Source organism: Poecilia formosa, unplaced genomic scaffold (assembly GCF_000485575.1).
Source record: "Poecilia formosa unplaced genomic scaffold, Poecilia_formosa-5.1.2 Scaffold361, whole genome shotgun sequence".
In the NCBI taxonomy this organism is placed as follows: domain Eukaryota; kingdom Metazoa; phylum Chordata; class Actinopteri; order Cyprinodontiformes; family Poeciliidae; genus Poecilia; species Poecilia formosa.
In genome coordinates this window covers 486,552-538,798 of record NW_006800300.1, presented here as the reverse complement: position 1 = coordinate 538,798, position 52,247 = coordinate 486,552, and the positions used below count along the sequence as shown (strand labels likewise).

General features: G+C 40.0%; 4 protein-coding genes across 5 annotated transcripts; 2 read left to right on the top strand and 2 right to left on the bottom strand.

The window, feature by feature from the left end:
* Window positions 1-10,572: 10,572 nt before the first annotated feature.
* Window positions 10,573-24,607, top strand: LOC103153776 (uncharacterized). The gene is made up of 5 exons (XM_007574806.2): window positions 10,573-11,095; window positions 18,768-18,864; window positions 23,182-23,335; window positions 23,417-23,565; window positions 24,518-24,607. Coding segments are annotated over exons 1-5 (723 nt in total). The 5' UTR covers window positions 10,573-10,774; the 3' UTR covers window positions 24,520-24,607.
* A 717-nt stretch (window positions 24,608-25,324) lies between these two features.
* LOC103153783 (cocaine- and amphetamine-regulated transcript protein-like) lies at window positions 25,325-27,142 on the bottom strand. Its single transcript, XM_007574812.2, has 3 exons — window positions 26,583-27,142; window positions 25,959-26,042; window positions 25,325-25,527 (listed from the first exon to the last, which is right to left on the bottom strand). The coding sequence occupies exons 1-3, from the start codon at window positions 26,712-26,714 to the stop codon at window positions 25,420-25,422; spliced, it is 324 nt and encodes a 107-aa protein (XP_007574874.1). The 5' UTR covers window positions 26,715-27,142; the 3' UTR covers window positions 25,325-25,419.
* A 1,317-nt stretch (window positions 27,143-28,459) lies between these two features.
* LOC103153775 (survival motor neuron protein-like) lies at window positions 28,460-33,533 on the bottom strand. 2 transcript variants are annotated; one of them, XM_007574805.2, is made up of 9 exons: window positions 33,440-33,533; window positions 33,011-33,082; window positions 32,811-32,903; window positions 32,440-32,622; window positions 31,433-31,630; window positions 30,616-30,738; window positions 30,172-30,285; window positions 28,994-29,137; window positions 28,460-28,889 (listed from the first exon to the last, which is right to left on the bottom strand). In XM_007574805.2, the coding sequence occupies exons 1-9, from the start codon at window positions 33,440-33,442 to the stop codon at window positions 28,854-28,856; spliced, it is 966 nt and encodes a 321-aa protein (XP_007574867.1). In that variant the 5' UTR covers window positions 33,443-33,533; the 3' UTR covers window positions 28,460-28,853. The 2 variants fall into 2 exon arrangements, with proteins under 2 accessions (XP_007574867.1, XP_007574866.1); XM_007574804.2 differs by having other exon boundaries at window positions 33,373-33,485.
* A 4,700-nt stretch (window positions 33,534-38,233) lies between these two features.
* gadd45ba (growth arrest and DNA-damage-inducible, beta a) lies at window positions 38,234-39,898 on the top strand. Its single transcript, XM_007574803.2, has 4 exons — window positions 38,234-38,632; window positions 38,756-38,857; window positions 38,971-39,193; window positions 39,307-39,898. Exons 1-4 carry the CDS (start codon window positions 38,589-38,591, stop codon window positions 39,418-39,420), a joined length of 483 nt encoding a protein of 160 aa, XP_007574865.1. The 5' UTR covers window positions 38,234-38,588; the 3' UTR covers window positions 39,421-39,898.
* Window positions 39,899-52,247: the final 12,349 nt, after the last annotated feature.

The window sequence follows — 52,247 nt, the reverse complement described above, 5'->3', positions numbered from 1 at the left end:
TGCACCGTTCCTGAGTCAATTTTTATTTTATTTTTTTCGTGGTTGTTACACTGAAGTGTTTCAGGTCATCAAACCAATTTAAATACAAGTCAAATTAAATAAATCATTACTGTTTAAACTTTACCTTTAATTACATAAAGTTACCTCATTTTTAAAATGCAATCAGTAATACTTTTATAACAAATTTATATCAGTAATGATTTCTTGGTTAATGTCAAGTTGTCATAACAAAGACATTTTGAATAATGTCAACTTTGTATTAAAGTGTCATAATTTACCGAATGACGCTTTATGACAACAGTCATAAATATTCATGAAGGCTTATTCATGTTTATGACAGGTGTTATGACATGTTTATGACAGTGTCATGGCAGTCTTATTCACCCCCTTCAAATAAAGTGTTACCAAGATTTCACCAACATATAGCTTCAAGCTAAAAATTTAGTTAGCAAGCTAAATGTTTAGCTTTGGACTTATTTAGTTTGAGGCTAAACAATTAGCTTGCTAGTTAAATATTTAGTTAGAAACTTTGACATTAATAAATTAAATAATTATGTGGTTATATAAAGGTTTGCAAGACACAGCTGTTGTTTTGATCGTCCACTTCTGGTAAGAGAATTAGCATGTCAGCTAAATGTGTAGCTCTGAGCTAAATGTTTAGCTTCAAACTAAATATTTAGACTTCCAAACAAGTGATTGATGTTTTTCTACTAAGAGAAAAATTATCCATAGCTGCCAACGTTCAAATAAAGTCAACAAACGCAACATTTCAGCAATGCCAGCAGTTGGGCACGGTGGTGGAAGTATGGTGTTTGGGGATTGTTTTTCAGCCCCTGGATTTGGGGTTTCTCTGTGACCTTTTGTGTTTTTGCTGCTGAAATTAGTTCAGAACTTGGTGAAAACCAGATCATTTTTATTTCCTGATGAGTAAAAACTTAAAACTCCACTTTGTTTACTCTATCATCTAATCCACACAGTTAATAATTTCAGATTTCAGGAGATGGCAGCCAGCAGTGAAATCCAGTAGCGGTCAGTCCTCTGAGCAGACTCTTTGTCTATAAACTCCGCCATTTTGGATCGTTCCACACCAGTAGGAAGACCAGGGCTTCCAGGCTGACACCTCCCAGACTGAGGTGGCGCTGTAGCCCCAGTCTGACTTCATCCACGGCCCCTTAGCACCTGCTGATGTCACCGGCGTGTCATCGATCCACCAGAGGACCTGCTGCCGGGGCGAGGTCAGCCCCTCCAGGAGGCAGACCAGCAGGCGAGGCGACTCTGGATCCTCTGAGGAACGTTTGGACGTTAAAATCTGAATGGACGGACCTGAAGACGTGGGGGGATCAGAAAATGGAGAAAAATCAACCAAACGAACTAAAATCTGCTCTATGCGTTCCTCAAGGTTTCATATTTGGCCCACTGCTTTTTAAATTAACAATCATTACTGTGAGGATTTTATTGGACTATATTTTCACCATATACTCAAAGAAATCATTAATTTGTCACTGTGGTTATAAACTGCTGTTAAGTAAAGGTAAACCGACGTGAAACATTAAAAGAAGTTGCTCTGTAAAAAAAATCTTACCATGTATTTTTGTCTAGTTTCTAGTGAAAATAACTTGGTACACTTGAAATAAGACAAAATGAAAGTTTTCATCAAGAAACAGAATCTTGTTTAAGTCAATGATTCTAGATCCACTGGCAGATTATTTCACTTATAAAGTGGGTAAAATATTTTTCAATAAGTGAAATAATCTGTCAGTGGAACTAAAATATCAAGGAATTATTGACTTAAACTTTTATATCTTTTATGAAAAGTTACTTTTGAGTTAGTTTAGGTGAGATTTAGTTTTTACAGTGCAGCTTTGTTTATGGTTCATTTCACATTTATTTAACAACAGTTTATAACCATAGTAACAAATTTATGATCTTTTATGCATATAGTTCAACTATAGCCAATAAAATCCTCACAGTAAGGATGAATGTTGATTAAAGTAACACTGGGCCACGTGCTGAGGAACGTCTAGAGCAGATTCTAGGTTACGTATTTAAAGATAATATTTTCCTAATTAGCATTAAGTTCAGTTCTAGTTCAATTGACAGATTATTTCACTTATAAAGTGGATAAAATATGTTGTAAAATGTAAATGTCTGCCAGTCCATCTACTGCTTTTTCATCAATATTAAGGAATTATTGACTTAAAACATTCTCCTGTATTTTGTTGAAAAGTTACTTGTGAGTTTTGTCTTATTTCCAATGAACTGAGATACATGAATTAGAAACTATATTAAAGTACTAGTTAATATGTTGGTGTGTTTGAGTTGTTTGGTTTCCGTACCTGCTGTCGTGTTTGTCAGGGGAAGGAAATCCGTCGTTTCTCTCCTGACGTCGACCAGCAGGTGGGTTCCATCGCTGAACACCATGGAGAAACGGACCGACCGCCGGGAAGGTTCTGACTGAACCGTCCAGCACCTTCAGAACCAGGAGGCACAGGATTAACCAAGAACACGAACACAGCAGAACCTCATCAACCTGGAGCCTCACCCGAGAAGACAGACGAGGAGAACGTTCATCCTGAAACCTTCCTCCTGTCGGACAAGACAAATGAGGATTTCACATCCAGATATGATCATAAAATGGTGAAATGGTCCAGATCAGGACTGATCCATGTTCAAACCTCTTTCACTGCAAAAACACAACATCAAGTCATTCTGGTCTACTGGAAATATTTCAGTTCACTTGAAGACAAAACTGACCTACAAGTGACTTTTTAGTTAAATTTATGAGCTTGTTTTAAGTAATTTCCCTTGTTACATTTTTCCCATTTTAAAAGTGAACTTATCTGCAAATGGAACTAGATATTTTTCATCAGTATTAAGGAATTATTTACTTAAAACATTCTCCTATTTCTTGCTGAAAAGTCACTTGTTAGTTTTGTCTTATTTCAACTGTTCTAAGATATTTTCATTAGAAACTTGACCAACATTACTTGGTAAGATTTTGTGTTTTTTCAGTGTTCCTAATCCATAAATACTTCAAAAGCTAATTTTGGTCGTTTGGAAAACATTTATCAGTTAAAACTCTACAGAAAAGAAACATTTTGCTGTAGACTAAAAGCCAGGTGTTTCATGTATTTGATATATTTCATCTGTAAAGATGAGAAGCAGCCCAGTGTTTTCTGAAAACATTAACAAATATGTTAAAAGAAAATAAACAAATTTCCAGTCAGATTTTTAAAACTCCCATTTAGGTTACTGGGACTGGACTCCGATAGGTAAAAGTGTAAATAATATCTAATCATTTAAAATTACTTAAAACATATTGATATAAAACAGCCAATAGTAATTTGGGGCATATATGAATATTTTTACCAAAGAAAACAAAAATACAGGCTCCATATAGAATAAATAAAACATAAACATGTTTCCTTTCAATAACTCTGCATTAAACCAAGTCGTCATCTTAATTTATAGTGACTAAACAGTTTAATAATAAAACTCATTAATTAAAGGTAAATTTTAAAAAAGAGTCTCCTGTTAAACATTAATTTAAAATAATGTTTAATAAGCATATTAAAGGACTTAAAGAGAATGTTTCTATCTAACAATATAAACTATTCTGGCTTTCTGTGCATTTCGCTGACTGTTGTTAAATATTGACATTTTTACCTGAGAAGCCGGTTGCCGTGGATACGCTGCGTGCTGCTCCTCTGTGAGGTCAGGAAGCGGTTTGGTTCTGGGAAACAGAACCGTCAGGGAGCGTCGGAGCAGAACCTGGGCGGTCTCCAGAGGAGGCGGGCGCTCTGGGATCAGACGGACCGTTGGTTCTGTTGGTTCTGTTGGTTCTGTCGGTTGGTTCAGGAAGGAAAACAGGAAATTTTCTCACCCATGTTGTCGATTCGACTGAAAGAAACAAAAATAAAATAGGATTTCTGTTAAACTGTCAGAAACTTTAGAAAATTCAAACCTTTTTCTACTTAAATATAAAAATACATTTAAAAACTTTTTTGTTGTTTTAGTTTTGCTTCCCTGTTTATCTGATGTTCGTGTTTTTGTGACAGAAATGAGATTTATGATGGTGAACAAAAGAAAACAGTTTCATTTTTTCCACTTTTATTTTCTTCTACACCAAATTCCATCCTTCATTCCATTTTTTAAACACATTGTCTTCAAACTTTCAAGATTAATGAGCTGTAACAGTTTTTAACCTTCATAATGTGATGTTATACTTTATTTTGTGACATTTCTATACATATTTACGTTTCTCACATCACTGGAAAGCTAAGAGTCTTGACATTCCACCTATGTGGGAAAAACAAGAATACAATCATAAATAGAGACATCTCCTTTTGTCAGATCACTCAGAAAGGTAAATTAAAATCCAACTTTTCACATCCAGATTAATGAAGTCAAATAGTTTTATGTCCACAATCCAACATAATCTGCTGCTGAAAACCTTCACATTTTCCTCCAGATGCGTTTTTTTTCATCGTAAAGATTTTATCGTAAAGATTTCATCGTAAAGATTTTATCGTAAAGATTTCATCGTAACTCCTTCATGAGCATTTTGGTAAAATAAACAACAGTTTTTCAGGATTTAACTGCAGCTCATGTCTTTCCATCTGTTTGCTTCAAGTTAGCAAACTGAGCATAAGCTGCTTTCATAGAGGTGATCAGATTAACGATTAGTAATAATTTAATCAATGAACTGGATTAACAGCAGCGTTTTCCTCTTAATACCTGGGATAAAAAAGAAGGATGTATTTAGTTTTTCACACAGTTTTTGCGTTTTACAGTGTGTTTTGATTAATTATTATTATTATTAGCGATGAAATGATTTCCATTATGGCCTAAATAAACCCTAGAGGGTGTACTTTCTTTCTGTTCTTTGATTTATCCACTGTAAAAAATAGTTAGAATTTTGACTTGACCTGATTTAAAATTTTGTTGCTTTAGTTTATTATTTATATCATTTTTCATTCGTCGTTCACTCTGAGTTGGTAATTAAAGATTAATTAGTAAAAAGTGATAAAGAAGTTTAAATAATATATCAAAACATTAATCTGTTTATTTAGTGGAAAAACAGAATTTTATTTTATTAGGACAATCTGTTTACCATTGAACATGAGACGTTAAGGAGAAAATATGAAAACAAAAAATGCGTTTAATACATTTATTAACTTGTGTGACATCAAACATGAGAGTCAGAGTCCTAAACAGTGAAGAGATTTTTATTTCAGGATTAAGGAATAACTTAACTGATCAACCAGACAGCATACTTCACCAAATACATCCCATAATTTTCTTAAATAAAACAAGCAGTGAGAAGAAAAAAATCATCCTTCACTTATAAAAAGCATTTAGAAAACATTTATGATCTGTGGAAGATTCCTGTGTTGAAAGATATTCTGACTGACCGTAGCATGTTAGCATGTCTGGTTAATGTTAGCATGTCTGGTTAATGTTAGCATGACTGAATGTCTGGTTAATGTTAGCATGTCTGGTTAATGTTAGCATGTCTGGTTAATGTTAGCATGTCTGGTTAATGTTAGCATGTCTGGTTAATGTTAACATGACTGGTTAATGTTAGCATGTCTGGTTAATGTTAGCATGTATGGTTAATGTTAGCATGTATGGTTAATGTTAGCATGACTGGTTAATGTTAGCATGTCTGGTTAATGTTAGCATGTCTGGTTAATGTTAGCGTTCCTCATTGCTTGGTGTGCCTGGCTGCAGTTAGCCCACCAGGCGTATCTGGTAATAAATACTGCATATTTGCAGTATTTACTTTTTGCAAATCAGTCAGATTTCATGTGAACTGCCTGATTTTCATAAATTTCTATATTTATAAAATTCTTGATCGATTCTGTGAACAGAACAAACCTTTCCCAATACGTGGAAGGAAATAATTCCAGCTTTGTCCCAAATATAAAAAGACAAGTGAAAACAAAATACAAACTTTGTTACTTTAACATCAGTTACTAAAACTTCTCATTTTATATTTACTGATTTTATTTTTCTTCACTTGAGGTCGTCATATTGGTCCAGCTCGGGAGGTCGAAGGTCGTCTGCCCGCCATGGAAACATTTGTTGCTGCTGAACTCAAATCATCGGGTTCAGAACCGATGATCCCAGAACTTCGGTTCTCTCTGAGGTTTACGGCGTCGGGTTCTTGTTCTGCTCGAAGCCGTGACTGACGCCGCAGTAATAAACAGCCGAGTCGCTCTGTTCGGACCCGCGCAGCACAAGCGACCCGTTAGCCGTGGCGGACACTTTCTGTGGGCCGACGCCGTCGCCGTACCTGATGACGGAGCCGTTACCGGGGCTGAGGCTCAGCAGCAGTGTCGGGCCGTGGCCCGCCGCCTTCCGGTACCAGCTGAGGGTGGCTGGATCCGCCGAGTCGCTGGTTCCGTTGGAGCCGTCCAGCAGGGGGCAGTGCAGCGTGGTGTCCTCTCCGACTCCCACCAGGACGGTCGGCAGGGTGGCGGCCCGGAAACCTGAGGAACAGAAACGCTGAGGCTGATTTACTGTTGCTGGGCGTCTGAGGAAACAACTGACCAGAAATAAAATATAATATGAGAAACAACCAAGATAAAAAAATTAAAACGTACATCAGAGAAAAAATAGAAAAGACCGAGTTATAAAAGTGAATGAATTAAAGTTTCGAACAAAATGCCAAACTACAAATATTAAAAATATATATAAATTATATAAAATGAATTGAAAAACTTAAACATTAAACATATGAGAAAGAATTAAGGTAAAATATGAAGAATAAAAAAAACGTTAGAGAATTTTTTTCTTTATGAGAGGCTGAATAAATAAAAATATTGTGTTAATTTCTACTGTGTAATTTCACCAATGGCAGCAAATACAGTTTGAACAAAATTTCTAACAAAAAAATAAAATAAAGAGAATATCTGTTAGTCTGAAATAACAGATGTTCTATATTATTCCTTGTTATTTTTGATTAACTCATGTTTACATTTCACTCTTGCTAAATTGACTTAGTAATTATTAAAGCTGAAAATATTTTTTCTTAGTAACTTGTGCTACAAACTGTCAGATATTCAAAAAAAACATTTTATTTTTGTTTTGCAGATTCTGTGAGAAACTTTAATATTTTTCAATGAAAATCTGCTTAAAGAGTTTCCTTTTGAGACCTTCCTTACTGAAATAACAATAAATAGTCTTTGTGAGTTAAGTGGGACTCACCGCTGAGAGCGAGGAGGAAGACGATGACCTGCAGACGCCTCATCTTCATCAGAATGAGTGAGGAAGCTGATGCGTTTCGTTATAAACAGCAGATGTTTACTTCCCAACTGCTGACGATTTTTATCCAGCTGCTGTTTTTCAGACACAAACTTTGCTCAGGATTTCCTGATGTTTACCCGTTTTACTAAAACACCTGTTTTAACTGAAGGTAATTTAATTATCCATCGAGGAAAAGGGATCAACAAAACCCAAAGACAATAACAAAGACAAAACCCAAGTGGAAATAACTGAAATATTTATTAAAATCCAAGAAACAAATCCACATGTAGTGTGTGTGACTGCTCAGCAGGGGGCAGTGTAACCCTCCAGCAGATCAAGTTCTGCTTTACCATTATGCTTTACTTTTATATTGGTCTGTCATATTACACGAATTTAACATTATGGATGTAACTCAAGAAAATGCAGGAAAACATTTTCTTGGGACATTTTGTTTATTCGATCAATATTACAACTTTGTTACAACATGAGTAATATTTATATCAGTATGTATTGGTAGCATTTTGACTTCCATCTTATGACTTTATTGTATTATCACAAGAATAAAGATTCGTTAGTACAACTTTATTCTCACCTTATTATTATTATTATTATTCTATTATTGCAAATTTATTTCTGGATTAGTGCGACTTTATTTTCTTATTTAGAACTTTTGTTTTCCTGCTCTGGCCCTAATATCCCATCGTATGATTATACTTACACATAATTTGAAGTAACTGCTGTGGTCACTGTAGTTTTCCCACAGTGACACTGGTATGGTGTTTCCTGTGTGTGTGTTCTCAGGTGACAGGTCAGGTGACTAACCTATCTGAAGCACATACCTTGTAGGAGTACGGTTTCTCTCCTGTGTGTCTGACACCGTGAAAGACCTGTTACACTCTACAGGAATACACCCCTTCTGCCTGTGTGTGTGTGTGTGTGTGTGTGCGTTTGTTTGTAATACCTTGTGGGGACTGGAGTCTGGTCCCCACAAGGGGAAACTCTATATTTGGGTCAGAGGTCAGATTTAGGGCTAAGGTATGAATTGAGTTTTGGTTAGGGTTAGGAAAAGGGTAAAGGTAAGGTTTAGGCTGTAGAAATGAATGGAAGTCAATGGAAAGTCCTCACAAAGATAGCCACGCAAACTGTGTGTGTGTGTGTGTGTGCGTGTGTGTGTTGTTGTGACGGGTCAAACTGTTGCTGCGTCTGAAGTATTTCTCATACCGGTTACAACCATAGGGTTTCTCGTGTGATTTAAGTACGCAGACTTTCTGAAACTCTTCCCACACCTCACAGGAGAGCAGTTTGCTTTGATGAGTTTTAGGTTTTCAGTCTCTCACCTCATCAGAGCCTTCTGGTTTTCTGACGCCTCTTCATCGCTGCTCCATCCAGAGTCTTTGTTAACGCTGCCATGTTGGCCCCCAGCTTCAAGAGTAACTGGAAACCTTCCAGCTTCCTGTTTCATTACAAGCTGCTCTTCTTTGGTTGGTCAACGTTTCGTCCTTCATCTCTGCCACCTGCAGTGGTTCCGGTTCCTGTTGTTCCTCTTTGACATCCACAGGTTCTGGTTTCTGCCGTGGTTCTGATGGAGTGTGGAGTATTTCCTGGTTAGTCTTCAGTTTTAAACCAGTAGATCTGTTGAAGAAGCAGACTGTCCCAGCAGAGAGAAATCATCCAACTGTAGATGTAGCAGATTATTGGTTTTCTTCTGGAAAACCAATAATCTGAGCTGTAGGAGCAACAGAGAAACTGTTCACACCTCAAAGAATGGATGTTAATTAATCTCTCCCTGAAAAACAAAAACAAGAAAAATCAGATAAAAGAAAAAAATGCCTTCTATGTTTTCCTGCTTCTCTGATCTGGAAATGATCTATATTAAAAATGAAAATTAAATCATGTTGTCCTGTTAGACAGCAGCATTATTTGGGCTGTGAAGAAAGATTGTTGAATCTTCTGAGCCTTGAGATTCTTATTTCCTTTCCCAAACAGTAAAACTCTACAGTTCACCTTTGACCTCACCTGAACACACAGAACTTCCTGTTTGAACAGAGGAAATGGCTCTGAAAACATCAGGCATCATCATCGTTATTAGTTTTAAATTCCCTGTTTGGGACTGAAAACGATGTTTCCTGCTGATTGCTGCAGCCGTTATTATGAACTGAAACAAGGCGGTTCAAAGAGCTTTACGTCATAAAACACAAAATAAAAAGTCATAAAAAACATCAAACAGCCGAGAAACCAGAAACAAACTTTACATTTTGAGTCGCATCAACAAAATCATTGATACTCATCAGAAATGTTCCAGTAGCTCCAAAGCAAATCTAACCCGGTGGATTATCAGTCCAGATTTAAAGGAACTCAGGGTTTCGGCTGTTTTGCAGTTTTCTGGAAGTTTGTTCCAGATTTGTGTGAAGAAGCTGGATGGCGACTGCATGATGTTTTTAACTCAGAGAGGAAACTGAGTTTTGGTTTATCCGTGTGTGCGGTAGATTTATACAATGAATTAAATGATGAGCTCAAAGTTCAGATATAAACCAGATTAAAAATGTCCAAAATACCGATGGAAACGTTCAATTAGCAGATTATTTCACCGATAGCATGACATTCTCCCAGGTTATAAATGACTTCATCTGCTAATGGGACAAGAACTTTTTCATCCCTAATATTAGGGAATTACTTACTTAAACCAAGCTCCTATATCTTGCTGAAAAGTTGTTTATAAGTTAGTTTTGTGTTATTTCAAGATACTGAGATATTTGCATTGAATCTAGAGCAAAATGATTTGGTAAGATTTTGTTTTTTTAAGGTGAATAACAGAGGAAATCATAACATCTTGTATCTTCTACGTGCTCTTTTATGTAAAAATGCACATCAGTGGGCATGATTATTTGATTAATGATTCATTTTTTCTGTTTTTGCTTGTCTGTCTGAAATGAATAAATAAATAAAACCTTTGGAGAGTCTAGGTTTGTCCTGCTGGGTGTGGCAGTCAGAGGGGGTTAGCCTGGAACAAATGAGGCATGTTTTCAGGGATGCAGAAACAAGCTCCGCCTCCAGCGCAGGAGCTCCACTTGGTGGCAGAGTGTGTGTGTGTGTGTGTGTGTGTGCCAGCTGCTGGCTGCAGTTCAGGAAAGACTGAGCGCTGCAGCATCTTGTCTCTGAGTTTCATTTCTGCTTCTGGAATGTGTTTTCAGTTGCAGAGTTCAGGCGGGTTCACGGCCAGAAAGCTGGGAAACAGAAACAGAAAGCTTCAGTCTCTCACACTCAGTGTGTGCGTGTGTGTGTGTGTGTGCGTGTGTGTGTGTGTGTGTGTGTGTGTGTGTGTGTATGTGTGTGTGTGTGTGTAAAGGTTTCTGCGTCCTCTCTGGGCTTGATAACATGCAGGGGGAGGAAGAGGGTGAGGTTTGGGGTGTGGAAGGGAGGCGTTTCCTCCGGTCCGGCTCGCTGTGAAGGGAAACTCCAGCTCACTTCAACCTGACGAGTCTCAGAGATCAGCAGCTTCTCTCCATCCTCTCTGCTGAGCATCATGGCCTCCAAAAACTCCAACAAGGTGCAGAAAGTGGTGATGGGTCTGCTGGCGCTCTGGTCCATCATCTCCATCATCATCATCGTGGTTTGGGCCACGTCTCCGGACCTGAAGGGCTCGGCCCAGTGCCGCGCCGAGCTGCGGGAAGCGACGGAGAAACTGGAGGGCGCCAAGGTGGTTTTCAACAAGGACAGGCAGGCGCTGGAGGAGAAGACGCTGAAGGCAGTGGAGGAGCAGGAGCGGCTGAAGGCCGACATCCTGCTGCTGCTGGGACGCCTCAACGCCACCAACGTCACGCTGGAGGAGTGCCGGCTGAAAAACGTGAGTCTGATGCCGGCAGGGACTCATCTGAAACTGCAGCTCAGCTTTACTTTAAAAATCAGGCGACATTTTCCAGTTTCATCCTTCATCTGTAGTTCAGCATCAAGGGCAGGACATAGGAGGACCAGGGTTATGGTGCCCAACCCTTTATTTTATTTACTGATGCAGAGAGAAAGACTGAGAAGACTGGGTAATGCAGCTTCAAATTAAAATCAAAGTTTTCTCACTTAAAAAAAAAGTAAGAGTATGAGGGCCATGCTAAGGAAAATAGAAAAATAAACTTTAATTACTGGAATAAAGTAATAATGTCACTAGAATAAGGTTGAAAAATATGAAAATAAAGTCATATTTTACGAGAATGTAGTCTTAAGATTACGACTAATCTTTAATCTTTTAATATTATTATTAATAATATTTTCATTCTATCACAACTTTAGTCCTGCATCATTTTGACTTTATCTTAATATTATTTTTTATATTATTTCTTTTTATTTTCTTGTATGGACCTAATATTTCATCGCAAAACAGAAATTATAAATTACAAAATATTTTCACAATGTGTTTTTTTAATCATTAGGGCCAGGCTACCAGCTGTGTTTGTTTGATTACCAGAATAAAGTCATAATATTAGAAGAATAAAGACAATTTTATTGTTCCACAACATTTACTTCATATGTTCACATATAAACCAGTCAAGTTTTGACTTTTAGGTTGTGAAATTAAAGGAATGACACAAACTTTAGCATTTTCAGCGCTAACAGAATCTTCCATTTGTTTTTTCTTCCACAAGATCTGGCAAACAAACAGTTAAAAGTGATTCATTAAATTCATGAAATTAAAGTGTTTGACTCCTCAAATATTTCCATAAGCAGGATGTTTTCCTTCTCGTCCAAAATAAACAATCGGCTTGTACATTCTGTTGATTTTTAATAACAGCGTTTGAGTTTCTCCTGATATAAAGCTTTGAGTCATTTAACCTAACAGAAAAGCTCATATTGACAATTTCCTTCACGCCCTGAAAAGGTGGGACCAAACACACGACCCTGAGGCGCTCCCGTCAGGATTTAACTCCTGAAACAGTAAAAACATCCCTATAATGTCACTGAAACAAGCAAAGCTGAGAGCATTTGGGCTACACAGTTTCTCAGACATTTAAAATAACAACAGAGAGAAATCTGACGTGTCCCTTGATGACATAAAAACGACTTCCTGTCTACTCAGCATTATCTTTAACCGATACAAACCATGTTGCAACTGGCTTCACCGTTGGGTTTTTGAGATAAATAATACGTGTTTTGAAAAATTTGATAAAATGCAAACATGTTTTAGGCTTTTATGTATCTGGACTTGATAAAAATGATCTGGTTTCTACCAGGTTGTAAAGTTACTTAAATCCTTCCTGAAGTGAACAAAAAAGCCTCACAGCTGCTGATCAAACGAATCGATTAACTGATGGTCGTCAGTGTGAGTCCTCTATAAAAGGAAAGACATCATAGAAGCAATTGTTGCTGCCCATAAATCTGGGAAGGGTCATAAAATTGTCTGCAAACTATTTGACGCTGATCATCCTGCAGAGAGAAACATGGAAACATTTCAAACAGCAACGAGACTCTTCTAACAACATGGCAGCACGACTTGCATTCGTTAAGCTAAACAAAGTAACGGCATTTGGCCAGAGAACCAAACAATCGCAGCCATCTGACCTGGAAACTTTGCAGTCCGGAGCTAACCAGGAAATCCTCTGTACACCAGAGTATAAATATGAGCCAGAAATGAGGCCAACATGAGCCAACGCCAAACTGGGTCTTCAACTGCAGAACCACTGCGTTTCTATCCAACCGTCAAACCGGAAAATTTTGAGAGATTGTCTTAAATGTCACAAAAAAGTGAAACAGAATGCTGTGTGTCTTTCCATCGCCTGGTTTGGAGAAAATCGATTTGGCCATACAAAGCCAGAAGGTGATGCTGAAGGTTTGGGTTTGAAATCAGAGTTTTAGAGTTTATTCTGTCAACGTGTTTCCATTTCCTCTTCAGTTCATTAACTTCTTTTTTGGGGGGAAAAACCACCACAAGTGGATCAAAAAACTTATTTTCCAAAATTTAGAAACTTATTTTGAATTTTGCCGTTTCCATCAACCTTTTCTAAAGCAACACGACAACGTGGGCATAAAAAATACATTGATGGAAACGCAGCTAATAACACAAATACAGCAGCAAATACCAATGGCCTAGACAAAGTCCAGACCTCCACTTTCAGAGGTGGGACCTTGAGAGACTTGTTCATACAGAAATGTCAGCAAACCTCATCAACCAAAGCATTGAAGAGACCAGAGGGCCTAACCTTTGACCTTTGGAGCAAAATGCATTTCTGCACAGCATTTCACAAACAGGGTTTGTATTTTGGCTTCGCTCCTGAAGTAGGGTGTACTTTCTTTTCAGCGTAGCTGTTTACCGTTTCCGTGGCTCTAAAGTGATCTGATGTTGAGCTGCGACGTTTCAATCTGCTGCAGTGGAGTCCCACAGGGCACACTGTCCGAAACATTTCATTTGGAGGCAGAAATTTCTTCTTAGCTTAAAATCAGAACTAATAATTGACAAAGGAGAAACGATTCAGCTTTGGTTTGGATGGGAAGAGATTTATCTCAAAGCTTGTGCCTGGAGGGTTATGAAATGTCTCAGTGCTGATTTGTGACGCCGCAAGAGACAAACTAATGTTGAAATGAAGCCATCAGCTGAATATGCGACCGGTGGTTTGAATTAAACAATGATTTGCTGCCAGTTCATCTCTTTTCTGAGCCTAACTTCTGAAATGAAACCATCAGCGTCTTGAAGCAGATGAGCATAAATCAGGTTCTTCAGAAACAGAAAGTGAGTTCAGCAGATCTCTACACGTTTCAGAAACATCCTCCCTCCATCTTCCCTCGCGTTCTGGGACTTGGAGAAGGTTTCCCCTCCCAGCAGTCCCACTGTTTCGCTACTTCCAGCTTCATTTTCTCTGAAGAGCCTGCTGGAAAAAGTGACTGTTGCCTCCTGCTTTTGTGGTTCGTTGTGACTCACTCCTCCTCTTCCTCCTTTTCTTCACCTTGGCTCCACTGCTTCCTTACTTTTTCCCCTATCAAACTTCTCCCGACTTACTGATCGAGTCAAATATTTCAGGATTTAGCAACCTCAGGCTCCGCTGCCAGCATTGCTGCGGATTCTGGCTGAACATGAATGTTTTTGAAGCAGAATACATCAGATTAATGAAAACACGTTTAGAAAAACGCGATTGAGTAATGTTTAGTTTTTCTGCACTTCAGTTCAAAATATTCTGGATGTTTGTGCGGTTCAGAGGTCGCTAACGTTCCTGGCATCTGAAGAACCTAAAAATGCTTTACTAGGGTTTTCAAAACATCCTTTTTTTGGATCGGACTGTTGAAAAGTATTTGCCTCTTGCAGATTTGTCTCTTCTTGCCAAATTGTCACTCATTTTAAACACAAAGATAAGCTGAATAAGTAGAAAAATCAGGATTCAAATGATGATTTCATTCATTAACAGGATAAGATTCATCCAAACCAACAAAAATAAATGACCAAAACAAACATAAATGTCCGTTCCACATACCTGACACTGGGAAAATATTTTGTGGACTGATGAGACAAAACAGAAATGTTTTGGAGGCTGTGCATCCCGTAACATCTGGGGTAAAACTAACAAAAACATTTCAGAAAAAGAACAGTATAGTAGTGGGAGTATGATGGTCTGGAGATGCTTTGCTGCTGAATGACAGATGAGAATCAGTGTTTAGTCATCAGGTCCTGGCTTTTAAGTGCAACTAAAACCCCAAATTAACTTGTTTTGTGGTAGATAAACTATATAAATTGGTCCTTAAGGATGCTGTGACATTTTTATATACATTTCTGTAAATGTTTGTCATGTTTAACTGGTGCAGGTGCAAAAACGCAGCAATGAATGATGCAAACTCCAAAATATACACACAAAAAAATGCAACAGAAGAACCTAGCAAACAAAGTACAGAAGTAGATCGACAAAACAAATGAAAGCAAAAAAAGCTGTAACCATAGGAAACAGAAGCAAAAGGAAAAACTGCGCAAATAAAAACAGCAAGTCTAAAACGCGGCAACGATGAGAACAGAACTCCTCCAGACCAGTAGGGGGAGTCGATCAGGAAATCTTATTGGATCAAACCCTCAGTAAAGTCGGGATGTCCAGAACAAAGTTGGAGGAAGAGAGAAAAGGCGCGTTATGCCGACCGTCTCTTTTAAACATGACGTTTTTTACAATATTATAGAACTGTAGCACATTTGTGTAGCAAATAGGCGACCTCTGGTGGCCTGGAGGACTTCAAATTTGGTGCATTTTCATATTTGCAGCATTTCCCCCTTTGCTTCTCTGGTTGCAGATTTGTGTCAGTGGTTGCAGCATTTTTCACTTGCGTTTCTTTTGTTTATTGTAATTTTTTGCTGCTCTTTTCTCTGACTGCAGTGATTTCCTGTTGCATTTGTTTTTGCCGTTTGCTGTGTGTTTTTACCGGTCGGCCATCGTACTTTTAACCACATCCTCCACAAAACCAAGAAGTTCTGCAACATGCAAAAAGAAAATATCTGTAGATGCTCTGTGGATTCTTCCTGTCTATGTTTGCTGACTATTATGAAGGATGTTGCAGCAAAAAGCACAGAGATACATCAGTCACTGCTTGTCACATTTAAAAATCCTATTATTCTGTTTACATCACAAGTTTTGTCTCACTGCTCGCTGTTCCCCCACCGGAGAGGAAAAACTCAACAATACACACACCAACATGTTCAGCTCCACCAGGAACGGCGTCCTGAAGCTGTGATTTATTTTTATTAATCACATTATTTAACGATAATAAAAACACGGTCATCATGGTTATTATTGGAAAATCACTCATCATTAAAACATGCAGGCCTGATTTACAGCGGAAAAGTTTAGAGTGGCTTTCATTCATTCCCGCACGAGTTTTCAGTCTTCCATGTAAAACACTGACTTTAAATCTTATATTTGTTTTTTGTTGAGTTTTCTCATGCAGATAGATCCATCATGGCTGCCAAATGGAGAAATAACTGATAGACTTCGATTAATATTTTAAATTTCTTGTCCCAGAGAAGAAACAAACAGGAAGAGATTTAAAACTGGATATTTGAAATAAAGCTCATGCATGTTCTTAAAAACAAGAGCAAAGCTCCGGTCGAATTATAAAATAAAAATAAAATAAATAATCCCCCAATGGGACTGAAAGAAAAAAGTTAGTGTTAGATTTTCATTCAGAAGCTTGAAACCCATTTCAGCCATGGAAGGGAAAATAAAAGCCCAACAGGAATTCATAATTATGAGTTTTATGACATAAAAAAATCATAATTATGAATTTAAGTTGCGTAACTATGACCTCCTGTTGAGCTTTTATTTTTCTTTCATGGCAGAAATGGCCTTCCATAGAAGCTTCGCTGGCTGCTCAGAACTTGTTTTCTGGAGGTTTCACAGCTTTTATGAAGCATCAGAGCTGCATGCTGAGTTTTCTCTGTGATTCCTGCAGCGGCCGGTGGACAGGCGTTACGGTGTCTCGTCTGAAGTTTTTCTACGCGACTGTCTGTGGCTGAAACCGAGACCCTCAGCTTATAACCAGACAGTAAAGACGTTGGTTTGGTGTTTGCACTGTCGTCTGTGACTCCTCAGATTCAGAAGCATGAATTAGCACTAACATGCAGCAGGAAATGTAGAAACTTCATTAATGTGAATCTGCTTTGATTTATTTTCTGTTTTTTCTCTATCGTTCGCTCACATCCTAAAAACAGCAGTCAGTTTTCTACTTCCTGTCATCACCTTCAAGCCGCTTCAGCTCGTCATTTTATCGGCTTTATTAAACGCTCTGCTGCCTTCCCAGCCCTGAGGAAACATGTGACCCGCTGCTATCAGTTCTTCCTCTTCCTCTTTGTGCTCTCGGCTGTGAAATATTTAGACTGAGTGAGATACTTAGAGCCGCGGTGCGATCTGCAGAGGAAGAGGAATCAGTCTTTATAATAACCAGCAGCTGCTGTCAGGTCACTGCGCTCCGTAAGGTCATCTCTGCCCCAACGTCTCTAAAAATACATCTTAATTACTGAATATTAGGCGTTTTGATTTGGGTCAGTGTGTTTATACCACGCCATGTGCGAGTCGGCAGAAAGAACCCCATCTGCGGTTTGTTAACAGTCACTGAGAACGAAGTGGAGCTTCCTCTGCTTCACTTCCTGCTCAGCTTCTCCAAGAACCGGATGCATGAAGGATTGAAGTGTTTTTTTCTCTGCATGCAATCAGTTTGTTTTTCAAGTCAAACTGCAAACCTGAAGCTTTTACAGCAAATTAAGAAACTTTTAAATAGCAATTCAGCCAGTTTTTGTTCCGTACATAATCTGTTCATTCGCAGACAGCTCTGCATTTGATTAACGTTCGTTAGACTTTAGAGACAGATCAGAATGTTTTAAAATGGGGTTATGTGGATCAGTTCTAAGCAGCCAGTATCTTACCTGCAGTAAGAAACAGTAACTGCCTTTCGCTTGACCATATAATTGTGCAATTTGACGTTTTGACAATAAGCATGCTTAATGGAAACGCCATTTTAAAAAAAAACTTGTTTTTTGATAAATTTTGGCGCTAGGATGAGCTGTTTTTTTTTTTTTGGCTACATCAGAATTGGTTTATTTTGCAAAACTGCAATGGAAACACTTCGCATAACGAGTCACATGATCAACAACCGGATGTTACTACTGGCGGAAACCACAAAGAAGAAGACAGGAAGTAGTTGGAGCTTCATGGCGTGACATGACTTTTAATGACTCATGGCATGAACACACGTATTTACATTGTGTTTCACATTTAAGAAAAAAACACAATCGCAAAATTGTGTTTCTTTTGACATACTGACAAAATCTTGTACACATTTGTAAGCTAGTCAGAGTGATGTAATTGGGAAAAACTGGTCTCAGTGTGTAACTGGTGTTGCCTTCAGGAAACACCAAACCAAAAAACTGGTTTTAATTTTGCTGCTTCACCAGTTCAGGTCAGGGACCAAATCTGTGAATGCTTTACTTCCTCTTTAAAAACGCCTATAACTGCCTATTTTTAAAAGTTCAAACACCAAATGTAAGTTAATATGCATCGATACCCACACTGGAAACCGACTGAGCACTAACACAGGAGTTAACATCCAAAGGACAATGAATGGCGCTCCTAGATTGTCAAGTAGCACTGAGTCTGTGTGTCAGCTTCCCAATCTGCTTTTTCTGTCAAATGTTTCACATTTTCTAAAAATGTTTGTGGAATAGTTTGGAGTTGTGTTTCACTGAAAACTTGGAACCGAAAACAGGCAGAGGCCCAAGTTGCTGTTGACCTCTAGGCTACCTTGACATGGTGGAAAAAAAGTTGATGTTTTATTAATATTTCTGTTGTTTTCTCCTGTTTTAATTCTGCACTGAGCTTCCCAAATGTTTGGCAGTTTTTTGTCCTCGCCCATTAAACCCATTTAAGTTCCCTCTTTTCACTCCCAAACCACATCAATGCTAATTCTTCTGCTGTAAAAATGTAGAACGGAGGGCAACAGAGACGGCTTTTTCCCCTCCACGCTCCCTGTAACGTTTTTTCCCCTCTCTGGGTGTTTGTTTCATCCTGCAGGTCGTCCTGGCCGTGAACGTCACGGCTCTGCAGGACGACGTCAGGCTGCTGCAGCAGAGGGAGGCCAACCTCACGGAGCAGCTCAGCCTGCAGGAAGGTAAAACCTCGTCGGAAAAACTCCATCGCTGCCATGAAAGGAGACTTTCTCCACTGGTATTCTTAGCTGCGTTTCCCGCCCCCTGTTACCATAACGACCGGTGAGTCAGAGTAAATAAATACGACCCGATGGAAAGGCTTAAAGAGGAGCGTGTTTAGCAGCGAGACTCTTCTTGAGTCATGTAATCAAAGCATAAAATGAATCGGTCTGCTAAAATTATAAACCAGAGGCTCCGATGGTTCATGTTTTCTGAGTTTTACACAAAAGGAAACAAAATTTGTTTAAAACAAGAGGAAAAAGCCACTCATCCTTTATCTGTCAATACTTGTCCAACTCCAGCAATTAAATCCAAAGTGACTGTGTTAAATACTTTTAATCAGCCTTATTATCCAGAGAAATATGACATATTCCTCTGCATGTTTGGAGTTGCCCAAGTGAGGAAACCAAAGCAGAGAAGTTTGTTTTGGGAACCTCAGGGTTAAACGTTTATTTTCAGAAGATGTTGTGGTTCTGTTGGTGTCTTCACACCATGACCTTCGGCAAACACTGGAGCGCTTCACTGCCAGGACGATACTCAGCTTCTCTAAGCTGTGGTTCTGGTTTGGAAGAGGGTGGAACAGTTCGCCACGGTTTGGGTCAGTACCGGTAGAGGAAATCAGTCGGGTCAGTACCGGTAGTTTAAACCTCAGAGTAGATTTCCAACATCTGTTGTCTGGGTTCTTCATCAGTCAAACTTTATGTGAGAGCAGCAATGATTGTTGAAGGAAACTTGGTCCAAAGCTCGACCAGAGTTGGTCAAGAAGGACTCGAAGAAACTCCATGATCAAGAGAAAGGAAGTTCTTTGGTCTGATGAGACCAAAACTGAGCTTTTTATTCATCAGAAAAGACGCTATGCTCGGCCAAACCAGAGGTGGGAACCACTAACTAAAAAGTTATTTGCCCAAACTGTAATGCAAGACTCAAACACTGTAAAACAAACGCTGCAAAATCTAAAGAAATCCTAGAGGACCATTTGTTTCCATGTGCAAGAGAATCAGAGCTTCAGAGAGCATTTACTCTCTGGAAGCATCTGGAAATGCTTTGAAGGCAACATGGTGGAGGTTCTGAAGTGGCCCAGTCAAAACCTACCACCATGGGAATGCAGTGTCTGGATGTCACTGCAGGTGTCTGGGTTAAACCAGCAGCAGCTATGGGAGCGGTTCCCGGCCCGGCCAGCTGAACCCGGCCAGCACCGTGGAATGTGGGTTTCCCTGGGATGAAGTCAGCATCACAGAAACCTGCTAAGGCCTCGGAGGGAGCGGCCCAACACTGCGGTGCCACATGTCACAGAATCCAAAGTGGGCTTTCATGTAGCCGACCCGCCCATCTTTCCATGCTCCCTTCATCTTCTCCTCTGCTTTCAGAGGAAACTTCCAAAGAAAACGATCCGGCTGAACCAACCCTCACTGTCTGTTGTCTTACCTACATTTAGTGGTGGCTGTGAAAATGCGTTCATGGCCTCTTGATGGTCAGCTACCCTGATAATGTGAGTGAAAATGAGCTTCAGAATGCAGATCGTGCATTTTTAAGTCCAGATGATTGGTTTATTCCACATCCTGCATTCTGAATCAGGCTTTCATACCTGTGGGTTGGTTCAGGGAAGCAACAGGTTCTGACAGACTCCCAAGGTCAATGGGAATCTAACAGCAAAATATTCAATAGAAAATGTCGTTTGGGAAGCTGAAATACCTGAAATAGCTGAAATTTAGCACGCTATTGGCTGGCGATGGAAAGCAAGTCAAGCCAGGAGCACATTTCCTTTTCCTTGTTGCTGATTGGCTGTACCTCTAAGATAAGGAAGACTGTGGATGTTAGCCTCTGCGGTACTGCTAAAGCCTGATTCATGCTTGGCGGACCAAACTTTTGGCAGCGCACATAGACAGTTTCATGTGGAAAAGCAAGGTGGATGAGCCAGAGCTCCTCCTGGTGGAGGTTTGCAAAGACAGACAGACTTTGTGATTTTGCCCTTTAAGACCATAGCGCTCATGGCTGGGACAATGTTAGTCCTACATGTGTTCACACCCTGTTCTCTGTGCAGAATGCACATGCATCAAGCATAAACCAAGTTTAAGACAGTTTCCACTGTGTGTGTTAATGCATATTTAATGTCTGAATTATTAAAATATTCAGTTAGAAGTGGTTTTAATGGAGGCCTCAAGTATTTGTGGAATGCTGGGAGCCACTGTCTTGGAGATGCTGATTTACACCAACAGGTGGCAGGGTCCCCTTTTTATTTACAATCTGAATTACAAATAAATAAGTAAAGTTTCTCTCTTATTGGACTTCTGTCTCATTAGTGGAGCTACGGTTTAGAAATCAGGCTTCTTTAGGCTGTCTGACTGGTTTCAGTTCAGGCCTTGGTGGTCACAGGCACCACACAGGTACTGAGCAGTAATTATACACTAATAGGTAGAAAAGGGCAACTTATTTTCTTTGTTGCATCATTGATGAAATATGTCACATTTTCAGTTTTGCAGCTGGTTCCTTCCATGAATTTATGATGGATGCAGAACATTTATCAATTCGTTTTCAGCCTAAATGGAGAAAATAAATGTTAGATGATTTTTTTCCTTGTCTGACCAAAGTCCTGCAGCAGCAGCAAAGGATTTTTTGGGAAGTGCAAACAATTGTTAATAAAGGGGGCCTCCGGCCTGCAGTGTTAGGAGGAAGCGATAAATTCCTGCATAGTGGAGATAAGAAAGGAACATTCATATCTCCTTTCATGCTGTGTGGATCACAGCAGGTGAATGTTTCAATGCATATGACTCGTTTCTTCCACATAAAGCAGAGATTCATTTCTGTTAAAGTACCAAACACACAAAAAAAACATCCTGAAAAATCAGATTAACTTCACATCCAGAATAAAAACATAAAGTATGATCTGGTTTAGCTGGTTCTGAACCAGATCAGCCGGTCAGAACTCAGGAACTTTATGACCTCATTAAAACAATCCCAAAGAGTGAAAACATGAACACTGGCAGGATGCATCATTCCTGCCATGCCTGGTGACTACACCAGATCGAACTTTATAAGTAAAGCTGAACCAGAGCGGAGCTGCAGCAGAGAGCATGAAAACAGATCCAGGATCAGTTAGTCCCACTTGCTGTGTTGAATAACTCGTGTTTAATTCTCTATACTAACATGTCTGACATATTCTAACAAAAACAAGTAAAACCAAGTTTCTACCCAACATCTGCACCAAGAACCACTGAAGGAAACGACACGTCTGAAGACACTGAGGGCAACTTCCTTCTTCATTACATGTAAACAAATGGAGTGTTGGCAGATTTTAGTGTTGTTGGGTCTCTTTAGCCATTTCTCCTGCTAGCAATAAACTTGCACGTTTATTTTGGTTGCATTTACCCAGAATGCCTTGCGTTATAGTCCTCTTGGCTTTCGCATATGCATTCAAAGAGTTCACTGCAACCGAACCAAGATTTAGGTCTGCAGGTGGAACGCAGCGAAACTTTACAACAAGCCGTTTTACTGACAAACATGCGGCAAAAATGGGAAGGAAAACTCTGAACCTGGCTCAGTGTGAATGGCCATCTGCCGCTACCGACTGGGGGTTTGACAAGAGCGAGCAAACACACAAAAACAAAGAAACTCTGATCCAGGAGTATTTAAGTACTACACCGACAATACTCTTAAGAGTTAATGGTAACAGCAGCTCCTTTAGTGCTGCTACCTTGGGATGCCTTAGTCTCCCCAGGTTGGGTAAATCCATCATCTTCCACTTCTCAGAGATTGGGTTGCAACATCCTCCAGCTGGTTCTGTGGGATCCTAAGTTGTTTCCGGGCCAGACAGGACATAGCCTTTCTGGGTCTTCCAAGGACTCTCCTCCCAGTGGGACAAACCCAGAAAACCTCCAAAGGGAGGAGCCCAGGAGCCATCCGGCTATCCCTCAATGCAGACGCAGCATCTCTGCTTCGAGCTCCTCCTGGATGACGGAGTTCCTTGCCCCATCACTAAGGTGGAGTCCAGCCCCCTATGGAGGAAGTTCAGATCGGCTGCTTATATCTGGGAAGATGGGAGACAGGCGAGAGCAGGAGCTTTGGGGGGAGGTGGGGTGGGGGTCTTTGGTATGATAATGAGTCATTTCTTGAATTTTCTTTGCCACTTCTTGCTGGCATCCAAAACCAACATGACAGTGTCTCTAAAGAACTGGAGTTTAGTCATTTATTAACTTGTTTTATGATCCTGCTGGTCTTCTTTAATGCAGTCTGTTTGTTTGTATGTTCCTGGTATTAACTGGTCCTTTTCTGTGCGTCCTCAGAGCGCATCGAGGCCTTGCAGCAAAACCTGACACAGGCTTTCCATGAGACAGAGTCCTGCTTCAGCCTGAAGATGGCAGCTGAGAACCAGAAGTCAGCAGCTGAGAGTCTGACCAAAGTCTGTGAATCCAAGCGGCAGCACCTGGAGAAGCAGCTGTGAGTCCATCCTTCTGCTGGTCTCAGTGTTGTTAGAGGTCGAGGTTTTCGTTCTGACTCAGTTTCTGTTTGTTTCAACAGTCAGAAGTGTAAAGCTGCAGAATCAGAAACTCCTCAGGTGAACCAAGCAGGCTCCTCTGTCTCATCGTCTCCCAACTCTGCTGCCGCGCCCCTCGCTGGTATTCCCGCGCTGACGCTACTCATTTGTGCTGCTCTCCATCTCATAACCTGTGAGTACCAACAGCTCCTCTGATAATCACTCAAACACGATGCCAAGTCATCTCTGGGGGCCCGAACTGCTGTAACAGAACATGCGACGCCTTTATCTCTTCTCAGCATGTCAGATAAACTAAAGGAAAGTGGAATTGACAGAAAGTAGGGAAGTAAAACCTGAATTTAATGTTTGAAATTGTTGATATAACAGCTACACGGCAGCTTGTGTCAGATTAGTTTCAATTTACATGAGATTGAAGCAGAAGAGTCATAGCACCATCTGCTGGCTGCATGTTGTTACTGCACTCATAAAGGAAACCTCCCTGTGAATAGTAAGGTCAACAATTTGTTTTTCTGTTTTCTATTAGCACTATACAACTGCTTTTATTGGTATATTCATAAAATCTGGGCCAGAATTCCCTCCTGGTCTTCTGTCTTCAGAGCTGATTCCACTTCGTTAGCTCCTGTTTCCACTGTCGTTTTGAAAACTGAACACAAATTCTGAGCAGATCTTTTGAAGCAAGTTTGACCACATGTCCAAAACGTGAATTTGTAAGCGACTTTGTTCTTTCAGGTTTTAACTTTCCATTATGTTGAAAAAACCCACAGATTGTCAGCAAATCCCCAGATTGTTGGAAGAAGTTTCAGTTGGAGACGTTTCTATGCGACACTGGTTGTTGGATGCTTCATCGATGGCAGCAACCACACTGTCTTCTCCAGAAATCCCAAACAATCAAATAGTTGATTTATAAAGTAACGTTCGACCATTCTCGGTTTTTCTTGGACAGAAAGTCACAAAACTATATAAAATATTAAGTTTCTACTCTGCTGGATTCAAGTTTAAATCTATTATTCTGGTGACATGCATATTTCCAGGATCTATTCTTCAAGTTTAATTTCTTCCATAAATAGGAAATCACTGAGAGCCATTAAATTGTGGTTCACTGAAACTGTTTGGGTTTTGTCCAGGAGTCCAGAGCGGCGGTGGGTCAAACCGGCAGCCAGCACAGCGGTCCAGGAGGGGCGGAGACAACACGACTGCTGTACAAACTTCCTGCCTGCACAACAACGGGGTCGCCATGGAGACGCTGTCATACGATGGACACTTGGATAGACTTTTTTGCTTTTCATTTGCTTTCATCTCCGGATCTGAACTGCTTCATGTTGGACTCTCCAAGCTTTGCTCCTCTTCGCCCAGCAGCGCCTGGGTCCAGAACGTCAGAACTCATTCACGCCAGCGTTTGGTTTATTTTCTGCTATGGCTTCAATCAGGCTGAGGGAGAAAAGGGATTTACTGCTGTCAGTTATGTCTCCACTAAATGTCTGTGTGCTTCGTTTTAATGCCTCAGTTACTGCTTGAAACCTTTTGTCTCAACTTTTAGATGTTATCAAATTCTGGTTTAAATTACGGCTCAGGGTGGGATGTACTCATTTCAAGAATAAACCTGAGCACTTTCTACATGCGTCTGTTTCCTTTCCGTCAACTTAAAACCTAATAGATCGATGTCACAAACGGCAGCGTGCAGCGATTCAGGTGTCGAAGTAGAAAAGGATCTAAAAGGTGATGCTTATCCAAAAGCTTGCAGAACCACTTTTATCAATAACTAAATTAAATTGTTATAAATGAATTTCTGGATCAGTTTCTTTCTCAGCATTTTAATCATGTTGAATATGACCAAATATGTTGGTTTTATCAAAGATTAATTTAAATCTAAATCAGCCACACATCCAAGTCAGAAGTTTGGATTTGTGGTTTAAAAGTACTTTAAGATTTAAAGTTGAAACTTTAAAACTGTGTTAGCTTAAAAACAAACAAGCATGAAAAGTTTTTAAAACTTTATTGTTTGGTTTGTACAGCGTGTCTCTGAGCTCTATGCACACTGCAGGATGCTGAAGTTGCACAACGTTCCTCTGGGACATCCACACAGCTTCCCGATCCTCGCTCCTTTACGCACCGCACACTGCTCACCGGCGACGCACTGGCAGCCAAAAAATCAGAAAACGCACACATGACAACACGACCCAGCAGATTACAGGACATCATAATAAATGAAACAAATGTAATTATTAACATCTGACAAGTTCTAATTGAGGAGGAAACATGAACCCTGCAGCTGGTGTGAAAGATGCATCAAACGTTGCATGTTTTTTGTCCCTTCTGGCATTCCATACCCGAGCAGGAGAGCCAAGGTTTATCAGAGTTTAACGAGTGAGAAAACTGAGCGAACGTTTGAGATTTAAACTCTCACACCACAAGTTATTGTTTGTTTGCATAGATACAGTCTCACTGCGCGCTCAGATTGAGGTTTTGAGTAACCTGGAGGAAACGTGAGGGACTTTAGTCTCACTGGGAACGTGTTGCTGTTAGACACCCAGAGCCCCCCGTGTCTGCAGGCGAGGCGCAGCTTACAGGTGGAAGCCAGCCGAGCTTCTTCTCCGACGACGGCAGCTGTTTGTTCTTGAGCTTCTCCAGGACTTCCTGCAGAGCCTCGATCTGAGGATGAACAGAGGCTCTCTGATGACATTCCACAGCAGGGATGAGGTAAACTAAAATACATTTTTTCCTTTGAAATGTCTCTTACAAACCCTGGAGACCTGACTGATCCAAAAACAAAACACTAATTCAACCAAAAACAATTTTAATAACTTTAATATACAAAATAATAGATGATCAATAAGTTATTGATCCATTAGGAATAATAAAGATTCATAACATTGAAAGGATCCAAACAAATTGTGCTAAGGAAAATGACATTCCTGTTCAAATTAATAAAGTTACAAAATGGTTCTCTAAAACATTTCCCCATTAAGTTTTCAGATGGAAACAAGTTTGGTAATTCTAGCTAATCTAAAATAATAAAAGTTTAGTCTCACTCCACTTCAGGCAGAGAGAAAAAAATGCATCCGTCTATGAAAATATCTGGTTTCAACTGTAAATAATGTTTTTTTTTATCTAGGCTCTTAAACATTAAACTGAACTTTATTAAAAACTGAAGCATTCTGATGTTGCCGTATGAACCCTGTGTGGACTCACCAGCTCCTTCTCCTCTTCGGTCTTGATGACGTCGTACTCGGGCGATCGCTCCTCTAGTCGCTCGTCGCAGCTGCCCAGCGCCACCAGCAGCCAGCAGGAGGCGCTGAGCAGCAGCATGGTGGCGTTGACCATGGTGCTGACCGACTCGGATGCGGTGGAGGCTGAAGACTGTGAGGTCGGCGGAGCTGCGGCGGCCTGCTGGACGCTGAGGCTCCGTCCGCAGCGTTTATACCCAGCAGGAGCGGCTCTGCCGTCACTGCGGCAATATTTACCCCATAACGAGGCAATCAGACGGCTCACCTCAGGGCTCAGCGGAGGTCAGGAGCTCTGCTCCGTCAAACAGGAAGTGACGCAACCATTTTCACCTTTTGACCAACTGAGAGGTTTTCTGTGACGCCTGCGATTCGTTTGAAACCTGGAGTCTGTCGGTCCAAAATGGTTTCCTGTCCAACAAAAAGCTCCTGGTTTAACTGGAGGCGACTGGACTTTTCCTGTTGGAGAATCCAGCTGCCATCTTTTAAACATTTTAATGTCCTGGAAGACCAAGAATCTACGGAGGACCGATCCTGCCAAACGTAGTGATACATGTACAAATAAATAACTGGTTTCAGAAAGTACTCAATGTGCAAATATTGAATTAAATTTTTAAAAATTAACAACTTTCCCAACTTATTTTATGATACTGTGTAAAATTAATATTTATTGCATTCAGTAGTATTAATTTAACATTATAAGAAATGTTTTATTTTTAAACCTTATTTTGAGACTAAATAAAATATATGAAAGTAAATAAGAAGATATTAAATACAAAATGTGTAAAATCAGAAATAAAAGGTAAGTTAATAAAAACAATAAGTTTAACTGATGTTAAAATAATACTGCTGAAAATTATAATTAACTTAAAGTGTAATGTGTAGTTCGCAATGATGTACAAGGGTCGGTCTAAATAGAAAATAAGAAGAGTAAATTTGGGCAAAACACTGAAATTTTGAGATTATTAAATTCTTAAATTTTTAAGAAAAAAACTTGGAAGTTTGAGTCTGAAAAGTCAAAATTTTACCATAAAAAGTCAGAAATTAATCAGAATATTTCTGAACAAACAAGGAGATTTGAGTTTGAAAAGTTCAAAAATTCCTAGAAATAAACTAAATAAAAAGAACATTTTGAAAAATAATCTCAAAAAATCTTCTTAATGAAAAACCCTCCATGTTGTTTTTTTTAATGATTTTCTGGTGGAATTTTATTTTTTTCTCTCCACAATGCCCCTAATATGTTGATTTAGTAATTTGGTTTGTGAATCTGTTTGTTGAAGCACTATTATATTATCTTACTGTTCTACTTTCTTTTTGTCTAATCAAATAAGTTGAGAAAGTCATTACTTGTTATATTTGGATAAAACATTTGGCACATTACTGTCTTTATCGAGGCATTTCGCTCTACATTTGTCACTTTTGGCAGGATCAGCCCTCCATAGATACAGTAAAATCTCAGAGGTTTAATAAAAACTCGGACAGAAACCTTTTCTCCTCAGTGGATCTGAGATATCAAAGCTCAAAGCCTTTTAATGCCTACGTTATTTTAATTTAAGACTTTCAGGTAACATTTGGATAATTTTTGGAGATTATATCATAAAACTGAGATGATAACATTTCAGACTGTGAGACGCGGATAAAACTAGCAGATCTGATCGGAGTCGTAAATCCTTTACCAAGTGAAAGACGGAGATGAAGCTCATGGAAACACGTAGACGTATTTGAAGCGTCTCTTTAACCGGAGCAGCTGACAGGAAGAGCCGCGGCTCTGCAGGGTCTGCCTGTGTCACCGATTACGTCAAAGCAGCCAAAGTCAGTCAACACGCCTCAGACACCGGCAGCTCAACCGAGACAAACAACGTCTTTATCGTCTCTTTTTAATAACAACATACTTCAGATTTATCAGACATCTCATTTTCTGCTACAATATCCAGTTTTTACAACACACACTCAGAAAATAACCACATATTATTTTAATAACTGAACAAAATTACCTTTTTCAAACCAAAAACAAATAAAATAATATATGTTTAATAGTAAAAAATAAAGAGCTAATTGACAAAAAAAAAACAAAAGCAAACTGTAGCTTTTTGTCTTCTACTATAAAAAAAGGAAAAACTCTGAAATTCCTGAAAGTCAGTAACTGCCATCTCCTGTTTCACCACCAGATGTCAGTATTTGTTAAAACAGCAGGGTTAGCGTGTGTTTACCGGGTCTTCCTGCGTGTTCAGAGGGACGTTTAGTCTTTGGAGGGCGGTGTGGATCTCTGCTGAGCCTGAAACACAAACACACGAGTCCAATCACCTTCCTCCAAAACTCAGCTCAACGAATCGTCTCTGAACTGGAGTCAGAACCGTCTGGGCCCGGCCTGTTACTGACCAGGAAGCTGCCGGTGTGGAAGCCACACATGTACCACAGCATGAACATGTTGGTGACGGCGCTGACGTCCGGGCAGTCGCCCACTTCCTTCCCCTGGAGCGTCCAGGCAGGAGGAAGAGGAGGAGGGATGAAGGACAGAGGGCTCTGCAGAGCAAAAACATTAATAATAAAAACATCTACAGCTCATAAAAACGCTGATGTGAAACCAACAGAGGCTTCTTCAGGTTCACTGCAACACAGACTGCTACAGAGATCTTTCCTGTCAACAGCTTCACTACCTATAATAACTCTGAAGAATTTTAATTCATTTGAGTTATTTAATTTCCCTTTGAGATCAATAACTTTTTTTTTCATTTGAAATGAATTGAATTTAAGAATGTATGGAGGACTGATCCTGTCAAAAGTGGCTAAAAATGTAGAAAATAAATAAATGGCTTCCTAGAGTAATTAACGCACATTCCACAAGCGCTGCTGACTTGAACCACCTCACAGATGCATTTTTGTCTGCACTTGCTAATCCATAGCAATGTCTAAAAATTCCACCAGATGTAAAGCAAGTGGCTTCCCTTTAGCACAGGGATCAGTCCCATGAATCCCTGCTGTGGAATAATTGCATGATGGACTTAAATTGAAGTATACAAAATAAAATTTTTCCCAACTTATTTGATCATACAGTGTAACAGATTAAAGGGGCAGTGTTATGCGTTTTTCAGGCACATTGTGCCATTTTATTCCACAATGAAGTAACTACGTTGACTTCAATTATAAAAATCAAACATGACTCAAAAAATGACTTTGTAATTTAACGCCTTGAAATTGGGAAACTTTAACCCAGGTGTGTCCAAACTGCATAGACAGAACTTTAACATAGCAGTTATGTGCTTAAATATTATTTTATCAGTCAAATCACATCAGTTTGTATTTCCAGAACATTTACATCAGTGAGATAAGATGTATGATATCTGATGTTAAGAGTTGCTAATTGAATGCAGAGAAAGCTGTAACATTTGAACATTCATGATCTCAACGTGGCCTGAAACTCGCTTCCCTGCTAAATTTTAGCAAAACGTTAGCAAAATGTTAAAGTGTATTTAAATTCCCCAAACGTAACAAAATTAGGAAAATACTAACTTTAGTGATGACAGGTTTAAAAACCCAAAAGAGTGAGTCAGATTTACCATTGATTCGATCTGAGGAGGAAACGGAGGGAAGAAGATGTTAGTCGGGTCTCCTTTCCTTTTCTCTGCGGTTTCTTTCTCCACTGTGTTCTCATTCTTAGATCCCGCTTTCATCTGACAACAAAAAACAAGAGATTCGTATAAAAAAGCCCAGATTGTCAGAAAGAGGCTGCTAGTGTCTTTATTATTTATTTTAGATTGGAGTTTTACTCCTAACTGCTCTGACTGGACAAATTAAAGTTGATTTATTTGTTTGACTGAACTGGTGAAGCTGTTGGAGTTTTAAAGGTATCAAATAAATGTGTCATTCAGGACATTTATGTCTGTGTTTAAAAACAGAAACGTTTTTCTGGATCGGAATCAGCCGATACTAAACCTCAGATATCAGAAGTGAAAAAGTGGATCGGTGCGTCCCTAACAATCCGTCCCAAACAGAACACCGACCATGTTTGGACTGTCTCTCGGTGTGGACGTCCTCTCTCGTCCTCTGTCTCCTTTGCTCGAGTCTCTCCTCTGTCTCCTCCAGTCCAGGTTGCTGCTGGGAGGACTGGGAATCCAGCTGCTGCCCTGCAGCACCAACAAACGAAGCTTCATGACACCAAACCCAGTTTCCCCGTCATTCTGCAGGTCTCACCTCAGAATGCCCAACATTTGGTTGGAGGAATTGTTTTCAGACCATTTTCATGTACACTGCAAAAACACAAAATCCTACCAAGTATTTTAGTTTAGCTTTTAGCTCAAATATCTTAGTCCACTTCAGTTATTGACTTAATACAAGCTCCTACAAGTTTACCGAGATATTTGCACTCGAACCTAGACAAAAATACTTGGTAAACTTTTGTGTTTTTGCAGTGTAACATAATGAAAATGACATAATAATAATAATAATGCAGGAAACCAAAGATCAATAAACTTTAAATTTTAACAAATATTTAACAGTGGAACTGGAAGACATTTTAAATATCCAAAATAAATAAACAAAACAAAACAACAGAAACAATAATTAAAATAAATTATGAAGTCTCTGTAAACAAAATTATCCTTCACAAAAAGAGCTAATGGAGACCAAAACACCAGACTGAAAACTTTCATTATCCAGTTTTTGGTAGAAAGAGAGAAAAACGATAAATTATGCCAACAGAAATAACTGAGTTTGTTGTCATTTTTCATGAAAATAATTGATTTATTGCTTATTATGCCAGGCCTATTTTACCAGAGCTATACGAGTAAACTCCTATCAATGGACGTGTCGCAGCGTTACCTTGGTTACGGCTGCGGCTCTGCTCGGGCCGCGCAGCTCGTCAGGATGCAGCAGGCTGCCGACGTCCAGCTCCTCCTCGTTGTTGTACTCGTCGTAGCGAACGCAGCAGCGCTGATCTTTGACCCACAGCACCACAGCGGGGTAAACCAGGCCGTCGGCCGAGTAAACGGCCCGGCAACGCGACCCGGGCTTCCAGTCCTGAAACACACACATTAAAACACCACTACTTACAATGTTAATGTTATCAACAAACAGTCTGCAGAAAACTGAAGCATCTGGTTTGTTTTTCTAGTGAAGGCCATCCTGAACAACACGGTGTCTGCTGAGAGCCAATCAGAACGCTGGAATTCACCCGAGCCAGACCAGCAGAGATCGCATTTCCTGCTGCAACTCAAGAACTACAACGTTCCCCAGCAGCTGCTGGTCGTCTTCTGGACAGCCGTCATTCACCAGGACAGGTCAAAGGTCATAAAACATGTGAAAAACTCTTTACTTTCTGATCGGCAGTAACGTCTGACTGATCTGGTGATTAAAAATTGGATTAACTGATTAATAACAGGATAACAGAAAGTGCTCACTTTGAACATTTCTTCACAGAATTTGAACCAGGGGAAGCTAAAACTCACCTGATGAGTTCTACGTTAAAATATTTATAAAGAAGTTTTTTATCTTAAAAAATGCTAAATATTTATATTTTTTGTACAGTTTTGACTTAATTGCTGCTCTCAGTGTTGTTGGCCTTTAAGTCTTTATACTTCAGTTGACAGTTAATAAATTACTTGATTATTTCAATAATCGATTCATCGCAATTTATCTGACTAATCGCTTCAGCTTTATATCCTGGATGACACATCTGTGAAAAATAAATCGCTCACCAAACTTTTCCATTCAGGTGAGAGCTGCGTATTTTTCCTTACATTTAAATGTCTATTTGCTGAGAGGATGTGAGCCTGCGCGACCTTTCCTACCTGCAGGTTGAATGAGTTGACTTGAAGCTAACGGCTAACCTGAGGCTGCGAGTTCTGCGTTTGCTCTGTAGCGCTGGGACTCTTCAACGCGCTCCCGGCCACGTCCTCCTCGTTGCCGTAGACACTGAAGCGAATCCTGGAGCGCTCGCCATCAGCCGCCACCACCGTCACCGGGTCGATGGTCCTGTTCTCTGACCACGCGCCCCAACACTGAGCGCCCACCTGATGGAGACATTAACCTGATGAGACTCAACCAACTAATAAGACAAAAAATATTCTTCTTTTTGATTATTTACTCATTTTTTTTGTATTTGACTTTTTAGACTTTCAGAAATCCTGTAAGAATCTCAATGAAATCGGAGATTCATGATTAATCATTTCTCATATAAATGCTGTTTTATTATTATTACCTTTACTGCCTCAGTGTCTGTCTTTCCGTCCAGCTTTTCTTCCTCCTGCTTTTCTCTCCTGCCCATCTCCACCAAAGCTTCAGGTTCTCTGAGCTGCACAATTTGAATGAAGTAAAACACACACACACACACATATATATATATATATAGAGAGAGAGAGAGAGAGAGAGAGAGAGAGAGAGAGAGAGAGAGTCATGAACCTGAGATATTTCAGGAGTTTCGCTCGGGGTCGCCTCGGTGTCGTTTACCACAACCAGGGCAGGAAGCTCCTCCTGTGGACAGAAAACACCGTTACAGCCTCCAACAACTTCTATAAACCCGGGAAAATGTCAACAGTTCACCATCTCGACAAGTCTGCGAAGTTGAAAGTGGAAAACGGATTATCTGAGGAACGGCCGCCATGTTTGTTTTTGCTAACCGTTTGGCAGCTTGTTAGCTCCTTGGCTAATGCGCGAGGCACTTGGATTACATTTTTCCGTTGCCTTTCAACTTCCGTTTTTATTGTATTTTATTTCGTTTATGTTTTCGTTTTTAAATGTGAAATTGGGTTAAAAACACAAACCGGCTCCACGGCTTCGCGAGGAACGCAGTTTTCTGTCATGGCTGCCAATAAATCAGACACTACCCACCATCACGCAGCTTCACAGCCACTAGCCAAGGAATGAAGAAGGACTTCCGGTCAGGCAGTTCAAAATAAAAGCAGACTCTTCATTCCCTTTGCTGTGAATAGAACGGAGTTTATGGAAATCCGTTTATGTCTAAGTTTAAGCCTCCCTGTGTTTTAATTAATTTTTTTATTTTATTTAAAACGAAATTTTTCCATTACTATGAACCAAATAACAAGACAGAGTAAATATATAAATATATATATAAGTATTCTTCTTCTAAAGAATACTTTAATATTTAGAACTAATTTAAGTTTTGTTTATCAAATAATATTTGATAAATATTATCAAATATTTATCAAATAATATTTGATAAACAAAAATATTAAGTTGTGTGCAAATTCTGTTTTTGAAAGAGTAAAATAAAAAAACATCAGAAATAAATGACAAATTAAGGTTAAATAAACTTTTTTAAATTGTTTTATTATTATTATTATTATCATTATTATTATTATATAAAACGTTAGTAGATTTGCTAACAAACACTGTAAATAGCATCATTTATACTTTGACCAACACTGAATAAAGCTTGGTTAGGTTATTTTCTAGTCTGTGGAATCACTAAAGTCCTATGTCTGGACTTTGATTAGGCCATAGCAGCAATTTGCTGGAATTATCATTTTTACCACTAAAAACTTGCTAAATATTTGCTTTTGGTACTTTGTTTCCTCCTTTTGGTTGAATAAGGAACCAACAACAAAAGTCTGAATCAACTGAATCTGAAATTGCAAATTAATTTGTTAGTTGTGGATTCAAACAAATGAGGAAGGAAAAGAAAGATCAAATATTTGTAAAGAGAGTAATGCAGCCTGTGTATTCCAGCAGGCAGTTGAGCAGACAGCTAACTCCAGACTGTGGAGGATAAACAGAAAGGAAGTCCAGGATGTTAACGAGATGTTTGGAGAGCTGAGAGCTGCAGGAAAACCAGCAGACTGAAGACAGCAGAGCGAAAACCAGCAGGAGGTTTCACACTTTTCACACTTTCAATTAAAGGGGCCGTCAGCAGGTTGGTGGATTCTAGAGAAGCAGCACAGCTCACTGAGAGGGAATAAACTTTGTAACAGAAACAAAAGGTTAGAACAAACTTTAATTCCACTCACCCTACACATTTATCTGTTTAGTTTCATTTAGCTTGATAAAATAAACTTTCTATTAAGTTATTTATACAATACAGTAAAACAGGAGTGTCCAAAGTATGGTTCGGGGGCCATTTCTTGCCCTTGGAATGATTATGTGCATTCTTTAAGAATTATACAAATTTACCCTGATTACTTTTATTTGTAATCAGGGTAACATAATTTTATTACAATGGGAAATGTTATTTACAACACAAAGTATTCAATTTTTTATAACCAAGCTTTTATGAGCCACGTTTATTCAGAGACTTTTACTGGAAAGTCACCTTTGCTGCATGCACTTCATTAACTCGACTAAATATAGGAAGACTTTCAAAAGCCAGTGACCAAATCCTGGTATTATGCCGTAAATAAATTCAGCTGAGCCCAAATGAGTTGTCTTTCTTTCAGTACAACATAATCATACAAAATCCTTTTTTTCGTTTTGGATCTATAACGAATAACATCACTTTCCTCCAAAAAAAAAAGTAAAAACAACAACAACAAAAAAATTGTAATACTGCAATTACTTGATTTTATTTTGTTATATTTTCTTGACCTATATAGAAGAGGATTAGGGCCACTGGAAAAAAACAGACAAAAAATAATCCTGACTTTTTTTTATCTGAATTCTTAGAAAAACTCTGAGATTAAAGTCAGATTTCTGAGGGAAAAAATATCTGAATTATTATTATTATTTTTTAGTGGCCCTAATCGTCTTCCGTACTTCTGACTCAATGGTTTTGGCCCACATGATAAAAAGTTAGTACACCCCTCCAGTAAAATGTTCAAAATCATCAACAACAGAAAGTTCAGAGGAGAAAATTCAGAACTGAGTAAAAGTGGAGAAAGGCAAACAAAACAATAATAATATAAGACAGAATATAGAGTCCTTACTGTACAGTAAGGACAAAATAACATAAATACTATGTTCTTATTAAAAAAACACACATTTGATTTAAAGGAACAAAATATTACCAAGTATTTTGAGTCTAGTTTCTAGTGAAAATATCTTATTAAACTTGAAATGAGACAAAACTAACTTAAAAGTAACTTTTCAGTAAGATATATGAGCTTGTTCTAAGTCAATAACTCATAAATGTCTATGAAAGTGCTCAATTATTTCCCTTATGGGAAAATATCTTGCTATAAACTCACCAAGCTAAAGACATTCAGCAGCAATATGCTTAAAATGAGCGTTTTGTTCTCAGGGTCGCAGCTTATTCTCTCTTTGGAAGCCTTTTAAGTGTTTATTTTTAGTAGAAAGTATTTTCAGTTGCTGAATTTTAAAGTCCTGAATATTTTAATAAGCTGCCAAAAAGATAAACATCATCTCTGCCAGATGAAGCTTTACAGTTAAAATTATTTAAAGCTTCTAAAAAGCTTGAGTGAAACTACTGAAGCTTCAGATTCCAGCCGACAGATCCCAGCGAGGCGTTCACTGACTGATCAAAGCAGTCATGTGATCAGCTCTGATTGGCTGATAATGAGCCTCGTCACGCTGATCACATTAGATTAAATCATGTCATCTAATGTGATGACAAGATTAAACAGTCATCACATTAGATGACCACAGTTTTGTATAAAACTGTTGTCATTTATGGTGGATCATTAATCACCTGTGAGCAACAAAACAAAAAGAAATCACTTTAAAAAATAAAAGTTTTTTTTACTTGAATTAAAAATGTGTAGATAAAAAAAGTTGCCATCAAAGTTGGGGGGAACTCTGAGAAAGTTTGACTTGTTGCACATATTATTTATTATTTAATATGAATTTCTTTCCCTTTCACCAAATAAATTAATTTGATGAATTGTTTTAATATTAATAATTCTAAAGTCAATAAAATGATTTTATCTGTTCTTCTGTTTTATGCAATATCTGCACACAATATCTACAGTAGAAATGGTACAATGCTTTTAATATAAAAATAAAAGCATTGTATGTGCTTTATAATATTAAGTTAGCTACTTATATTTGTTTATTTTCATTATAAGGAAAGGATCATTCTTTTCACAAAATTTCAAACAGCATTGAGTTTTATTTTCATTCTGTTTTATAATAAGAATAATTCCTTTAGGATCTCATTTAATTTCTTTGTTGGTTTTTATTGCAAATAATGTAAAAATATTCTTCATAATAGAAAAGTCTAATATATATATAGCTATATGGTCAAATAAGTAAATGTCAAGAATTTTAGAACACAATGAATAAATAAATTAATAAAAACTACAAATAATGAAAAAATACAAAATATTTGTAGGTTTCTAACTGAACCAGCAGGTGGTGCTATAACATAATCTCTGTTCCCAGCAGACAGTTATTCTCTCTGCAGGCTTATGAAACCTTCACATCACAAATATAAAGATTCACCTCAAAACAAAGAGTTTAGCTAAAACCAAATATATTTCTGAATTTTAAAAACATGTTTGGAACGTGCAGATGGTTAATTTCGTGATGAATAAAGGTGCTGAGCAGGTCGTAAAAGGACTTTTTGCATCATGAATGAGTCATAATGACTCATCAGGCACAATATTAGATAATCCTCAGAAATATTCACTTTATTATTGTTTTTTGTCTTTTTAGTTCAAAACACCCAAACACGTGATTGTTCTTTATTTCAAGAATTGAATCATTTAATAATCATAAGCTTTTTATTTTATTCGTTATTTTTGTAAGTTTAGTCATTTGTTTTTTATTTTAAAATATAGCCTAGGAAAATACATAATTTTATTCAAACTTCTTGCAGAAATTCTCTTTTACTCCAGCCAACTGAAATATTGATTATATTTGTTTTTGATGCTCTGCAGGAAAAAAATCCTAAAATCTGTTTCCCTCCTGACATTTCATGTGATTTTCATGCAGCTTGTGCTCAGTTTCATTTTCATTTCTCAAAAAAAACTTAGAAAATATGAAAGAGCACCAAACGGCTCCTGATGACCCATGAAACTCCCCACAAATCCCCCTAAACAGAACCTTTCTGCCGGGACTCCCCCTGCCCGCTGCTGGTTCTGCCCAGACACGTCCTGCAGCGCTGCAGTGCCGCAGCCTGGCCGCTAGGGGCAGCATGCGACCCGGTTCAGCCTGCAGGAACCCGCGTGTTGCGTGAAAACATGCAGCCTGCATGCGGGACAGAAGCAATGCAGCTTAAACACACTAATTTATTTTATTCACTGCAACACATTCAGAAAACGTTTCTTTAAGGCCTTTGATCATTTGACCTTTGACCTCATGGTAGTTTCTAATCCGAAACATGCAGCTGACTGGCTCGTGTTTATCACCGGACTTTTTCCATTCTGTATTTTTAACTATTGCACAACCTGCATCATCATCATCCTCATCAGCAGCAGTCCGTTATCCAACCCGGCGGGCGCGTGCCCCCACCCCCGCCCTCCCCTCCTTGTTTCTGGACCCAGCAGGCTCCATGTAATATGAATTAGCTCAGGTGTGTGCTTTGATCTCGCTTTTTGGGGGATTTTTTAAAATTGTTTTTTGTGCTAGAAAAGTTTCTGGGAGCAGAAAGGAGGAAGATATGGAAATTCCTCCAGTCAGTGAGAAAGCAGCCGGTAAAACAGGCAGAGAGAGAGAGAGAGAGAGAAAGAAAGAGAGAGCAGGAAAAGGAGGGGGGGAATGCGGGGGATTCTCCGAAACCACCCACGTGGGATCGCCGGTATCAGCGCCGCGGTCAGCCAATCAACAGCGCGCTAAGAATTCTCTTTTGATCAGCACGGACCAATCAGAAGGCGCTCTGCTGCGCGCTGCTCCCCCCGCTAAACTGCCGATATAAATACAGGAGTTTCGGCTGTCAGAGGCAGAAAGCGACTCTACTCTCTACCGAATCGGACTTTCGTCAGAACCACTTCTATTCTGATCTGGATTATTCTACCCCTCTGTTTGGACTTTGTTTTTCCTCTTTCTGGAGTTTAACCGGACAGCGAGCGCTGTGGATTTAATTTATCCTTCTAACCTGGAGCTGGTGGAATATTATTCTGAGTTCAACATGACTCTGGAGGAGGTCGTCGGAACCAACAGCACCGAGCAAAAGTAAGCGCTTTGGCTGTGCGTAATCACGCACCAGGTTGCACAGATGTTTAGTCGTTACTTTTAGACATGTTGGTACGTTACTGTGAACTGTGCGTGGTTCTAACCGCCCCGGTGTCTCTGCAGGATGGAGACGGTGAGTCAGGCTGTGGAGGAGCTGCTGGTCGCGGCGCAGCGGCAGGACTGCCTCACGGTGGGGGTGTACGAGTCCGCCAAGCTCATGAATGTGTAAGTAGGAGTTAAAGTTCAACATTTAGGTGTTTTCTGTGGTTTAAACTCAACATTTTGGTGCTTTCTGGGTCTGTTTTTCTAACTTTCCTCTCCTCCTGGTTCCGCTGCAGAGATCCGGACAGCGTGGTTCTGTGTCTCCTCGCCACGGATGAGGAAGATGAGGATGACATCGCGCTGCAGATCCACTTCACGCTGCTCCAGGCTTTCTGCTGTGACAACGACATCAACATCGTGCGGGTCTCCGGCGTGCGGCGGCTGTCGCAGCTGCTGGGGGAAGACACCGAGGACAGCAACGGCAACGAGCCGCGGGACCTGCACTGCATCCTGGTCACGGTAAGTCCGCCTTCCCGGTCCTCCCGGTGCCTTTTCCTTCCTTCCGGTGCAGTTTGACTCGTACTTCCGGTTGTTTGTGGGTCCTAACGGCCGGTTCCGTGTTGTTTGTGCAGAACCCTCCGGTGCAGCCACTGCAGTGCCAGGCCCTGCAGCACGTCAGCAGCTTCTGCGAGCAGAGCCGCTGCAGCAACCAGTGGGTCCCCTACCTGGAGCTGCGGGACGGCTGACTGAACTGAACTGAACCGAACCGAACCGCCGTGCAGCGGTGAGAAGGAGTTGGATTTAAGCGACCCGACCTCCTGCAAGAAGCGGAGGAGCGGCGGCGATTGAGGAGAGTGAGTGAGTGAGAGAGAGAGGGGGGAAAGGGCGCCAGACCCTCCCGCGAGCCAGGACCGAGCTCTCCAGCCGCGTGATATGGGTCGACCGGTTCTGAAAGCCGGACCGAGACGTGTTGGAGCTGCTGGAGGAGCAGCTGAGGACAAGGAGAAAGAGGAAGAGGAAGCTGTTTTAAAGAGACAGCACGTGACTGGACTGATGAATGAGTGAAGAAGAGGCGCACGTGGAGATGTGAACGGAGCTGCAGGTGTTTCGGCTCACCTGTGCGCATGCTCTTGGACTTAAACATGAACTTTCAGACACAATGATGTCATATGTTCAGATTCATCAATGTGTTGACTCGATCTGATGAATAAACTGTTGAATACATTTACGATTCCTGAGTCATTCATCAGCATGTGTGTGTGTGTGTGTGTGTGTGGCGCAAACCTTCTACCTTAAAAGGACAAATCATTAATCCAATTCAGGGATGCTCAAGATGTGGCGCGGGGGCCATTTGTGGTCCAAAATGTTCCCATGTGGTCCTTATCCACAGATTGTTTCACCAAACTGCTGATGGTGATCTGCTGAAAATGAAGTGATGCAAATCAGAATTATCTTCAAATGGAAACAAAAACTTTGATAGCACTAAAAACTTGCAGTAACTTTACTCAAAACTGGAGTTTTAAAAAGAAAAATAAACTTATTTCTTATCTTATAGCATACATCTAAAATGATTTGCAGAGTATTTCTGTAAATATTGTGTATTTTACTTTTGCATTTTTCATAATAGATAAAACTTACATATACTTTTAGATCTAAATTTTGGATCCATTGCAAAAAGTTAGCAAAGTTGCTAAAACTATTAAAGTTAGCTTGATAAAATCCCCAAACACAGCGTTAGCTCCTGGTTCCACCAGTTTGAGATCCACGGTTCCAGAACTTTGTGTCATGGTTCAGTTGTTCACTAAACCCCAAAGCTCTTTTTAGTCATTCTGGATTTCTGTTTTTCAAAGAACTTTCTTTTTGAGAAATTTACTTACTTCATCTTACAGAAATAATCTGGATTTCTCTTCCATCAGAATCAGCATCGAAGCCTGTAGTAATCTGAATGGTAGCACTGGGAGCTGACACCAACTCTACAAAAAAATACCCTTCTAAAAACAAGTTAAAAAATATAGAAAATAGGATGTTTTCAAATGCTATAAGCAAAAAAAAAAAAAAAAAAAAAAACTGCCAATATCGGTACTTTTTATCAATATTCAAGAATTATTGACTGGCTCCTGTGTCTTTCTAAAAACTTAAAGAGCAAGTTAAATTTGTCCTAATTCAAGTGCACTGACATATTTTAACTAGAAACTAGACACAAATAAGTGTTTTAGGGTATCTGAATTGCATCAGTTCAAATCTAATTTATCTATACTCTTGGTTATTTAGTTTGGAGCAGAATATACAACAAACATTAGTGCCGGTGCAATGACATTAGCTAAAAGCTCAGAGTAGCTATATTTAACTACATTCCAACAGAAACATGACATCAGAAAAAGACATGTTGCCTTTATTCAAATACAGAAATTCTTTAAAGTCAGAGTGTGAAAAATGTAGCTTAAAAATGTTCTGAAATGTGAATTTCACAGTTTAAACCCAGAGCAGTTCTGCTCACTGTGAGTCTTATTCACATAAATGCCATCAGATTCCAGCCATCTGTTATTAAACTATTACATGTTGATGCTTCAGGCTGTTCACAAACCACTAACAATATCAGCCATATTCTGAGAACATCAAGCCCATCACAGAACCACGTGACTAATTAACAGATTTTCCCACCTGAGCTCCTCCAGAGTAAGGGTTCTTCGGCAGCATCCCCTTTCTTGACCCGGGTGGCGGCCATATTGGTAGCTTCACATCTTCAAATGTTTTACTGAAAACCTCACAGTTCACTAATGTTCTCCAACGTTCACACAGAAAGACGAATGCGACCCAAATCTGGTTTCTTGACGGCGGTCTGGATGGCCTAATTTCGATCCTTTCATCCCCCAAATATGGAACTAAGTATGAATCTGATTGTTTTTAAAGCGTCTTCAGACTGGACGGACATGTCACATGTTAGCCGACTTATACGTCACTGACATGAGACATAGGCTACGTCATAATTCCGCACCAGAAAAAGACAGACTTGTAACGATATAACCGGCCTTCATTACTGAATAAATGTTGAAATCGATCCACAGATGGCGAGGTCCATTGTTACTTCCGTAAACAAAGCACTGCTGCCATGGGCGTAGGTTTGGGTAAGGACGGTAGGGACATGTCCCGACCAATATTCACGGGATATGAAAAAGTCCCGACCAATTTTTGCCATATTGGCTCAAAGAACGTGGATCTACGATCTTTGATTAGCAGCAACAGGCGGTGCGCGGAACGGAAGCTTCTTAGTTTGACATTTATTATGAGCCCCCAAAACTTAGACCGAACCTACACCCTTGACTGCTGCGTGACGTCAGCGATCTTCTGCGCATGTGGGGCGCTTCGGGACGTAAATAGTTGACAGAGAAGAGCAGAAAAAACGACCTGCTGTGTGAACGTATTTTATTTAATTTTTCTTTAACCAGGTGAGTTACTAACAACAAATTATTTACAATAGTAAAAAACAAAGAGCAGTGGCATTTTTACTGAGATTAAATGTTACACAACTGAGCAAAAGTGGTTATTAGGTGATAATTGGTTTTCTTTATCAAAAGGTATGGAGTTCAAGGGCTTTAAACATTTTCATGCCAAACCTTTCTAGGTCAGATTTCACAAATGGGAAGCTTTCTTCATTGTCCCACTCCTGCTTATTACATTAAGCTACACATACTATCGCTACATTGCTAAAATGATTAGCATAAATGTAGCATTAAAGGATCTTTGTGAACTGAAACAGTGAAGAGACAAATCCAGTCCTCTGCCTCCTCAGCATGAACCAGAAAAACTGAATGCATATTTCTGCTTCAGGATTAAAATGGACATTCAGACGGAGGCGTGTGTTGGTGGACATCTGCCCACTGTCTCAGTTTCCATGGGAACGGGCTGCAGCTTCTCAGCAGCGTGGAACCAGCAGCACAAGTCCATCCATCCATCCATCCATCCATCCATCCATCCATCCATCCATCCATTCATCTTTATATTTCACTATGGTCCATTTGGAGCCTCTTTAAATTTAGCATGAAGGTTCCTAATGTTAATGTTAATGTGGCAGCTAAAGTCTCAATTAGCTTATTTTTAATTTTTCCTCTTGAATTTCCCCACTTTGTGATAAAAGTAGGAGCAAAGAACTGAACGTCATCACATGTCTGCATCTCGTCACCGTCAGTCGTTCTGCGGGGGAAAATATTTCAGTAAAGAAGAAGAACACAGCCCCCCATCCTGCTCATCCTCCTGTGTTTTTGTGAAAGCTGCTGGGCTGTAAGCTGAAGCTCAGTGAGAACAAACAGCATCGGCCCTGCCCATGATGTCATAGTGTGATGTCACATCCTGTTTAGAGCTAACGGGAATTCTGCAGGACTGTTGGTTTTGGCAGCCGGCCCGCCTGACCCGGCTGAGGCCAAACGGGTCCACGACTCTGGTGAGACACAACAAACTCCTAAAAGTGACGTGGAGCTTGGCTCAGCCAATCAGCTGCAGCGACTCACAGAGGTTTCTGCAAACACAACTGGAGCAAACACTCCTCTCCTGTCCTTTAGTGTAAACCAAATAACAAATCTGCCTTTTGTCATTCAGGCACGTCTTCTGAGAGAACGCTGATGAAGATGAGTTTCTGGGTGCGGCTGTCGCACGGCAGACCCCTCAGCTCTGTCCTCGGCACCCAAATCATTTATAGTTTTCTGTTTAATAGCAAGTTTGACTGAACACAAACCAACATGTTCACTGCAAAAATACTAAATCTAGTTTCTACTTCAAATATCGTAATACACTTTAAATGAAACAAAACTAACTTACAAGTAACTTTTCAGCAACATGTAAGAACTTGATTTAAGACGACAACAATAATAATGATGAAAAAGTAAAAGTTCAACTAGCAGATTAAATCATTTACAATAAGAACATTTTCCCATGTTACAAGTGAAATAATCTACCAGTGGAACCAGTTCTTCAATCAGTATTAAGGAATTACTGACTAAAAACATGTTCTTTTATCTTGCTGAAAAGTTACGTGCGAGTTGGTTTTTCTTATTTTAAGTGTACTAAGACATTTGAAGTAGAAACTAGACTTAATTACTTGATAAACTTTTGTGATTTTGCAGTAAACAAAACTAGAAATTACATTCACCTTGTTTATTTTAATAGATTTTTGTGTCCTTTTATGCTGATGACGGTGTTATTATACATTTTTTGTGTATCATTTAAGAAATAAGACATTTTTCCCATATTTTAAGTGAAATGGTCTGCAGTGGAACTAGTACTTTTTCACCAGTATTCAGGAATTATTGACATAAAACAAGCTGCTATAGAAGTTACTTGTAAGTTAGTTTTTCTTATATCAGATGCACTGATATATTTGAAATAGAAAGACAAAAAATGTTAGGTAAGATTTTTTTTGTTTATTCAGATTCTGGTTGTTCTCTTCACTCATTCGGCTGCAAATCACATCAGAATTCGTCGTTAACTCCTGAGTTCACGTCTCAGGCTTTCCTGTGAGGATGAACACGAACCTGTTTTAGCGTCTCTACGTTGGTCGGTGCGTTTCGCTGCACCGGTTGACGCTCCCGCCTTGTGACGCAGCCGCCTGGCCCGCGTACAGACGTGTTTTTCTCCGTCTCCGTGACGAAGCCGCTCTGACACTCTTACCCTGACAGGTTTACGCCAGAGCTCAGCTTACAGATGCTTCTCATTTTCACACTTCTCATCTATGAAGTTTCACTTTTGAAAGTGTAATTGGCAGATGAAAAACCTTGAGAAGTCTCTCAGTCTTGGTGTTTGGCTTCACTTTCTGTAAGGAACATATTTCTGTTAAGAACGTCTCTTCTTATAAACCACTCGTCTCTTTATGACTTCTCTTTATAATCAAGACAGTAAACAAAGAGAAAAGTTTCAAACTAGATAAGGAATTGTTTTCCTGACAGAAATATCTTCAGCATGCAAAGCTTTTTCTGATAGTATTGACTTTTTCTGCTTTCAGCCATGTGGAAGCTGTAAAGATTTGCTGTGCAGGTACTAACGTTTGCAGAGGGATGTTTTGCATGGTAACAGAGTAAATAGAGCAGCCAGCGCCGGGCCGGGCCGGGACAGGCCGTCTCAGGCCGGCCGCTCACACCCTGAACGCAGCGTGCAGCGGGCGGAGGTGAGTGACGGCAGAGCAGAGGTCAACATGCCGTCTGTGATGCCATGGGAGGAACCACCGGCTAATCACGTTACACACCCACACCGTGTCAGGGTGTGTGTGTGTGTGTGTGTGTGTGTCAGGGAGTGAGAAAGGGAGCATTTTAATTCTTTAAATCACTAATACTGTAGAAATGGTTGGAATGCAGATAAAAACTCACATGGGAAGATTTTTTCTTGGAGCAAAACACAAACAGAGATACTTGGATAGTAATTAGTAACTAATTACTATCAAGTAATCCAGTTACTTTACTGAGTACTTCAAATAAACTTTCATTACGTAGTTACTTTCAGAGGTGGATAAAGTAGCCAAAAGTTTCACTCAAGTAAAAGTAAAAAGTATTTGGTAAAAAGTCAACTCAGGTGCTGAGTAACTGATTAAATTATCAATCATTTAATATTTAAAAATTACATCATCAGAAGGACCAAAATATGAAGCTTAGTGGAAATTTTGGTATTTCAAGAAGCAAAATGACAATAATTCAAATAAGTAACAAAACAACCATTCAACCGACCCAAAGTTGTGGGTCAATGGGACAAGGTGTGGTTCAGGTAGGGAGGAGCCACCGCTGTCACAACGCAATCCGTTGGTTGGGGGTCATAAGAATATCACAGCATGACGCCATGTTGGGTGTTTTCCCACCTGATGGTCCAGGAGAATCAGTTCGATTTGGGACCAAAACTGAAACATCTGCTCCACCTCCAGCTGCTCTGCTTCTCTTTCCCTCTGCTGAGTCAAACCCTGGTGAGAACAACACCTTACTGTTTAACTCGCCTGCCTTTGCTCAGTACTGCCGACCGTAACGTGGCGCTCCAAGCTGGACGCATTAGAAACTAGTTTCTATCACATCGCATTGGATTTAAATCCCCACAGTACCAGAACCGATCCAGTAGAGTGAGGTAAACAAAAATAAACACCTAATGAATGAAAACCCAGGAAATGGAAACCAGCAGAGCGGTGGCTGGGCGTCCCGAGTTTCCATCCTCATCCGTATTATTTATCTGGTAGTTTGCATCGTGGAACCATATTTCCAGTGCAGGCTGGGAATGAACTAACTCTGCAGGAGCATGAATGGAAAATGCAAATTGTTGAACAGTTCAATTTGCATTGGTGAAAAATATGACAGGTGGACTCCGTTCGTCACAAACTGGACTCCAAACGTCCGTCTGAAAAACTTCTGGACCACCGCAATGAGCCGAAGGAGGGTCTGAATTTAAGATCTGGATCTGAGTGACCATGTTCCTGGGTTTCTTCCCACATGAGTCAGCTCAGAGAAATGGGTCATTCTGGGAGCTGATGATCAGAACCGACCCGGTACCGGCTCCATGACGGAGAACGTTTTCATCGCTCCAGAATAGCAGCTTTATTTTGGGGAGATAAGGGAACAAAATGAGCTCAGTGTGTCACTTCTGTAGCTATTTCTGTTCAGCTGAATCCTCCAGCAGCGAGGAGGCTGTGCTGCGTCACATCGCCGTGGAAACGGCTGGATCCTGCCCATTGGGCCGGTGGGAGCCGGTACGTAGGGAGATCCTGCTGCTGCGTCACTGACCATGTAAGGCTGAACCTGGAGCGGCGAGAGGATGAGTCAGACGGAGGAAGAGACCCGGAGGAAGAGGAGGAGAAGTGATGAGCAGCCAGCCGGTGAAGAGGCGCGCATTTCTGCACAATCACAACATTTTTACACCATCGGAGTCTGAGAATATCCAACTCTGGTTATATAACAACTATGAGGCTGAAACGGTTAGCAAGCCAAGTCATCAGCTATTAAAGCACAGAAACGGTGAACATAAAATGATTCATAAGCAGAAATGTGTTATTTGCTGGAATTTAATGATTTTCACAGCAAATTATTCTGTGCAACATTTAGTGTTCATCAGTCCAGCCCTGTTCAGTCCGATTTAATCCGACTCCAATCCGTTTGTTTAGAAAGTCCGGTCCGCTTGGGGAGGCGTGAACTCTGGTCCGGCACCGGAGGTCCGGGTTCGGTTGAAGTGAACTCTGGTCCGGCACCGGAGGTCTGGGTTCAGTTGAAGTGAACTCTGGTGCGGTTCTATGCATAATGCGAAAGCCAACAGCAACAGCTGCGCAGGGCATTATGGGTAAATTAAACTAAAGCAAACATATTAGCCTAGCGCTAGCAGGAGGAATGACTTAGAAGAATCCAACCACCGCTAAAACCTGACCCACTCCTGTGCTACCAGGTGAGGAATGTAGGATTATCATAGCAGAGACAAAATCATCTATTCTGAGGGGAAATATCGTACACCCGTCATAACCAAAATAGAACGCGTGTTGCTGCGCTGTAGTGACTCCAGTGTTGAAAGGCGTCTAACTCACAGCTTTGAGGCGTCAGTAGGAATAGATTCACCAGGAGCCCTAAGGTTGTGTTAATTTCTTTCTTTTTTTTCTTTTCCTCGCAGCAGACTGTTCAGACAATCATGGCCGTTGTTCTGAAGCTAACGCTACACGTAGCTCACATTTAGGAAAGCACGATTGGCTGTTTCCGGAAAGAGATGCATTCTGGGTTCTTAGAAAAGCTCCGACAGGCTGATGGTCAAATTATCATATATTTGGCCTTTTTTGGGATTATTCATCATACAGAGGCAGAATTAACGTAAACATACGATAATTGTTGCACACCTGGCAACCCTGACCCGCTCCATTGTTGCTTACATTTTGTGAAGAAGGAAGTTGCGCTCAGAGGTTTTCATGTTGTTTCCTTCTGTGGTTGCTGGTGCAGCGCCCCCACAGGCGAGGAGGGAGAATCATAGATGTAATAATTGTGTCTTGTTTAGACATATTTTAGTCATCCTCCTTTTGTTTCTGGACATGATTTTACTAACTTTGGTGATGTTGTGCTCCCAACAACATTACTCTTATTTCCCTTTTTTCTCTTTTTTTGGTTAATTGTCACATTGCTTCTTCTTTTTTTGACCATTTTTGAATTAACTTTGTCTTCCTGTTTATTTTTTCCTCTGTTTGTTGCCCTGTTTTTTCTCTTTTGTCCATTTGGATGCATCTTGTGGATCTCTGTCTTGTTAATCTGTTCATTTTCTCGTTTAGCTCTGTGTGTCAGTTCTTCTCTGGGCGTAGGAAGCATCTGTTGCTGATTGCCTCCTGATCTGAGCTTTCAGCAGCTGCTGCACGGCTGATGAACCTGTTAAGTTGCAGCAGGGAGACCTACTTATAACTGCTGAACCTTGTTTTCTTCTTCCACATGAAAAAGACCTCAAGATGAGGGCACAAAGCGCAGGCTGCGGTTTGTGGGTGGAAGGTGTGTTTGTTGTGTTTTGGATTGAGAACACACCCTTTTGTTCCCTCTCCCAGTCGGCGTAAATCCTGCCCCTTTGGGAGTTTTGTGAAGAATTAAAACTCGTCTGATGTGTTCATCATGAAAACCTTCATTTGACTCATGAATCTGGGGCTGCTGCTCCCTGTCAGGAATGCCAGGAATGTCGCTTCTCATTCATCCACTTTGCTTCCTGTTTCTAACCTCTTGGTTGCATTTTGGCCGTCTGGAGACACAAACATGGTTTTCTTTAATAGAAGCTGTTTTTTGCTTCTTAAGTAAGCAGAAAACGGGTCTTCTGAATGTTTCACAAGCTTCGTTTCCATTATAAATGTCAAACCTTTGCTGATATTCTACCAGCGTAAAAAAACACAATTTTGAAATAAAAATACAAGAAATTCAATTAAAATCACATGTGAATTGGTTTGTTCACATGAATAGGATATTAAAAACACTCTCCATCATTGTGGTTTGTGCCAGTAGTAACATCCTGTTGTTGATCACATGACTTGTCCAGTGCAAAAAAAGGTTTCTATTAAGCAAATTTATTTTCGCAATTCCAATTTGCACTTTTAAGTTGAATGGAAATGAAGCTAGTAGCTGTTCTTCTATTATAAATGTGTAGAAAACTTTGTCATTGGTTAGCTAATGTTGAAAAAACAGAAATTTGCAATTTCGGTGTTTCCATTAAACACGTGATTAAGTTTGTTAACGCGATAAGTCATTAAAAAACGACCAGCTATTTCCTGTCATCTTCTTCTTCGCAGTTTCCACCAGTAGTAACATCCGGTTGTTGATCATGTGATATGACAAAATGTGTTTCCATTTTAATTTTACAAACTAAACCAATTTTCAATATATTGTTTTTTTATTACTGCTTTTCCTTTAATCAATTTTCAAATTCAAAATGTCAAATTTGTATGATGATTGGAAACGCAGCTCCTGCTCTGACGAAACAACTAAAGGACTTTAAAAAGAAACCCTCTTCTGCTCTGTGATTGGCTGTGATGTCAGCGCATTGTCAGGACGACGCTGCAGATTAGACTTCGGCCTCAGCAGCGCGGCGTTCTGACTCCAGCTTTCTGTCAGCCGCTCAAACACAACCAGACAACAACGCCGTGACCCCTGGGAGTTCAGGAACACACTGTGACCCACCGTGTTTACACACAGGAACCGGCCAATCACAGAGCAGCAGGGTGGAAGTACATCCTGACTGCTGCGAGCAGAAATGCATTCAGGAACACATGGTCATCAGAAAACATCCAGTAAATATGTTTGGGTATTGGACGTCAAAGACCAATCGCCTCCATGCATGAGACACACACTTCCTCTGCAACACGCCCCAAACTCGTCATCATCTGCCAACAAGCAGAGGTTGAGGTTGTTTGTTGCTCTGTGTTCATGCAGTGAGAAGACAGAAAGGCAACAGGACGGGTTACAGCGTAGGAAGACTGAGCAAAAACGGCTTCCTAGGCTGAAGGAGAAAGTCGGTTTTTCATATAAAACTGAGTGAGTCTGAATAACACACAACTCTGACAGCTGAAACCAAAGTAGAGACCAAACTCTTCATGTCAGCACCAAAACATCTTAGAATCAAACGCAGTGGAGCAGGACTCATGATTTGGGCCTGTTTCCAACAATAAGGCTGGAAATGGCCTAATCAAAGTCTAGATCTCAAGCTGACTGGAACACAGTGGTAAACAGTGGCTCGTGAAATAGTATAACTGCTAAAATTGGACCTCACTGTAGTTTTGTTTACTACCGTGAAGAAGGAAGTTGCTCTCAGTGTCTTCAGAGGTTTTCCTGTTGTTTCCTTCAGTGGTTCTTGGTGCAGCGCCCCCACAGGCCAGGAGGGGAACAGGTTTTCAAAAGCTTTGGTTGGTTTGACTCAGTGCAGTGAGAAAGAGAACAACTGGAAATGTAAAAAATGTTGCTATATGGTCCCAAATTGAACTGAATCTACTGGGCCTTCAGGCGTGAAAACACCCTGAAGTGTCAAATGAATCCGTCTATTTGTTGTCTATAGCTGCTTGACCTTCAGGGTCACAGGGCGGTTGGTTTCTAGAGGTCAATGGGTGAAACACAGACACACAACCATAGCAAAGTGGGAGGATTCAGTTGACCCAACAGTCAAAAACTGTCCACACACAGTCAATGCAGAACCTTCTTCCTGCAGGGCAACAGAGGAACCGACTGCACCGACGTCCAGTTCTCTGATTCCTGAATGCAGTCTGGCTTTGTAAAATCTTTAATCCATTTGTTTCATCTGGATTTAATTTTTAATGTGACTTGGCTCCAGCTCTGCAACAATCCAATTACTAAACCGGGTCCGTTTAAAATCACCAGGGTTTCTACAGGTTTCACCAATACAAACTTTTTAAGACTTTTTTAAGGTTAACACTGAAATTTTCTGAAATGAAAATTTACTGCTACTATTATTATTGAAATGAAAATGAAATTCTGGAAAGAAAATCCAGTATTTTATATGTCGTATGGTTTGCAGCAGAAATTAACCAATGGTGAAGACGAACGTCATCAAGCTAACACACGATAAATTTACACCTTACTCAATATAGCTAGCTAGCTAGCTAGGGCCAGTTAGCTAGTTAGCAGTATTCACAGAACATAATGATTATGTAGATGAGGTAAAATAGTCCCTCCACGACAAAATGTAAGACTTGTGATTGATGTATTTAAGGCCAACTTTCATTTTTGATGAACTTAAGACCTTTTAAGGCTTGAATTTTCGATACATTTATTTAAGACCTTTAAAGGCTGAAGGTGTTGTTGAGTTTAAGCTAATTTTAGTTTCTTCTTTCTGCTGTTAGAATGGCATCAATATTAGTTCAAAACAGGAACTGCAGGTTCCCCTGCAGGTCAGTTAAAGGTCAACATGTCCAAGGTTTATGCAAACATCATGATGATGATTAGTAAATCAGAGAAGCTGCAGATCAGAGGGCCTGATTGATTTCCTGAGTGATTATTGGATAAAGTTTGCAGAAAATAACTTTTCCAGGTTTCTGCTCAGCTTCTTATTCATGGTTAAATTATATTTTCTGACTGAGTTCAGTTGAGTTCACGTCTTTCTGACCGGCAGCGACATGAACACAAACCAGAAATGAAACCACTTCCTGTGTGTGCATTCACACATCTGATCAGTTTCAGACCGTATGAGGACCCTGTGCCAAATCCTCGGCGCTTCACTTTCTCTTCAGCAGGTCCGAAGTGTTTTCCTGGAGCTCAGGGCCATGCAGTGTGTGTGTGTGTGTGTGCGTGTGCGTGTGTGAGACACTGGGGGGTATTAGTGGGGAATTACTGGCAGTAAAAGCAAAAACTCACTTTCACTCAAAGTTTTCCTGTCGCGGGCTCCATCAGGCTGATAAGTTTCCGTTTTAGTGTTTATGCTGCTAATTTCCACAGAACTGTGACTTCACAGCACAACCAGGCAGCCAGTCAACTCTCGGTCAAAATGCCTGAATTACAACTGAATGAACAGGAATAAACAACCAACACACAGTTTTCCATTCACCACATAACCGAGAAGAGAAAATAAAATATCTATCCCCTTTTAGTCTGACCCTCCTAAATAAAACCCAGTATAAACATTTCCCATTGGTCATCAGCTAAAATAATTTCCAGGTGAGTGTGATTTGGTCTGAACTCAGCAGGAGATCAGAGCGGATTAAGCAGGTCAGATTAGGAAATAATGTCGCAAACTTTGAACACATCGAAACGCTGTGAAAAGATTCAGATTGGGATGGAAGTTCACAAAAACAACTAGACTAGAATGGTCTAGTCAAAGCCCAGGCTGTCTAGATGTGCAAAGCTGGAACAGAAATTAAATGTCATTGGGGCTGGATACTATGAAAACTTAGCCCCTCATTTGCCATGTTTGCTGTTGCCATGGTAACAGGGCAGCAGACACATTGTTTACATGGTTGTTTAGCCACAATGATAAGAGTTCTGGTCCAGTTTACCCTGAAGACAGAAACCGAACCGCTTTGGACCGTTTAACTCCAAGCAGCTTCAGGGACTCGTCAGGTTTGTGGACCTGTTAGCATCACAGACTAGTTAGCATCACAGACTAGTTA

What these genes read in the sequence shown, in the direction of transcription:
- LOC103153776 (XM_007574806.2), top strand. Translation starts at nt 10,775, where the DNA reads ATGGCCTCCAAAAACTCCAACAAGGTGCAGAAAGTGGTGATGGGTCTG. An exon ending in AGGAGTGCCGGCTGAAAAAC is followed by an intron (nt 11,096 to 18,767) that starts GTGAGTCTGATG and finishes TTCATCCTGCAG; the next exon opens with GTCGTCCTGGCCGTGAACGT. An exon ending in GCAGCTCAGCCTGCAGGAAG is followed by an intron (nt 18,865 to 23,181) that starts GTAAAACCTCGT and finishes GTGCGTCCTCAG; the next exon opens with AGCGCATCGAGGCCTTGCAG.
- gadd45ba (XM_007574803.2), top strand. Translation starts at nt 38,589, where the DNA reads ATGACTCTGGAGGAGGTCGTCGGAACCAACAGCACCGAGCAAAA. An exon ending in TCCGCCAAGCTCATGAATGT is followed by an intron (nt 38,858 to 38,970) that starts GTAAGTAGGAGT and finishes GTTCCGCTGCAG; the next exon opens with AGATCCGGACAGCGTGGTTC. An exon ending in TGCACTGCATCCTGGTCACG is followed by an intron (nt 39,194 to 39,306) that starts GTAAGTCCGCCT and finishes TTGTTTGTGCAG; the next exon opens with AACCCTCCGGTGCAGCCACT.
- LOC103153775 (XM_007574804.2), bottom strand. Translation starts at nt 33,411, where the DNA reads ATGACAGAAAACTGCGTTCCTCGCGAAGCCGTGGAGCCG. An exon ending in AAACTCCTGAAATATCTCAG is followed by an intron (nt 32,904 to 33,010) that starts GTTCATGACTCT and finishes CAAATTGTGCAG; the next exon opens with CTCAGAGAACCTGAAGCTTT. An exon ending in TCCACACCGGCAGCTTCCTG is followed by an intron (nt 28,890 to 28,993) that starts GTCAGTAACAGG and finishes TTTGTGTTTCAG; the next exon opens with GCTCAGCAGAGATCCACACC.
- LOC103153783 (XM_007574812.2), bottom strand. Translation starts at nt 26,714, where the DNA reads ATGGTCAACGCCACCATGCTGCTGCTCAGCGCCTCCTGCTGGCTGCTG. An exon ending in CCGAAGAGGAGAAGGAGCTG is followed by an intron (nt 26,043 to 26,582) that starts GTGAGTCCACAC and finishes GTTCATCCTCAG; the next exon opens with ATCGAGGCTCTGCAGGAAGT. An exon ending in AGCTCGGCTGGCTTCCACCT is followed by an intron (nt 25,528 to 25,958) that starts GTAAGCTGCGCC and finishes TTTGGCTGCCAG; the next exon opens with TGCGTCGCCGGTGAGCAGTG.